The sequence below is a fragment of the Triticum aestivum genome, chromosome 7D (assembly GCF_018294505.1).
Source record: "Triticum aestivum cultivar Chinese Spring chromosome 7D, IWGSC CS RefSeq v2.1, whole genome shotgun sequence".
Taxonomy (NCBI): Eukaryota; Viridiplantae; Streptophyta; class Magnoliopsida; order Poales; family Poaceae; genus Triticum; species Triticum aestivum.
In genome coordinates this window covers 596825668-596897756 of record NC_057814.1, presented here as the reverse complement: position 1 = coordinate 596897756, position 72089 = coordinate 596825668, and the positions used below count along the sequence as shown (strand labels likewise).

Sequence of the window (72089 nt, the reverse complement as noted above, 5' to 3'; positions counted from 1 at the left end):
CGCCCTGCCCTCTCCCTCTCTGCTCCTTCCTCCTTGCCCTCTCCCTCTCTACTCGATCCCCTCTCTTCTCTGTCTCCACCTTCTGTTCTTGCCTGTGAGGTGTTTGATTAAATGTCAATTCAAACAATTGATGCAGCCGCGTCCACCAGAGCACCACGACTGCGTCTGCGACCACCACCACCATGGCAACGACAGGGGCCACCACCACCACCACGGCAACGGCAGGGGCAAGGGGAAGGCCACGACGTGCTGGACGACGAAGTCACCTTGACGCTGCCGCACAACCAAGGTCTGCTCTGCTCTGCTCTAGCTTCCTTCGTTGCTGCACAAGGAAAACAGAGACATACTTGTAGTATTTGCTCCTGTTATTATTACCTATAAGTAACATGGCTACTGGTGGATACACATTGCTGCTTGCCTAGTGATGCCCCTGTTCAGGGTGTGGTGGACTAAACTTGTTTTTGTTCAGGAAATGTGTCTGTTGTAGGGCATCTTACTGATTATATGCTGGGGCTGCTAGTTATGGAAATGTGTCTGGTTGCAAGGCATTAGGCCATAAACTTCCATTACACCAGTGATATGCTACTTCTCTGCTCTTGCTGGTGTGCGCACATAGATTACCAAATCCCAATAGCATGATTGTTTATAGCATATAACAAAAGTGAGCTGCCATTTTTCACTAGAGCCACATCATGAAATTCTGTTTTTTCTAGTGCTCTTGTAACCATCTAGTCTCATACCAGGATTTTCTTGGCTCTCATTGCACTCACTTTGGTGTTTAACACGGATGTCTAAGTTTGTTGATTTATTTACCAGTAAACTATTAACCATAATCAAATGCTCAGCCCAAGCCCGACTGGAGTACATGATTTCTTGTAGCAAATTTTCCATATAACTTATTTCAATTGGTCAAATAATATTATTTCCAGTTTCAGAAACTAGTATTGAAAGTGGTTCCTAACTCAATTTCATTTTAATATGAGTGTCTGCTTGATTGCTAGGCATAAGTAACACTCCACTACATTTCTGAGCAATACAAATGGTTGAAGTCAAATGCTTTACACTGTTATGCCATCGTTTAGAAATTTGAATGTAAAATCTTTCTTATCCATATGGTCTTAACAGCTGGTATAATATTGCAATTCTTGATAGGAATTATTTTATACCCAACAGATTAGGAAAGTAAATTCATTCACAAAGACAGAAAAGAGTAGTCATTTTGCTGAACTATTGCAGTTCAGTTAACCACTAGTGCAGCAGGACTATTCAGTGCATACTTAGAACACTAACTTACTGTACCCACAAGCTTAGTGAGTTTTGAACCTAATTAGGTTCAAATGATAGTGCAGCAGGACTTCCCGGATTGGCGATTCAGGGCTGCTAGTGGTTTAGTGTGAATATGCACAGTAACTACCATTTTTATTCAGTTTGCTTTCTGCTATTTCCAAAGCCAGCATACTAAGTCATTTTTATCCAGTTTGCTTTCTGCTATGCCAAAGCCACCATACTAAGTCATTTTTATTCAGTTTGCTTTCTGCTATGCCAAAGTCAGCATACTAAGTCAATTTGTGGCTAGAAGATATATTGCTGGGTTTTGTCTCCGACCATCGTGTCGTGTTGTGGGGTTGCAGCGGGGAGGGGGTGGGATAATGATTTTCCAGGTACCCCGAGAGGCCCTTGAGTTTGCCGGAATGTCGATTAACTTCCGTTCCGGCAAATTCGGGTACTCCATATGTCCTATTTTCAGCAAAGGTCATGCTGAAATTTTCCGTGAATTTTAGCATGACTTTGCTAAAAATAGGACATATGGGGTACTTGCGACTAATGCATGGGCCAGGGTATCTTAGTACTTAATTAAGTAGGATCCTCTTTGTTTATTTGCCAGCGTAATCTCACGATTGGAGCTGGGGCGGCCACGTGTGCGCCATCCATGAGCCGTTGACCTCGCTCCTGTCCTGCCTGCCCACCTCCCCTACCTGGCCCTGACCGCCATTAAAGTAACCAATCAAGCTCCTCATCCACTGTGATCAGAAAGAAACTATGAAAATGACACAACAGAAGACAATACCCCCCGATGTAGTCTAAACACACTGGCTGGCTAGTAGTTAGTGTAGGTGTATATATACACATGAATCCACCTACATCCTGGAAATCCATTTAATCAGAGGAAGACGACGAACAAGAAGAGGAGGAGGAGGAGGTGACGTTGGTTAGCCAAGAGTCAAACCCTAAATGATAAAACCTTGGCTTTTAGGGTGCCTCGGTGTCGATAAAAACCTAAATGATCAATTTTCAGCCCTTGGATTAGTTTAGTATTTTTTCACACACTCAGACACCCTTGCTTGCCATGTGTGTGAGAGAGATAGTGAGAGGAGACAAGAAGAAGGGGGTTAGGAAGGGACTTGGACCTTAGCAACAACACACTAACAGCGAATTCCTCGAGAATTAGGTTATTTGGTCAACTTAGAGATCTTGTTCCTTGACAATAACCAACTTTTTGACCAAACTTTTTTCCTATTTAGAGTGAAACATGGCCCACAAAGATGAGGCCGGCGGTTCGGGCGGCAAGGCATTCTGGGAGCTGTCCCAGGAGATGGAGGAAGAAACTCACCGCTATGAGGACGCCGCGGAAGACACCGATCCTGACTACACAACCCCTAGTGGCGTCGGGGATGACACCACTGATGGTGCCGCGGAGGATGCCACCACTGATGATGGCAGCGCACGCAGAGATGGCAGCCAACCGAAGAGGCAACGGAAGGACCGGCGCCCGAACATGCTCGGCACCGTCAAGGAGGAATTTACTAAAGTGAACTGCGACAGGGATCCAACGGCGCCCAAAGAATTAGTCAAGGGGTACTCGGTTCAGCTCGGGTGCATTCTCCGGAGCACCGTCTCGATCAACACCGAGAACCTAAGGCATAAGGACTAAGGGAATTTGCGCAACCTCCTCTTCACGAAGCTGCACGAACGATACAAGTTCCCCGCTGAGTTTGCAAACACACGCCTCTCAGGGAATAAAGTGAACAGTGCCGCCCTCACGAAGATGAGCACGGCCCTGTCTACTTGGAGAAGCACGGTGAAGAGAATGATTAACAAAGGTGATAGTTATGAGAAGATCAACGCGAAAAATCCTTCGATCAGCCTACCGCCGCGCTTCGAGAAATACCGTGAGAAGCAGACCAGGAACTATGTTAGGGCCCAGTACAAGGAGGACCCGGTAACAAAGGAGCTTACCACGGATCCGAAGACCAAGGCGCTTGAGAAAGTTCTGGTAAGGAATACACCCCCGCGTAATTAGCTACATATATGGTTGCATTCTAGTTAATGAAGCCAAATTTCTAAATGGTTCACATTCCTTCCGCAGGAGACTGAAAGCAGTAGCGCGGGGTCGTCTCAGAGCTCCCCAGCTTGGGACAGCACTCTAACTAGGGCGTTGAACATGATGAAAAACAAGGATAAGCTCGGTAAGCCATCGTCAGCTGGTTGTGTGGCCGGCAAAGGCTTGTCCACAAAATGGTCGTCATACTATAACGCTGGTGGGCGAAAGGAGAAAAAGACCAGCTCGGAAAGCCAGTCACGCGAGGTTCAAGAACTCAAGGCACAAGTGGTGCGGATTCCGGAGATTGTCCAAGAGCAAGTGCAACAACAACTGGGAACGACGCTCACCGCCACTGTGCCTAGCTTGATTGAGGGGCTGCAGGCGTGGATTGCGGGCGGCCAACAGGGGCCGCCCCCGGATCCCAGCTTCACGGCCAGCAACTCACACAACACGCAGGCGGCGCCATTGGTGTCTCCGGCGGAGGCGGTATTGGTGTCTCCGGCGCCAGCACGGGCATTGGAGCTTAATGCACCCGGGTGTACGCCGGCCGGCACCTCGGCAGCAAGCGGCCCCTCCGTCAGTTGCACGCCCGCCATTGGCGTTGCCTCGACATTAGCCGAGCTCGACGCCATCACGGTAACTAAGCCTCTCGGCCGATGACTTCATCTCCTTGCCTTTGACTGGGCATCCCTGACGCCCTACATGTTTTCGTAGGGCGCCGCCGACATTCCATGCACTCTCCTGCACTTCGTGCGCGGCGAGTTGATCGATGTCGCCAAGGGCAGAATCGTTCAACTGGGCAACCCCGTGTTCCACGGTAATCCGATGCCACCCACTGTGTATAGGGTTGAACTGGTTCGGGTGCTGCCAGGCTGCGACGAGTGTTACCTCAGATTCGACCCGCTGGGGCCGACGAAGATGATGTGATGACCCTCAGCGCCTGCGTAAGCTGGCCCCTGCTTTGGCCGAAGAGCCAGATTCGTTTGGGGGCGGGGGACACCACCCCACAGACAACACCGCCAGTCGTGCCGGCGCCAAGCCATGGCAAGACCGCCGCAACGCTACCGGACATGCCGGACATCCCTATGGCACAGGATCCGGAAATGCATATGGCACAGGATCCGGACGACGACGACAACGACGACGGTACATTTACCAACGTCGATAAGTACTTTGCCGAACATGGGTACGGTGACGAATTCCTGGGGCCTCCTTCTCAAGAACCCAACCCTGAAAAAGACGACCGCGATCGAGCTAGTACCGCGGAGAAACCCAATTGCAACAGGCGTCGTCTGGCGTTTAGTTCTCAGGAGACGCCTCCAGCTGCCGCCTTCACCGAGCCTCAGATAGCCGAGGTGCGGAATATTATCAGCCCCAAAACACTCAAGAAGGCGGTCTCTGAGTAGAACTCGATCCCATTACAGGAGATGAGGAAGAAGGGACGGAAACGAAAGAATAACAAGGGCGGTGCGAGCCAGCCGGCACCGAGTATGATCCGTGCTCAGGACGGGCCACCTTCACCTAAGGATATCTCGAGGAGGGTGCATGTGGCGGGTAGGCCGATGCTACCGACTAATCTGCTCAATGCTGCAACTGGTGCTATGCGGAGTCTGCATGACAGTATTCTTTCTTTGGAGAAGCGGTGTCTCTCCGAGAATGATGTGGCATACTCGGTTTTCGTGGCCAAGGTGCCAGAGGGCAAGGGCTTTGTGGGTAGCGCCATCGGGGGTACGATCGTCTTGCGGTTTGATGACATCTTCGCTATGTTTAACCTTTGTCCGCTGCACTACACCTTCGTTCGGCTATTTTCCCTGAGTATGGAGATGCGGATCATTAGAGACAAGACCCCAGACATTGTGATAGTCGACCCCTTCTACATGCGTGCCAAGATCTTGGGCAGCGCTGGGGACCGGCAAGTCGCGAGTTCACACCTCGAAGGCGTCATTCTGGCAAACCCAGATAAGGATAACTTCCTCGTGCCTTACTTTCCCGAGTAAGTCATCCCCTCACCGCGACGTAACATATGATTTCTTAGATTTCGATCGTTCTTTTTTTTCTAACATTCCGTGTTTTGTGTAGTGACACACATTGCACACTCATCTTCTTAAGCCCAAAATATTCCATGGCCACGTATTTCGACCCGGACCGTCAGTCGAAGAAAGACTACACAAATATCAAGAAAGTTCTTGATGATGTTCTCCCTGGCTACACCAGATCTAGAGGCACCTTCAGCAGGCCAATTCGTAGGTATGGCAAGCACATCTTCAGCCACAATACAACGTTCTCCTGCGTCAAGCAGCCGCCTAGCGGTCAGAAGGATGCCTATTACGCCCTCCATCACATGCGGGCGATCGTACGGGACCATAATCACCTTCTGCTACCAAGGAATCTCAAAGATTGGGCCGCATGCTTGTCGGCAATCCAGGACGCAGACATCAGACAAGAATTCTTTCGCATCCAGTCGGAGTTTGTGGAAATCATCCATCAAGATGTCCTTCGTACCTCGGGGCAGTTCTATCTTAGACATCAACCGTCCAACAGTGAGATAGAAACAACGCTACAAATGCAGCCTGACAACGCCCGCGATTTCATGACCATCACGAAAGACGGCGGCTTCATCCACGCTCCGGTCCCTGAGTCGAGTCGAAAGTAGTGATACTATGTAGTTCTGAAATGTCGATTGGCTCATGTTGTAATATTAAACTTTAATGAACTTGTATGTCTCTTTGGTTTGGACAGTCCTTCAACTTATATGTAATCGATGCTATTTATTAGTAGGACCATGAATCATGCTATTAATGTGTTGCTTTTCTCTTCCGATCTTTTTGTTGCATACTTATATATTGCTTATGTATTGTCTGTGAACTGCTACTAACTTTTTGTTTGGCTAGTGCATAGAGATTCCATCGTATGTCGTGTACAAGGGTAAGGTTCCCAGAGTCTACGACGACTGGGAGGAGTGTCGGAGACAGGCTCACCGTTTCAGCGGTAACTGTTACAAAGGGTACACCACTAGGGCGGAGGCGGAAGCTAGATACGCGCGCTATCCAGCAGGAGAGAGGAGGGAGCGAAGGAGGAACCGGATGAATACCAGTTTCATCACGATTAAAAATGATACTAATCGTGATGACCGCAACTCTCTTCTATGTGATGGTAGTTTAGATGATCGATATCGACTTGTAATGTGAAGACAAACTCGCTACTCGCGGTTTCGAGACTTGTAATGTTCTAACTTTGTTCGGTCTTTTGAATTCGGAGACTAATATGATGAATTGTATTCGGAGACTAATCTTCTATTGTATTCGATAACTCTGCTGTTTATATGTTGTGCTGTCTATATTCTATGTAGTAATATGTTTTGTAACCTGTGCAAATATCAGAAAAGAAAAGAAAAATAATCCCTAATATTAATACTAGCGGCGCACCACCCAGAACTTTAGTGGCGCACTGCAAAATGCACACTAGTGGCGCATCAGCAACAAGTGCCCCATTAGTAAGCCACAGACATGGTTAAATATGGCCCCCTGGGAGGCATTCTAATGGCGCACCGTATGGTCTACTAATGGCGCACTACATGGTGCGCCATTAGCCATTAGTAATAAAATCTAATGGCGTGGTGCTAGTGGCGCACCCGTAGTGCGCCATTAGTAGGCAAAACAGGTGCGCCACTAGCAGGCCTTTTCCTACTAGTGAGCGACAGTCTGGGTTAGTTCCATTAAAATCATGCAAATTAGAGTCCAAAACAAGAGCAAAAGTGTTTGGAAAAATAGATACGTTTGGGGCGTATCACGCGGCAGGGACGGTGGCTCCTCCTTGACTCGTGCTGGTGGCGATGGTGGTGTCGGGCCTATCTAACGGTGCGAATGCTCCGTCATGATCTCTATTTGCTATGGCTGTTCCTACTACTGCGGCATCTGGTCCTCCTCATCGTCGGAGGAGATGATGATCTCCTCCTTGCTGGAGGATCCGGTCACCATGGATGTCAAGGGGCACAGAGAGCAAGGGCAGCGGCGCCAAGATTCCGCTGATGATGAACTACCACCGCCATCGCCCCCGCCTGCCGGCGCGGGATCCATGACTTCGGCGTCGACGCTGGAGTTGGAGGGGCTTGGAGAGGAGGAGGGTCCCGGAGAGGACGAAATGCGGCTGCGCATCACCGGCGCATAGCTGAAATTTCCGCGGCCATGCCATGCGAAGGGCCCGTTAGCCGCTTCAATGAGACGGAACGACCGTAGTTGATTTCTCAGGAAGCTGCGTCCGCATTGATGTGGTGGCTCCCAAGAGGTCGCATAGGTCAGTGCTGCCCTCCTGTCCGGTCGTGTCGCTTGGCATTAATGTCGGCTGCTTGATACGTCTCCAACGTATCTATAATTTTTGATTGTTACATGCTGTTATATTATCAATCTTGGATGTTTTATAACCATTTTATAGTCATTTTATATCATTTTTGGTACTAACCTATTGACATAGTGCCAAGTGCCAGTTGCTATTTCCTGCATGTTTTTTACATCATAGGAAATCAATATCAGACGGAGTCCAAATGCAACGAATCTTTACGAAGATTTTTTAAGGACCAGAAGACACATAATGGGCCATGGCTGCACCTGGGGGTGCTCCGAGGAGAGCACAACCCACCAGGGCGCACCAGGAGGCCCAGGCGCGCCCTGGTGGGTTGTGCCCACCTCGGGTGCCTCACGGACCACCTCTTTGCTCTATAAATACCCCAATATTCCAGAAACCCTAGGGGAATCGACGAAATATTGATCCAGCCGCCGCAGAGTCCAGAACCACCAGATCCAATCTAGACACCATCTCGGATGGGGCTCACCACCTCTATTGGTGCCTCTCCGATGATGCGCGAGTAGTTCTTTGTAGACCTTCGGGTCCGTAGTTAGTAGCTAGATGGCTTTCTCTCTCTCGCTGAATTCTCAATACAATCGTCTCTTGGAGATCCATATGACGTAACTTTTTTGTGATGTGTTTGTTGGGATCTGATGAACTTTGAGTTTATGATCAGCTATATCTTTTTATATCCATGAAAGTATTTGAGTTTCTTTGATCTCTTTTATGCATGATTGCTTATAGCCTCGTATTTCTTCTCCAATATTTGGGTTTTGTTTGGCCAACTTAATCTATTTATCTTGCAATGGGAAGAGGTGCTTTGTAGTGGGTTCGATCTTACGGTGCTTGATCCCAGTGACAGAAGGGGAACCGACACGTATGTATCATTGCTACTAAGGATAAAACGTTGGGTTCTATCTCTACATAGATAGATCTTGTCTACATCATGTCATCGTTCTTATTGCATTACTCCATTTTTCCATGAACTTAATACACTAGATGCATGCTGGATAGCGGTCGATGTGTGGAGTAATAGTAGTAGATGCAGTGTATCGCTTTATACTCATTAACGACCCATTATTCTGTTGGGCCGCTTCCAGCCCGTGTTAACTTTCGGCCTTCTAAGGGCCCATTTATTCTTGGGCTCATTTCCAGCATTCGGTTACTTACGGTCCATTACTGGCATGTTCCGCTTGTGTGCCAAATTCAGCCCTTGGTATAGTCGGCCCGTTTGTGGCCCATTAATCCATTGGGCTATTTTCATAGTGTCATCAAGCGTGTGATGCCTATCGATAGACCTACGGGTCCGTAGGCAGTAGCTAGATGGCTTCCTCTCTCTCTTTTGATTCTCAATACAATGGTCTCTTGGAGATCTATTTGATGTAACTCTTTTTTGCTGTGTGTTTGTTAGGATTCAATGAACTTTGAGTTTATGATTGGATCTATATCCATGAAAATTATTTGAGTCTTCTTTTGATCTCTTATATGCATGATTATTTATAGCCTCGTATTTCTTCTTCGAGTCTTTAGTTTAGTTAGGCCAACTAGATCGATTTTTCTTGCCTTGGGAAGAGGTGCTTTGTGATGGGTTCGATCGTGCAGTGTTCTTTCCCAGTGATAGAAGGGGCAGCAAGACACGCATGTATCATTGCTATTAAGGATAACAAGATGGGGGCTATTCCTATATGAATAGATCTCGTCTACATCATGTCATCGTTCTTATTGCATTACTCCGTTTTTCCATGAACTTAATACACTAGATGCATGCTGGATAGCGGTCGATGTGTGGAGTAATAGTAGTAGATCAGGCAGGAGTCGGTCTACTAATCTTGGACGTGATGCCTATATAATGATCATTGCCTGGATATCGTCATGATTATTTGAAGTTCTATCAATTGCCCAATAGTAATTTCTTCACCCACCGTTTGCTATTTTTCTCGAGAGAAGCCACTAGTGAAACCTACGGCCCCCGGGTCTCTTTCTCATATATTTGCCTTTACCATCTACTTTTCCTTTGCATTTATTTTCAGATCTATTAAACTAAAATACAAAAATACCTTGCTGCAATTTATTCTTATTTATTTTGTTTGGCGTTTGATCTATCAATCTACTACAATTTCCTCACGTCAGTTTGCCCATCTTGGGGCGCCGCTACCCGAAAGGGATTGACAACCCCTTTAACACGTCGGGTTGCGAGGATCTGTTATTTCTGTGCAGGGGCTGTTTACGTTGTGTTGCTTGGTTCTCCTACTGGTTCGATAACCTTGGTTTCTTCACTGGGGGAAATACCTACCGTCGTTGTGCTGCATCATCCCTTCCTCTTTGGGGAAACACCGACGTAGTCCTAGCCGACATCAAAAGGAATTTCTGGCGCCGTTGTCGGGGAGGATCTTCAACATCTTCCATGTTCCTAATCACAAATATCATCTCCTTGCAATTTATATTATTTGCCATTTGCCTCTCGTTTTCGTCTCCCCCACTTCACAAAAAATTGCCGTTTTATTCGCCCTCTTTTTCGTTCTCTTTTTCTCGTCAGATCTGTTTTTGTTTGCAATCTTGTTTGTATCTCTGCTTGTGTTCCCATGTGTCTTCTATTTGCTTGCATCTTCGCTTGCTAAAAATCTATTGATATGGATCCTCATCCACTTGCTAATCTTTTCAAAAGATCCAATTATGTTGAACCAATTGCTAGTGAGTTGTGTGCACTTGATTATCTCTATGAAGTTTTGCTTGAAATTCATGAATCTGAAAATTTTGATGAAGTGTCGAAAGAAGAAATTGATGAAGTGACTCATGATAGCTCCTTGAATGAAAAGCATGATTGCAATGATGTTATTATAAATTCTATTCATGTCAATTGTGCTAATAATATGCAAAACCCCAAGCTTGGGGATGCTAATTTTGATATGACCACTACTTATTGCAATGATCATGATTGGGGTGATTCTTATGATCTTGAAAATTTATTTAAGCCTCATGATGAATATGTTTGCAATAATATTGAAAGTGGGTTTGGAAGAGTGTCAACTTTGCATGCATGTAGATCATGAAAAGAATATTTTATGTGAAAGTTATATTGTTGAATTTGATTATGATCCTACATGTAATTATAATAAGAGAGGAAAATATGGTTGTAGACATTTTCATGTTACTAAATTTCTCTCGTTATGTTGAGATTGCTATAGTTTATTTGTTCTTCTTTACATGTGCTAGAAATTGCTTGTCTTGACAATTTGTTTTCCTATAAGATTCCTATGCATAGGAAGTATGTTAGACTTAAATGTGTTTGTCACATGTTTCATGATGCTCTCTTTGTGTTTCAATTATTATCTTTCGTGTGAGCATCGTTGAAATCTTATGCATAGCTAGGGTGTAAAACGATAGCGCTTGTTGGGAGGCAACCCAATGAATAAAATTTATTTTTGTCTTTTTCTTTCTGTTCTTGAGTGTTTGCACAATTATGCTACTGTTATGATTGTGTTTTAATTAGTCTTTGTGCCAAATAAAGCCTTTAGGACCTTCTTGGGTTATAGTTGTTTGATCTTGCTGAAAAACATAAACTTATGCACTCACGAAAGTAATTTTCATAAATCACAGAAAAGTGCTTTTTCCCTGATTCTTTTTGTAGAAGATTAATATACAAATTACCCTGATCGTCCTAATTTTTCAGAATTTTTGGAGTTACAGAAGTATTCGAAATAGTCAGATTGCTACATACTGTTCTGTTTTGACAGATTCTGTTTTCTTTGCGTTGTGTGCTTGTTTTGATGGCTCTATGGTTTTCTTTGATGAGTTTTTGCCATAGAAAAGTTGGAATACAGTAGATATAATGAAAAAAAATGAATTTGTTTGATACATTACTTATTGTAGTGGTTTGCTTTCTTATACTAATGGATCTCATGAAGGTTTTGTTGAGTTTTGTGTGATTGAAGTTTTCATGTTTTGGGTTATCTTATGATGTATGAAGGAAGGATAGAAGAGCCTAAGCTTGGGGATGCCCCGGCATCACAAGCTATTATCCAAAAATGAGCAACCAACTAAGCTTGGGGATGCCCCCCAGTGGCATCGCCTCTTTCTTCTAACGACCATCGGTATTTTAATCGAAGCTATATTTTTATGCGTCACATACTATGTGTTTTGCTTGGAGCGTCTTGTATGATATGAGTCTTTGCTTGTTTTATTTTGTGTTAGAGGTCTTAATCCCTTGCTGGACACATCTATTTGAGAGAGCCAAAATTATGTCATGACTTGTTAGAATTGCTCTCTATGCTTCACTTCAATTTTTATGAGCTATGGACTTGCTCTAGTGCTTCACTTATATGTTTTTGAGCACGGTGTGCTTTAGTATTTTTGAAGAAATGCTCTCTTGGTTCACTTAGATTTATTTGAGAGTTAGTAAAATTTTCAAGAAGTTCTCTCTTGCTTCACTTAAATTATTTTGAGAGAAAGAAAAATTATGCTCATGATCTTCACTTATATTTGTTTGAGCTTATGAAAAGCAACACATGAAAATTAGTCCCAAAGTGATAGATATCCAAGAAGGATATAATAAAAACTTTCATGAAGATCATTGGACAAAATAAACTTGATTCTTAGTAATAGTTTTGAGATATGATGATGTGATATGTGAGTTATGTTGATAAGTAATTATGCTTTAGTAAGAATATTGGTGTTAAGGTTTGTGATTCCCTATGCAAGCACGAAAGTCAATAGTCATGCAATGAAATTATATCCTACTGATGGTGCATTATTCGGTGTTAAGTATGCTTAATGCTTGCTTATGAGATTATTCATTTCTTGGTTGGTCGCTTCTCAACCTTTTGCTAGCCTTCATTTTGCACTAAGTATGATCTCTACTTGTGCATCCAAAATCCTTTAAACAAGTTTTGCCACATGAGTCAACTATATCTACCTATATGCAGTATTCTTTTGCCGTTCTAAGCAAATTTGCATGTGCCATCTCTAATTTTCAAAATAAACTTCTCTTTTGTGTGTTCGTTTCGCTCGCTGAGCGGTGAGGGGTGGCTAATATTTTCCATGCTGGATGTCTTATTCTCACGATGAGTGTTTATTCACTTGTCATTGCACGAGTGTAAGCAAAGATTTTAGAGATGCCCAGTCCCGAAATAAAAAAATGAATTTACTTTATGTTGTCAAATAATAAATTTCTTGGAAAGTGTTGGTATGGAGGGCAACCGTGGATACGGCTAGTCATGGAAAGTGAAAGTATGGTGGAAAAGGAATAAAATTTATTTTTTGTTTGGGAACCGCCTATGATATATCTAGTATGGAAAGTGTTGGGAACTCTAAGTCGTTTTCGTTGGTGGGATGCATACACCTCCCAAAATGTTTTTATCTCTAAGTTTTTCGCTTTGAGCTTTGGCACCTCTAAAAATCCCTACTTCCCTCTGCGAAGGGCCTTTCTTTTACTTTATGCGATTTTTATTTTGAATTTGAGTCTCCATGTAACATCCCAATTTTCAATTTGGATGTTGATAAATAGATCATTCATATGCATCCATGATTTATGCATTTTTTTCCTCCATTCGTTTTATTTGAATTTTGATCCAAGGAACTTTGAGCAACTCAAGGACCAAAAGAGAGAGTTGGAAGTTTCCCTAAGACCATTAAAAAAAATTCAAAGTTGAGAATTTGGATCAATTTTGGTTTCATCAAAATTCATTTCCATTATATCAAAAATAAAATAAAGAGAGAAGATAAAATGACTTCTTCAAAATCTCAAGGAAAATATTGGAAATTGAATTTGAAATCAAAATATATTTATTTGGATTTATTTGCAAATTTATTTTTATGCACATTTTAAATGTTCATTTTTATAAATTTTTACTTGGGCCAGGAAAAATGTTCACATAAGTCCATTTATTAGGTGGGATTTACGAGAATGTTTCCAGGATTTTTAGAATGATTTATATATGTATTATCGGTGTTTTAGTGCTGCTGTAAAAAAAACGTGGGCAGCCAAGGCCGAAGGAAGGCCCAGCCTTCGTCACGACAGGGTCGTCTACAACCTCCAGTATGTACGCACGCAAGCAGGGCAGCATCCCACCCTAGCGCCCCACCCCTCCCCTTCCTCTCCCTCGCTCCAAAACGCCTCTGAACGGAATCCCTTGCCTTCCCCAACCTTTTTCCCTTCGCTAGTGCGCCATCAATCGAGGCGTAGTGGCCATTACAGAGAAACTGAACAGCCACCATTATACTCCATTGTCTGCTCGAATTCGGACCTCCCGAAGCCTATAAGAAGCACCCCGCAAGCCTCTCTCACCCCTCGTCCGAATACCTCTCCTTCTGGAGCTTTTCCCCCTCCCTATCCACGTCAATTGCTCGCCGGAGTTCGTGGATTCCGGCGGCTTCTCCACCACGCCAGGAGACGATACCGACCCCACGACACCGCTCCTCGGATCAGCCTCACGTTGCTCTTCACCGTCCCGCACACATCCTTTGCCGAAGCACACCGGAGCCGCTTTCTTCCTCGTCGCCGGTGACAAGTCCGGTGAGCACCCAGCAATAGGTCTGATTTTTTTCTCCTTTTCCAGTATTTTTTTCAATCTCAGATTCTATATCAAATCTTCTTTCTAATATATCTTTTAATATATAGATCTGATTTAGGTGATTCTTTTTCCTACTAGTTCATAAAAAATATCCTCTATCCAGAGAACCAAATGAAAAATATTTTTGAAAATTTTAAATTTTTAATTCAAACTATTCTGAATTCAAACTCCGTTAGGCCGTAACTCGAGTTCTGTAACTCCGTTTTGGGTGTTCTTTTTGCAAATCAAAGCTGATGACGTGTAATTTCTATTAAAACCAAAACCATTTATTTTTGCTTCTGTAAAAAATACGTTCTGTACAGAAACTTTATTTGGTTGTTTTTGAAGTTTTTCGAAGTCTTTTATTTCTTTTTCTTTTTGGATCTTTGCTTGTATGCTTATGTATGTTATTGCTTACTTACGCTAGATCATCCGGAGTATGAAGCTTGCTACCACGAATCTTTACAGTTCAACGAACGTCAGCAAGGCAAGTTCACACTTTGATCATACTTTTCAATACCCAGTTTTTACCATGTATTAGTTTCATCCTCAAAGATTGCATGAGTAGGATTGGGAACATGTGGTTATTGTATGTAGTTCATGTGATAGGAACCTATGACCTTTGATCACCCCGGGAATATTCGTTATGTCATATATTGCTTAGCCATGCTCGTAGACGGGGATTGGTATGAGTGATCCATGCAAGTTGTGAGAGATAATAATTTTGGGACAACATAAGGTGGCAACTTTAATACACATCTGGGTGGATTGTTTGGGGCATATGGAGTAACCAGTGCTTGCCCAAGGGGAATCCCGGAGTACCCGTGTGATTACCCTAGGTCCGCCACCCAGGCTCAAAGGGATCAAAAGATATTTCATGCCTAGAAACTTCCATGTGCAGCCACAAGCCATTATGAGCTCTGACATAGTTGAGTAAGTTGTGTGACCTCTTTCCGTGGTAGACTAGCTGATGTAGGGGAAAGTAGGTGTACCGGTCTACCCAGGGTTTGGAGGAAATATTTCAGAAAGGCTATGTCTCGATCTTCCGATCATGGAGGTGGTCGAGTCTTGTGGGGAAAAGTGCGCAAACCTCTGCAAGGTGTACAAACTAATCATGATTAGCCGTGTCCCCGGTTATAGACAACTTGAGTATGTAGAAGTGAATTATTGGTTGATCTCATCACTCTTTTTAATGAAATTATTGGGTTACTAATAACTTGGGAATTCTGGGATTGAGTTGGAGGAACTTTCTCAATAATGGCATTTTAATTTAGTAGTAAATAATAATTTATTCCTTGGTTGTAGGGAAAAATTAGCTTTATGCAAAAATTAGCTTTATGCAAAAATTTAAACTTAGAGCCTCCACCAGCTAAATTTGCATATAGAGATAGCCTTTTCATTTATTATTATTCTATGGTGTGAAATTGCCAGCATATTCCATGTGTTGACCTACGCGGCTGCAACGTCTCATGTTGCAAACTTTTCCGATGAGGATTAAATGTGCGATAGGTCGTTGTTCTGCATTAAGTTTGCCGTGGAGTTGGATGGACTCATTTACCTTCGATGCTTCCGTACTTATTTTTTATTTAGATGGCCTTTGGCCACATTATTGTAATAGATACTCGTTTGAGGACCTCAATGTAATAAAGTGTGTGATTTAATTTTGTTATAATTACTCGAGTACTGTGTGTGTCAGCATAACGATCCAGAGATGACACTTAAGCACAGAGACTTGGATCCATTTGGGTCGGGTCGCTACTCCACCTTCTCTTATAAAAGCACCAACTAGGAGGCAATATGGTCGTACTTAAGTATTGGGGGTAGCTAATATGCGAGTGTGTTTCATGAATGGATCAATAGTTGAGCATGACGTGCTAGAGATAACTTATTTTAGCGTTGATATTTTGAAAGACATGGTTGCTTGTTGATCTGCTTGAGTATTTAAATTATCATGTCAAAACTAGACTATTGCTTTGAATCACATAAAAGTCGAAATGTCCATGCTATAAAGAAAAGAATATGATATGACATGTTAGGCAGCATTCCACATCAAAAATTCTGTTTTTATCACTTACCTACTCGAGGACGAGTAGGAGTTAAGCTTGGGGATGCTGATACGTCTCCAACTATCTATAATTTTTGATTGTTCCATGCTGTTATATTATCAATCTTGGATGTTTTATAATCATTTTATATCATTTTTTGGTACTAACATATCTTATATTTACTAATTGAAAGCACCAACGGAGACTCCACGTTAATTCTTGAGAATTAGATTATTGACCATTAGATCTATCTAATAGTTATTGACAGCCGTTAGATGTATACAGAGTCCATGCATGATGTTCCACGCCTACCTCCCATAGTGTTTTTTGAGGGAGACTCATGACTAGATGGGCCGTACAGTCTAATTAGACTTTTCTTTAGAAAAACGTCCTAACTAGATGGACGTGATATCTGATCTGATTCTAATTCCTCAAAAAAAAATCTGATCTGATTCTAAAAAAAGATAGATGTGATATTATTTACCCTACCCTTCCTCACCTTCGTTTGTTCCTTGCAGAATTGGCCGCCGCCTATCCTGTTCGCTAGACATCCTCTTGGGGAGGTCTCCAGCGCCTCCTCCGCGGGTGTTCTGACCTTTCTTGCTGCTGCCAACAGAAGAGAACGATGGATCATCAGATCAGCGTGATGGATACAGACGACCTCACCCATCCACCCCTTTCTCAAGGCTGCAGCGACCACATCCCAGGTCCCATCGCCTCCGCTTCTGAAGTTTCTAGGAGGATTCGTCACGATCTCCTCTCCCGAAGGCCCCACACCAGTACATACGTCGCCTCTGCTTCGGAAGTTTCTATGAGGATCCGACGCGATCTCCTCCCTCGAGCACGTCACATGAGTAAGTACGTCCCCAGTTGTCTCTCCCTTTCTCCAAAATTGTTTGTTAGATTATTATTTATTCATCATATCGATATTGTTGTCTGCACGAACTATGTCATCGGTTTCTTTGAGGTGCTTTTGATGGTTTTTTTTCATCGAATTTTCTCACCAATGACGTCAGCGCCAACCTCGGAGTTGAAACAAAGAGCTGCAGATTTCAACGAATCAAACTGGAATCACTACCACAATACTAGCCTAGCTTCCATACTAATATGCCTAAAATAATGATGAATAAATAATCATAATAGAAAGGTATTCTTTTTTGTGCGTGTATAAAGAAACATGATCTAATCTTCTATAATATATATATATATATATATATATATATATATATATATATATATGGAGACTATAGTAAGCTTTATGGTTTTGTTGGTGCTAAATATACAACTAAATATCCAATCTGTATGTGAAGTAGGTGACATATGCTCATACTGTCATGGTAGTCATGCGCATATCAGATACTGTCGCCTTTTGCAACTGAATAAACATACGGGTTCATGATTGACCCGTGTTTTTGCTTCTGCCGACGACTCTAGGTAATCAATGTCTACAGATTATGTTGCCGTTGGCATGTCTCCTACTTTGTGTCTCCCAAGTGATTAAGTACTTCCCTTTGGATTTTATGGATGGCATCAAATCGGTTATTATTTTTCTATGGGCTGTGATTTCTAATCCAAACTGAAACTTAGTTGACATTGCAAAATACATACCAGGTATTTCCCAACATCAAATTGCTTAGGTTATTTTTTGTACAAATACCATCCATATTGAAGCTACTACAGAAGTCAATACTTATGTACACATATATATTATTATCTTACACATGTACAATATAAAATGGTAAATATTTTCCTAACAAAAGAAGGGTTGAACCATGCCGACAAGTCAGCCACGTGGCACATGCTTAATGTCCATCATACAACTTTTTGGGCGTAATTTATGGTTTGTATATAGTAATTAAATAGTAAGGGTTACAATGGGCTTAGATTGTTAACTAAAATTGTTTTTGCAGGTATATACCACATAAAACTAATCTACTTTAATTTGAATATGCACTAAACTTCTCGCTTGCTCGAATTTAGAAATGAAACTTGCTTTGTGCAGAAGTTAAAGCCCGCGTCAATGGAAAGTTATCACTTTCTTACAAGTTGTCATGGTCATTGTGAAGTTTTCAAATGCCACCGAAATATCTTCTATAGATTATCGTGAAGTGTAATCCATTAATTATTTATCCCCTAACCTGTGGTCAATAGTGACCGGTATAATGTTTCCCACTTATGATTGTGACTTGGGCTCTTGGCACAAACAATGACTACTCTAAGTTTATCCCTTTCTCATGTTTTGTGACAAGTTGCTTTTCAAAATGTTATTATTCTGTGAATTTGTTCTTATTTAAGGAATCTGTATACTGTTCCCATGATGTTTGCTTACCTATTTTTTGACCTGTTTGTTCCTCAGAGTGTACAAATTATGGCTGACCTTTTCTTGCTCGATGCGACATCCCTTTCGAAAATTGCCAAGGATAGACAAACAGTCACATTGACCGGGAACTAAGAAAAGAATTATTATGTATATTTTCCTCATTTTTATCTCGTGACAATGTTTTATATAAATCATATACAAGAAACTAGCCCGTGCAGCCTGCACGGGGTGATGACTAGTTGACATAGTGCCAAGTGCCAGTTGCTGTTTTCTGCATGTTTTTTACATCGCAGGAAATCAATATCAGACGGAGTCCAAATGCAACGAAACTTTACGGAGATTTTTTATGGACTAGAAGACATGTAATGGGCCCTGGCTGCGCCGGGGGGGGGGGGTGCTCCGAGGAGGGCACAACCCACCAAGGCGCTCCAGGAGGCCCAGGCGGGCCCTAGTTGGTTGTGCCCACCTCGGGTGCCCACCGGACGTACGCCTCTTTACTCTATAAATACCCCAATATTCCATAAACCCTAGGGGAGTCGACGAAATATTGATCCAGCCACCGCAGAGTCCAGAACCACCAGATCCAATCTAGACACCATCTCGGATGGGGTTCACCACCTCCATTGTTGCCTCTCCGATGATGCGTCAGTAGTTCTTTGTAGACCTTCGGGTCCGTAGTTAGTAGCTAGATGGCTTCTTCTCTCTCGCTGAATTCTCAATACAATGGTCTCTTGGAGATCCATATGATGTAACTCTTTTGCGGTGTGTTTGTTGGGATCTGATGAACTTTGAGTTTATGATCAATTATATCTTTTTATATCCATGAAAGTATTTGAGTTTATTTGATCTCTTTTATGCATGATTGCTTATAGCCTCGCATTTCTTCTCCGATATTTGGGTTTTGTTTGGCCAACTTGATCTATTTATCTTGCAATGGGAAGAGATGCTTTGTAGTGGGTTTGATCTTACGGTGCTTGATCCAAGTGACAGAAGGGGAACCGACACGTATGTATCATTGCTACTAAGGATAAAATGATGGGGTCTATCTCTACATAGATAGATCTTCCACACCATGTCATCATTCTTATTGCATTACTTCGTTTTTCCATGAACTTAATACACTAGATGCATGCTGGATAGCGGTCGATGTGTGGAGTAATAGTAGTAGATGCAGGCAGGAGTCGGTCTACTAATCTTGGACGTGATGCCTATATAATGATCATTGCCTGGGTATCGTCATGATTATTTGAAGTACTATCAATTGCCCAGCAGTAATTTGTTCACCCACCGTTTGCTATTTTTCTCGAGAGAAGCCCCTAGTGAAACCTACGGCCCCCGGGTCTCTTTCTCATATATTGGCCTTTACGATCTACTTTTCCTTTACATTTATTTTCAGATCTATTAAACTGAAAATATAAAAATACCTTACTGCAATTTATTCTTATTTATTTTTTGACCTGTTTGGTGTTCGATCTATCAATTTACTACAATTTCCACACGTCTGTTCGCCCATCTTGGGGCGCCGCTACCCAAAAGGGATTGACAACCCCTTTAACACGCCGGTTGCGAGGATTTGTTATCTGTGTGCAGGGGCTGTTTACATTGTGTTGCTTGGTTCTCCTACTGGTTGGATAACCTTGGCTTCTTCATTGAGGGAAATTTCTACCGTCGCTATGCTGCATCATCCCTTACTCTTTGGGGAAATACCAACATAGTCCTAGCTGACATCACTGCTGCATGCTTTGGGCCGGCATGAATGCGGCGGGTGCATCAGACGAAAATTGCGGGAGGGTGTTTTGGTGTGCCAGGTTAGTTAGATTCTTGATTACGGGGATGGGGTGCTTCACATCAAGGATCTCAAAGGGCCGAAAAAGGAGGGAGACAAGAAGTCCACACTCGAAGACGTGGAGCAAGAACTCTTCAAGTGCCAGAGGATGGTGGAGCATGGAGTTGATTCTAACCACTCCATGATCAGGGATTTTGTCCATGAGTGGAAGTGGGACAGCGACAAGATCTCGGAGGCCATTGATCGTCTCCACGTCAGGATGGAGGATCTACAAGCACAAGTCTATGACCTATAGAACCAAAACTGTGAGTATGAAACTGGGTTTAAAAAGATGAGTTTAACTGCGGATTTCAGGATGTGGGAGACCATATCTACTCTTCTTAATGGAGAACCTATGCCTTGGAACAAAGATGACAAGTGTGCTGTTTCATCTCCGAAGAAGGAGACTTGAGTACTCGGGTATGGGCAGAATGATGATAGGACTTTGCATGCTTTGAACCTACTGTAGACACACCTAAGAATCCAAATGATATTTCTATTTCTGATGCTGATGAACATGAACCTAGTAATAAGGATAATGATGATGTTCATGTAGATGCTCAACCTAGTAATGATAATGATGTGGAGATAGAACCTGCTGTTGATCTTGATAACCCACAACCTAAGAATAAAAGATATGATAAAAGAGACTTCATTGCTAGGAAACATGGTAAAGAAAGGGAACAATGGGTTCAGAAACCTATGACTTTATCCCCTAAAGCTTCAAAGAATAAAAACGATGAAGAATTTGAATGGTTTGTTGAAATGCTTAGACCTGTCTTTTTTTGTTTGCGTTCGACTGATATTTTGAAAACTCCTTATGCTAAGTATATGAAAGATATTCATACAAATAAAATAAAGATATCAGAAGCTGAAATTTCCACCATGCTTGCTAATTATACATTTAAAGGTGGAATACCAAAGAAACTAGGAGACCCAGGAATACCAACTATACCTTGCTCAACTAAAAGAAACTATGTTAAAACTGCGTTGTGTGATCTAGGAGCCAGTGTTAGTGTTATGCCTTTCTCTTTATACAAAAGACTTGATTTGAATAAGTTGACACCAACTGAAATTTCTTTGCAAATGGCTGATAAATCAACTGCTATACCCATCGGTATTTGTGAGGATGTGCCCGTCGTTGTTGGAAATGTTACTATCTTAACAGACTTTGTTATTCTTGATATACCTGAAGACGACAGTATCTCGATCATCCTTGGTAGAACATTTTTGAACACTACAGGGGCTGTTATTGATTGCAACAAGGGCAAGGTCACTTTCACTACCAGAAACCGTAATATTTCTGTGGGTCGACTAATTTTACTATCGGGCTCGCAACTAGTCCACAGGAAAACGAATTGGGCTGTCGGTCGCCTCCTGCACGCCAGGGATATGTCCAATATTCGTGTGGGCTGAGTAAGGACCGACAGGAATACAAGTTTCGGCCCACTCGCGAAACACTAGGGTGCAAAAAAAATTCAGGCCCGCGCATCTGGAAACTATGCCCCGCCATGGCCCTCTTTTCTCGTCCGTCATCGACGCCCAAATCCACCCCCAAATCTTATCCCTTCCTTCTGCGCCACCCAATCCCTCCCTTCCTTCGAGGCCTCCGACCACCATCCATGCCTTCCAAGGTCACCCGAGCGCCTCAACCTGCTCTATGTTATGGATCTGTACCCGCTGAACACCATCATCCATGGTTCCTCTGCTATTGGGACACGACGTCGTCCCATCTCCGTTCTGGACATTACCCTACGACACCAACGCTTGGCCTGCTCCTCCACCACGGCCCTGCTCGGACCACACCACCACCGACGCCACCATTGAGAATCCACCCCAACTTGAGCAGTTCACCGGCGTCATTGAGGTACGTGACCTAAATCTCAAATCTCGGTTGTTTCCTGTTTACTGCATCTCCGGATCCCCAAATCTGGTGCAGCTCTAGGAATCCCCAAATCCGACCTCAGATCTGATCTACAGAATTGTGGTTTGGATGCATAATAATCCCCAAAACTGGTGCAGCTCCTTGGATCTCAAATCTCGTTCTGGATTTCTGCAATGTCTTTGAGGAAATTGCAACCATTTATTGCTGCCTTATTATTACTTAAATAAGTATGGATACAACAGTACGTATCCGCAGGATCTGAAATTTTACTAAGAATGGGTGGGATACTTGGGGAGTTTCAATTAGTTCTCAAACTTGTAGTACAAATGGGTTGGATACCCATAATTTTGCATGTAATGTTATTTCAGCCTAAATGATAATTTTCTTTCTATTTCAGTGGTTTTTTTCATTGACTTACTGTACAACACCATAATTATTCAATCTCTATTTTTTTCTGTCCATACATTTTGATTTTACCTACTTTAAATATGTTGACATTCAGGAAGCACTGAGCTGCTGCATTGGAAATACGAGGAACTGTGCAAGAAGCTGATATTCACTAGACGGCAAGAAATAGTCTCATATTTTTCTTCCAAGTAGTATGAACCATTCCCCACTTTGATACTTATGAACACCCATTTGGTATATCCTTTTCCTAGTTACAGTTCATCCAGATCAGGAGTAGGATTTATGGTTCATGATCCAACTAAAAGAGAGGTGTAATATCCTCTGCCCTTGACATGGTACGGTACATACTGTTATTTCACTACATGTCTCCAAATTCATGTATTGATTAATTTCGATTCAAGTTTTCTATCTCGCAAGATCATGCTATCTTCAGTATGCTCGAGAACATCTGAAATGCACCTAGACGTTATATTTCAGATTATTGACAATGAAACTGTACCAGGAAACGCCTATTACCAACAACTATGCTCAAGATATGAATGCTCTGTTATAACAATTAACAAGACAAAGATATGCTCAGGGGCTCCTATTGTAGGCCATACTATATGTCATCTTAATTTAGTTAGTCCTTTTACTACTTGCTTCTTAGAATTTCTTACTGTCTTATTATCTAGTACTTAACAATTCTTGTGTATTCCTCATATTTAAGCTCACAGTGTTCTTCCTTCTCCCTTAAGTTGTATTTTGCTTTCGTTCTTATATTAAAGATTGAACAATTGCAGTGCAAGCACACAATTGGTTGTTCCTGCTGGAGAAGGTGCACAATCTTGCCGAGTTGCACACAATCAATTAAAATAGTATATTTGTACATTTTTGGAACTAGTTGATTGTAGCTCTTAGTTGTACAAGGTGGATGCAAGTGTCTGGGTGCGATGACCTGTAGATATTGCATTGCTCTGAAAATTATCAATACATTGCATAGATGAATGGATGTCACTCCTTACATTGTTGTTCTGAACTTCTGTACTAATTTACTGAAGCATCAAGTAACAACTGTCCTCTGTTTGGGGTCACCCCTTTCCCTAGTAGTATTGCATTCTATTTCCTTATGATTTTTTGATTGTCTTACTATCCATTAGAGTAAGAGTCTGCTCTCTAACTTGTTTGTCCATACCTTCTTATTTTAGTCTCTTTCATTATGTTTTTTTGGGAAGAATTAAATAAAATTATCAGTGCAACATAGAGGTTAAAGCAGGTGGTTGAGCTATCACTCAATTTCAAGAAATTGAATAAGATTCTTCCAAATTAAGTGGAAATATTCCCTTTCATATTTTGTTGTTCTATGCACGTGAACCTAGAAATTAAATATTGATCAACACCTGATCGATGTCTTATTTTGCTAGTTTGCAGTTCATTCTTATTAGGAGCAGAATTTAAGATTGGGGATCTATGAGAGATGCAAGAGCCTCTAATCAAGGTATTTTACTTTTGCTTTCACCATCATCTGCAAGTTTTATCAAGAATAATTGCCAGTAAAGTTTTCTCGCGTATATTAAAAACATATCATGCTATGTCCAGTGTGCCCAAGATCATGAGACCAACATCATTGAGCCAGTTGTTGCTATGTTGGTTTAGTGTGAACACAACCTCTTTGTATTTCTTTGGGGTCTTTTATTGTCTCACCATGATGTACAATTCCCATGCTGTTACATTATCGAATAAATGCATAATGTTTTTGCTTTTTTATTCTTATGGAGATATGGAGATGATGATGACTCTTCCCATCTTTCTTGAACATTTGAAATGGATAGACTTAAGAGTATTGACATTGGTAGTGTGGTTTCTTGCAAGAAGTCTCTAATGACTTATCTGCTCAGGAAGTTAGGTGATAATTCTGTCAAACTAATCCAGTTGTCATTTAAGTGGATTTTGCCAGTTGCATGGTTACTATCAAATCTGAGATATGATGCTAGAAAAAACCACCCCATTATTAGTCTATAAGCTGTAGAAGTTGGTAACTTTGCTGAGACAAAAACAAGTTGGGTATATATGCCAATGTTATTGGGAGAATCTGAGATACCAAATAGATTATGCTTATTATATCTTATAGATATCGTTCCTGTTTCTCGTACCTTTTTGTAGCAAACAGTTGGCACTTGCACATTTTTACAAGTTCAATAATATATCCACTGCAGGGTAACCTTGAAGAAAAGCTTGCAACTTAAGCTGCAACAAAAAGATTTTAGAAAATGAGATCTCTTGTGCATATTTAGTTGATGCACTTGTGTGTGTTTAGATGTTGCAGCTCTGTTTTCATTGACCTTCGATTCATGTACGTAAATTCTATGGAACTGTATCCGAAGACATGTGAATTTGTATCTCTGGTTGATGGAAACAATTGATAGTGATGTTTCTATGTTCTAAATATCATGGGTTATGGAATAACTATGTATAAAACCATCAATATTATTTTTCTTCATTGGTTTCTTTTTTTCCTGACGGTTATGTATGACAGGGATATACTATTTCCCTGGTTTGCCAATCCTGATGCCCATATAACCCTGTAGGGCCAAACCCGTCAGGGAAATATGGAAACCCGACAGGAATATAGTTCCTGTTGGCCAACCGACAGGCATAGTTTATTTTCCCTGTCAAGCTATCCCTGACGGCTAACCCTGACGGGTGGCCGACAGGAAATACTTTTCCTGTGGTACATCATATTTTCCTGTCGGTTTTGGACTCACAGGAAAATTCGAGTTTCTGGTAGTGTTTTCATGTTAATGGTAATGAACATACTATTGGAATAATTTCAACGATTACTATTGGAGGTTTTGAATTACCTATTCCTCCCGTCAAAAAGAAATATGAAATTCTTATTGTTGGGGACATGCATATCCCCGTTGAGGAAACGTAGTGCTATACGAAGATTCTCTGATTTCATGTCATTCGGAAGAAGTTTGTTAATAAGACTTAACCTTATTAATGGATTCCTTTTGACGGGCATGTTGTCGATGAATTTAGTAAACAAAATTTTCTGTACCCACTTTTTACTTTCTGTTATTTAGAGATAATAAAGTAGAAATACCCTGATTATGTTGTTTTCTGAATTATCCGTGCAATAAAAATGACCAGAAAATAAAAGTTCTCCAAATGCCCTGAAAATTTAATATGATTTTTTGAAATATTTGAAATTTTTTGGCACTGAACACACCCCAGGGGGGTGCACCTGTGAGCCACAAGCTCACAGGGTGTGCCACCCCCTGAGCGCGCGTAGCAAGATTGTGGGGCCCATGTAGCCCCCCTCACTTATTCCAGCCACCCATGCACTTCTTCCTCCAGAAAAAATCACACCATTGCTCAAACCCGTGTTCTTGCTCATCTTGCTGCTATTTTCGATCTCTTTGCTCGGAACTTTGTTTCTGAAACTGTTTTGGGGGATTGTTCATCAGTATGTGAGTCCTCCGTTGGTCCAATTAGTTTTTGCTCTAGTGGTTTATTATTTGCACATTTAGCAACTGTTGGTGATCATGTTCTTGAGCTTTCATGTCAAATCTATATGGTTGAAACTAGTTTTGATGCTTGATATAGCCTCTAGACACTTGTAGGAGTAGTTTCTATCAATTTTGTTGAGTTTTGTTCACTTTTATTTTGAGTCACTAAAAATTCAGAAATTTTCAGAGGAAGAAAATGTTTAGGAAGATGTTCCAAGGTGGTTCCTCCAAGAAGAAATCCCCAAGGCTCGCGATACGTGAGGCAAACCTTGAACCAGCGCGGGAAGCTCTAGTTAAACCTTGTGAATAGGCATTGATGTCGCTTGAAGCTATGTCGGTATTTCCCCAAAGAGGAAGGGATGATGCAGCACAGCTACAGAAGGTATTTCCCTCAGTTATGACACCAAGGTATCAATCTGGTAGGAGAACCAAGCAACACTATGTAAACGGTACCTGCAGACAAAGAACAAATACTTGCAACCCGACGCGTATAAGGTTGTCAATCCCTTTTCGGGTAACGGCGCCAGAAATTGTCAAGTTGACGGGATAAAAATTGTGGTAGATTGGATAAATAGATCTCGATAAAACGCGAAATAAAATAAGTAATAAAAAAGTGCAGCAAGGTATTTTTGGTTTTGTGGAATAATAGATCTGGAAATAAAAGCAAATAAAAATAGATCTCAAAGGAAATATGATAAAGAATAGATCCGGGGGCCGTAGATTTCACTAGTGGCTTCTCTCAAGAAATAGCACACGGTGGGTAAACAAAATACTGTTGGGCAATTGATAGAAGATTGAATAATTATGACGATATCCATGGCAATGATCAATATATAGGCATCACGTCCAAGATTAGTAGACTGACTCCTGCCTGCATCTACTACTATTACTCCACACATCGACCGCTATCCAGCATGCATCTAGTGTATTAAGTTCATGGAAAAATGTAGTATTGCAATAAGAACGATGACATGATGTAGACGAGATCTATTCATGTAGGAATAGCCCCGATCTTGTTATCCTTAATAGCAATGATACATGCGTGTCTTGCTGCCCCTTCTATCACTAGGAAAGAACACTGCACGATCGAACCCATCACAAAGCACCTCTTCCCATGGCAAGAAAAATCGATCTAGTTGGCCTAACTAAACCAAAGAGTCGAAGAAGAAATACGTGGCTATAAATAATCATGCATATAAGAGATCAAAAGAAGACTCAAATAATATTCATGGATATAGATCCAATCATAAACTCAAAGTTCATTGAATCTTAACAAACACACCGCAAAAAAGAGTTACATCAAATAGATGTCCAAGAGACCATTGTATTGAGTATCAAAAGAGAGAGAGGAAGCCATCTAGCTACTGCCTACGAACCGGTAGGTCTATCGATAGGCATCACGGGTCGTTAATGGGCCGTATTTGATGACACTATGAAAATAGCCCAACGGATTAATGGGCCACAAACGGGCCGACTGTAACCAAGGGCTGAATTTTGCCCACAAGCGGAACAGGCCAGTAATGGACCGTAAGTACGTAACCGAATGCTGGAAATGAGCCCAAGAATAAATGGGCCCTTAGAAGGCCGAAAGTTAACACGGGCTGGAAGCGGCCCAACAGAATAATGGGTCGTTAATGGGTATAAAGCGATACACTGTTCATTATGGCCCGGTTTCACCTCGGGCCTTTAATAGGCCCAGAGTTACAAAGGGCCTCATATGGACCGAAAGACGTCATGGGCCATACATGGGCCGGAAGTTACAATGGGTTGGAATCATATTGGATGGCCCAGATGACGCTACTGGGCCTAATTCGGATAGGCCATAACCTGGCTCGGATGGGCTATAACAGGCCATGAGTTGGCAGGCTGTAAATGGGCTATATGCGAACGGGCCGTTAACAGCCTTTCCGTGGGCTGGCCCGGTACCTTTTGACCAAGTAAAACGGGCCGTGCCACGTGTCGACGTACCTTAGGCGCCTCCTATCCAATGAGTGGATGACATCTGTCCAAACGCTGAGCCGACACGTAGTTCCTCTGGCCATTGAGAATTTTACACGTGGAAAATCCCCATTGGTCCGGGCTGTTAACGAGTTATCGAATCCAAACTGGAATCCGATAGCTTAACGGCGACCCATTATGTTGGATGCCACGTGTCAGTTACCCTTGACGAAAGAACTTCCATGACGTGTCATTTATCATCATGGAAGTGGACACTTCCGTGATGATAATTTTGGTATTGTCATGGAACACTTCTACGACAACACAGGTATGACTATCTTGATTCTGTCATAAAATCTTCATGGATGTACATGCATGAAAGAAAACGTGACCTACTGTGACAAACACGTATCATCACGGAAGTGGTATTTTTTATAGTGTAGGCAAATTAATAGGCTATGGAGATGCCCATCAATTGACATCGATGCAAGTGAGTAGGGATTGCCATGCAACGGATGGACTAGAGCTATTAGTGTATGGAAGCTAAATAAGAAACTAGGGTGTGCACCAACTTTCTTGCTCAGGAAGACCTAGGGCAATTTGAGGAATCCCATCGTTGAAATATACAATCCAAGTTCTATAATGAAAAATTCCCACTAGTATATGAAAGTGATAAAATAGGAGACTCTCTATCATGAAGAACATGGTGCTATTTCAAAGCACAAGTTTGGAAAAGGATAGTAACATTGTCCCTTCTCTCTTTTTCTCTCATTTTTTCGTTTGGGCTTCTTTGGCCTCTTTTTTTATTTGGGCTTCTTTGGCCTCTTTTATTTTCTTAAAGTCCGGAGACTCATCCCAACTTTTGGGCTTCTTTGGCCTCTTTTTTTATTTGGGCTTCTTTGGCCTCTTTTATTTTCTTAAAGTCCGGAGACTCATCCCAACTTGTGAGGGATCATAGCTTCCATCATCCTTTCCTCACATGGGATAATGCTCTAATGATGATGATCATCACACTTTTATTTACTTACAACTTCAAGAATTAGAACTCGATACTAGAACAAAAAATGACTCTATATAAATGACTCATGCATATGAGAACAATATGACAATGATGGTATGTGTCATAAAAAAATGAAACGGTGGAAGTTGCATGGCAATATATCTCAGAGTCGCCATGGAAGTGCCATAATAGGTAGGTATGGTGGCTGTTTTGAGGAATTATATATCGTGGGTTTAATGCATGGGCGAAAGTTGCGCGGTACTAGAGATGCCAGCAATGGTGGAAGGGTGAGAGTGCGTATAATCCATGGACTCAACATTCATCATAAAGAACTCACATACTTATTGCAAAAGTTTATTAGCCATCGAAACAAAGTACTAATAGGCATTCTCATAGGGGGTAGATTGGTAGGAAAAGACAATCGCTCGTCCCCAACCGCCACTCATAAGGAAGACAATCAAAGAATAAATCATGCTCCGACTTCATGACATAACGGTTCACCATACATGCATGCTATGGGAATCACAAACATTAACACAAGTATTTCTACCAATCCACAATTACTCACTAGCATGACTCTAATATTACCATCTTTGTATCTAAAAAAAATGCAAGGAATCAAACTTCTCATATATTCAATGCTCCTTGTATGAAAGTTTTTATTATATCCCTCTTGGATGCCCATCATATTAGGACTAAATTCATAACCTAAGCAAATTACCATGCTGTTTAAGACTCTAAAAATCATATACGTGAAGCATGAGAGTTCAAAATTTTCTATAAAATAAAACCACCGCCGTGCTCTAAAAAGATATAAGTGAAGCACTAGAGCAAACTTCCTAGCTCAAAAGATACTAGTGAAGCACATAGAGTATTCTAAAAAATTTACGATTAAAGTTTTCCCTCTCAAAAGGTGTGTACAGCAAGGATGATTGTTGCAAACAAAAAAGCAAAGACTCATATCATACAAGACGCTCCAAGAAAAACACATATCAAGTGGTAAATAAAAATATAGCCTCAAGTAAATTTACCAATGGATTGAAGACAAAAGAGGGGCACTACTAGGAAAAGGCCTACTAATGGCGCACCTAATTTGGCCATTAATGGCGCATTAGTGGTGCGCCATTAGTGCCACGCCATTAGTATATTTTACTAATGGCGCATCACTGGTGCGCCATTAGTATCTGGTATACTAATGGCGCACCCCAGATGCGCCATTAGTATATACAATAGTGCGCCATTAGTATGCCTTCCAGGGGGCCATCTATACCCAGGTGCTTTGGCATACTAATGGCGCACAACTACAGGATGCGCCATTAGTAACTTCGGCATACTAATGGCGCACTGTTTAGTGATGCGCCATTAGTATCCTTTGGCATACTAATGGCGCACTATGATGTGATGCGCCATTAGTATGAATATTAGGTTTTTTTTATTTTTTTTCTTCTGTTTTTTGCACATGTTACAAAATGTATAATTGGACAAAATATAGACAGCACACATCAACAACAGATTCATCGAATACAATAGAAGATTAGTCTCTGAATACAATTCATCATTTTAGTCTCCGAATACAATTCATCATATTAGTCTCCGAATTGAAAAGACCGAACAAAGATAGAACATTATATTACAAGTCTCGAGACCGCGAGTTTGTCTTCACATTACAAGTCGATATCGATCATCTTAACTACCATCACATAGAAGAGAGCTGCGGTCATCACGATGAGCATCATCACGATGAAACTCGTCTTCATCCGGTTCCTCCAACGCTCCCTCCCCTCTCCCGCTAGATAGCGGGCGTATCTAGATTCGGCCTCGGCCCTAGTGGCGTACCCTTTGTAACTGTTACCGCTGAATCGGTGAACCTGTCTCCGACACTCCTCCCAGTCGTCGTAGACTCCGGGAACCTTACCCTTGTACACGACATACCACGGCATCGCTATGCAGTAGCCAAACGAAACGTTAGTACCAATTCACAGACAATACATAAGCAATATATAAGTATGCAACAGAACGATCGGAAGAGAAAAGCAAGACATTAATAGCATCGATTACATCTAAGTTGAACGACTCTCGAAACCAAAGAGACATACTACAAGTTCATTAAAGTTTAATTACAACATGAGCCAATCGATGTTTCAGAACTAGACACAGCATCACTGCTTTCGACTCGACTCAAGGGACCGGAGCGTGGATGAAGCCGCCGTCTATCGTGGGAGTCATGAAACAACGGGCGTTGTCAGCCTGCATTTGTAGGATTGTGTCGATGTCACTGTTGGACGGTTGATTTCTGAGGTAGAACTGCCCCGAGGTACGAAGGACATCTTGATGGATGATTTCCGCAAACTCCGACTGGATGCGAAAGAATTCTTGTCTGATGTCCGCGTCCTGGATTGCCGACACGCTCGCGGCCCAATCTTTGAGTCTACTCGGTAGCAGAAGTTGATGATGGTCCCGTACGATCGCCCGCATGTGATGGATGGCGTAGTAGGCACCCTTCTGACCGCCAGGCGGCTGCTTGACGCAGCAGAACGTCGTATTGTGGGAGAACACGTGCTTGCCGTACTTACGAATAGGCCTGGTGAAGGTGCCTCCAGATTTGACGTAGCCGGGGAGAACATCATCAAGAACCTTCTTGACATTTGTGTAGTCTACGTTCGACTGACGGTCCGGGTCGAAATACGTGGCCATGGAATATTTGGGGCTTAGGAGGATGAGCGTGCAATGTGTGTCACTGCAGAAAACACGGAATGTTAAAAGAAAAACGATCGAAATCTAAGAATTCATATGTTACGGGGCGGTTGAGGGGAGGACTTACTCGGGAAAGTAAGGCACGAGGAAGTTATCCTTATCTTGGTTTGCCAGAATGACGCCTTCGAGGTAAGAACTCGCGACTTGCCGGTCCCCAGCGCTGCCCAAGATCTTGGCACGCATGTAGAAGGGGTCGACTATCACGATGTCCGGGGTCTTGTCGCGAATGATCCGCATCTCCATACTCAGCGAAAATAGCCGAACGAAGGTGTAGTGCAGCGGATGAAGGTTCAACATAGCGTGGATGTCATCAAACCGCAGGACGATCGTACCCCCGATGGAGTTATCCACAAAGCCCTTGCCCTCTGGCACCTTGGCCGCGAAAACCGGGTATGCCACATCCTTCTCTCCGAGACGCCGCTTCTCCAAAGAAAGAACACTGTCATGCAGACTCCGCATAGCACCGGTTGCAGCATCGAGCATATTTCTCGGTAGCATCGGCCTACCCGCCACATGCACCCTCCTCGAGATATCCTCAGTTGAAGGTGGCCCGTCCTGAGCACGGATCGTACTCGGTGCCGGCTGGCCCGCACCCTTGTTAGTCTTTCTTTTGCGTGCCTTCTTCTTCTCCTGTAATGGGACCGAGTTCTGCTCACAGACCGCCTTCTTGAGTGTGTTGGGGCTGATCATATTTCGCACCTCGCCTATCTGAGGCTCGGTGAAGTCGGCAGCTGGAGGCGTCTCCTGAGAGCTGAACTGCAGACGACGCCTGTTGCAACTTGGCTTCTCCGCGGTACCAGCTAGATCGCGCACGTCTTTTGTTGGGTTGGGTTCTTGAGAAGGAGGCCCCATGAAGTCGCCACCGTACCCATGATCGGCAAAGTACTGATCGACGTTGGCTAATGTATCGTCGTCGTCGTCGTTCTGATCCTGTGCCATATGCATGTTTGGATCCAGTGGCATAGGGATGTCCGGCACCGTTGCGGCGGTCTTGCCATGGGGCCGACTTGGCGCCGGCACGACTGGCGGTGTTGTCTTTGGGGTGGTGTCCCCCGCCCCCAAACGAATCTGGCTCTTCGGCCAAAGCAGGGGCCAGCTCAGGCACGCGCTGAGGGTCATCACGTCATCATCGTCGGCCCCGATGGGTCGAATCGGAGGTAACAACTCGTCGCAGCCTGGCAGCACCCGAACCAGTTGAACCCTAAACAAGTTGGGTGGCATCTGGGTACCGTGGAACAAGGGGTTGCCCGGTTGAACGATTTTGCCCTTGGCGACATCGACCAACTCGTTGTTCACGAAGTGCAGGAGAGTGCACGGAACGTCGGCGGCGCCCTGCGAAAACATGTAGGGCGTTAGGGATGCCCAGTCAAAGGCAAGGAGATGAAGTCCTCGGCCGAGAGAGGCTTAATTAGTTACCGTGATGATGGCGTCGAGCTCGGCTAATGTCGAGGCACCGCCAACGGCGGGCGTGCAGTTGACGGAGGGGCCGCTTGCTGCAGAGGTGCCGGCCGGCGTACACCCGGGTGCATTAAGCTCCCGTGCCGGCGTCGGAGACACCAATGCCGCCTCCGCCGGAGACACCAATGGCCCCGCCATCGCGTTCTGCGAGTTGCTGGCCGTGAAGCTAGGAATCGGGGGCGGCCCCTGTTGGCCGCCCGCAATCCACGCACTAATCCCCTGGATCAAGGTAGGCACAATGGCGGTGATCGTCACTCCGAGTTGTTGTTGCACTTGCTCTTGGACAATCTCCGGAATCCGCGCCACCTGTGCCCTGAGTTCTTGAACCTCGCGCGCCTGGCTTTCCGAGCTGGTCTTTTTCTCCTTTCGCCCACCAGTGTTATAGTATGACGACCATTTTGTCGACAAGCCTTTGCCGGCCACACGACCAGCTGACGTCGGCTTACTGAGCTTATCCTTGTTCTTCATTACATTCAACGCCCTATTTAGAGTGGTGTCCCAAGGGTTGCTCTTAGTCGACCCCGCGCTACTGCTTTCAGTCGCCTGCGGAAGGAATGTGAACCATTTAGAAATTTGGCTTCATTAATTAGAATGCAACCATATGGAGCTAATTACGCGGGGGTGTATTCCTTACCAGAACAAGCTCAAGCGCCCTGGTCTTCGGATCCGTGGTAAGCTCCTTTGTTTTCGGGTCCTTCTTGTACCGGGCCCTGACAAAGTTCCTGGTCTGCTTGTCACCGTATTTATCGAAGAGGGGCGGTAGGCCTTGCTCGGCACGGTCCGCCTCCTCCTTGTCCCATATAGGCTCCGCCACTCTGTAACCGCCGGGACCGAGTGTGTGTTCCCCTAAGTTCAGCTCCCGCATTTCTTTCCCCCACTTACTTGATTCGGAGTTTGCGGTGCTCGAGCAATTGATCTTGAAGTCGTTGTAGTCATCTTCGGTGATCGAAGGATTTTTCTCCTTGATCTTCTCATAACTCTCACCTTTCTCGATCATTCTCTTCACATTGCTTTTCCAAGTAGACAGGGCCTTGCTCATCTTCGTGAGGGCAGCATTGTTCACTTTATTCCCTTTGAGGCTTGTGTTTTCAAATTCAGCGGGGAACTTGTATCGTTCGTGCAGCTTCGTGAAGAGGAGGTTGCGCAAATTCCCTCGGTCAGGATGCCTCAGGTTCTCGGTGTTGATCGAGACGGTGCTCCGGAGAATGCACCCGAGCTGAAGCGAGTACCCCTTGACTATTCGTTCGGGCGCCGTTGGATTCCCGTCGGAGTCCACTTCAGTAACTTCCTCCTTGAGGGTGCGGAGCACGGTCGGGCGCCGGTCCTTCCGTTGCCTCTTCGGTTGGCTGCCATCTGTGCGTGCGCCGCCATCATCAGTGGTGGCATCCTCGGCGGCACCATCAGTGGTGGCATCAGTGGGGTCATCCTCGGCGGTACCATCAGTGGTCTCAGGATCGGTGGGGAAGGCGGCGTCCTCATACAAGTGAGGTTGTTCCTCCATCTCCTGGGACAGCTTCCAGAATGCCTTGACGCCCGAACCCCCGGCCTCATCGTTGTTGGCCATGTTTCTCTCTAAATAGGAACAAAGTTTGGTCAAAAAGTTGGTTATTGTCAAGGAACAAGATCATGGTCTCATCATTTAGGGTTTGTCGACACCGAGGCATCCTAAAAGCTAAGCTTTTATCATTGAGGGTTTTTCGACGCCGAGGCACCCTAAAAGCCTAAGCTTTCATCATTTCGGTTTTTATCGACACCGAGGCACCCTAAAAGCCATGCATTAGTCACAAGTACGCCGGGGCACTTGATCCTACTTAATTAACTACTAAGATACCCCGGCCCATGCATTAGTCACAAGTACCCCATATGTCCTATTTTTAGCAAAGTCATGCTAAAATTCACGGAAAATTTCAGCATGACCTTTGCTGAAAATAGGACATATGGAGTACCCGAATTTGCCGGAACGGAAGTTAATCGACATTCCGGCAAACTCAAGGGCCTCTCGGGTGGACAAGGCAAAAAAGGCCTCCATCACAACATGGAAAATACATTGGCATGTGAAGAGGTGAAACAATATATGCATCTCCAAGCAGTATCATTCAACATTTTGGACAAAACACTACAAGCAACATGAGACACTGAAAACAATTGCTACCAATGAATCTACACTTCTATAACAAAATAAATCAGAAACTTAGTCTATCATCATTAGGCAGCCACCATTAGTTATTCCGTTATGTTAAAGCAGAAATAGAAAAATAGACTGAAAACACTAAAATCAGAAACAAATCCAACTGTACAGGCCAATGCATATAGGAAAAGTTAGGGGTTGAACTTCATTTTTTTTCAGGTTTTCTTGGGTGTATGAGGTCTGCTCTAATTTGTTTTGAAAAGTGAACCTGCTGTACTGGCCAATGCATATAGGAAAAGTGAAGCTGCTGTACAGGCCAATGCATATAGGAAAATTAAGTCATGGAGAGTTGTTCATGATGTTCCTTGCCTTTTTTTGTGATACATAAGGTAAGGTTCAACAACTTCAGAACTTTTTCTGTGATACAAATACTGCTTCAGTTTAAGAACATGTCTTAGTTTTGAATTCTCTTAGTGAAAACCTACTTCAGAGCATCAACACAAGTTGGGATACACAGCCAGACATACGCACATAAACATAAATGAATTCAGATCTAAAAAACTCATACAAAATTCGTTTTGCAGGAATTCGTTTACTCCCTATGCACACTCTATCAGTATAACAAACTTCCAACTAAACAAAGAAAGAAACTACGGGTGTTGGTAGCAAGAAACAATGCAACCACCTGAAAACTTCTTATGTTTCAGTCAATCATCACAACCAATATGATTTGCTTGGAGATTCAGAGCACAACCATGATACTGAGGATATCAGAGTGGTGGAGACATTGACTGCAATAAAGATGACTAAAAGAGAACTTTTCTGCCTCCTTAGATCTATCAAACGAAAAAGTGTACAAAATGGGCTGTCTTTGAGTGGAATGCATTTTCTCAAGGTAAAACAATCCAAGGTAAACCAGATATAAAGTTGTATTCCTTTATGCTGATCTTGACCATCAAAACTACTCCTCGAAAACAATTATAATGACCTGGTGTTTATAGTGATTCCATCAGGACTCATGCATAAGCTACTCATAGTGTACAAGCTGATTTCTCTTGCTAACCCCATTCTCTTTAAAAGGCAACCGAAACAAACAAGACAAGAAACACAATTATGTTCCTGAGCTTTCTTAGTTTTCCCATGAGCACAAGAAATGAGACGCTACTAAATCAAACAAGAATTAGCAATTGTCATAATGAACATGAAGCAATAGACAAGTCCGGGTGGTGGTGGAGCTCACGGGGGCGGTGGTGTGGACGGGGCGACAAGGTGGGGCGACGAGGTCCGGGTGGTGGTGGTGCGACGAGGTCCGGGAGGCGACGAGGTCCGGGTGGTGGTGGTGCTCCGAGGAGACGAGGAGAGCGGCGCCGAGGAGACGAGGACGACGGGGCGGCGGGGCGGCGGCGTCGGGAGAGGATAGGGCGGTCGCGGCGTCGGGGCATCGGGGCGGAGACGAGGACGACGGGGCGGCGTCGAGGCGGCGGGGCAGCGGCGTCGGGAGAGGAGAGGGGAAGGGATCGAGGGCGAGGGCGAGGGAGAGAGAGGGGATAGGTTTGGGCCGGGGATAGGAGAGGGGAAGGGGATCGAGGGCGAGGGCACAATACTAATGGCGCACCACCCCTCGGTGCGCCATAAGTACATCCATACTAATGGCGCACCTCACCCTGGTGCGCCATTAGTATTTTTTTTTGATTTCTGCTCGAGCCAACAGGTTATCTTCCACCTGACCTGATCCACACCAAGTTTCCTCTACTAGCTTGACTGGTCAGCAGCCAGTTCTCACACCAGGAGGTCCTGGGTTCGATTCCCAGGCTCCACAATTTTTTTATGCATTTAAAATGCTGTTTGATATTTATTTGTGTTTAAATATGTTCAAACTTGTTTAAATCATAACAGTAATATATTTTTATAAGACAGTAATAATTTTTTAAAAAATATCATCAAACAGTAATGCCGGTGGAGCGGGGGAGGGTGCGCGGGGTGCGGGGGGCCGGTGGACCGGGGGGTGCTCGGCGGCGAGGGGGACCGGATCTGGCGAGGTGGGATAGCGATCGAGATGGAGGGGGATCGAGATCGAGTGTCCATGAAATTTAAAAATATTCATGATAGTTCAAAAAGTGCCCATGAAATACAATCGAGAAATGAAGGCTACGATTTAAATACAATCGATCTTAGCTAGCTATCTGTTCACAATCTTCTTGCCCTTCTTTTTCGCAAATGGAGTTCTTCTGTGGAACGGACGTCCTTTAGGTAGGGTGGTCCTGCTTCTTCTTGTGGTGTATGCTGCTACTTCATCATCGTCGTCATGTTCGATTCTCGGGTCGCCGTACTTGTCGAAGTCTTGCTCATTGGCTACTCCATCCATTCCGATGATCTTCCTTTTGCCTCTCCTCACGACAACACGACTGGGCTTTGACGGGTCGGTAATGAAGAAGCATTGGTCCACTTGGGAAGCCAGTACCCATGGCTCATTTTTCGCGGTGACGTTTGCGCCTGCGGTCTTGGATTTGGCTTCGGGTATAACCATGGTGGTGAAATACCGGTCTTCTTTTAGGACGCTCTTGGCCCATCTGACACGGAACATCGGGACCTTCTCTCCAGCGTAGCTCAGCTCCCAGATCTCCTCGATCCTTCCGTAGTATCTGTCCTTGTCGTTACCGGTGTAGGATTCCATCGTTACCCCGGAGTTCTGATAACCATCGCTCTTCATGTCCTTGGCCTCGGTGTAGAATGTGTAGCCGTTGATATCGTACGCCTCATAGGTCATCAGGTTGTGCTCGGCGCCCTGTGACAAGGCGAATATGAGTTGTTCTTCCGCGGAAGAATCCTCATGTAAAGGGTACGACAGAAGCTTCTGCTTGAACCAAAGCGTGAAACATGAGTTGTGCTCTTTGAGTATATCTCCGTCCGTCCTCTGTTGGCCTCGGTCATTGTACGTCTTCTTAATAAAGGTTTTGTGCTCTACCACCCAAGGATCGACCACGTCTATGTGTTGTAGCGCGACTAGGTTTGCTCTTTCAAAGTCGGCGAGTCGACCCTCGAAGTCGACATGCATTTCGCGGCGACCCTCACGGTGACCCCATCCAGCGAGCCTGCCGAGTGCCTGTTGACGGGCAGACCAACGGGGTTCTCGATGCCTAGATAATTCGTGCAGTAGGAGATGCACTCTTCGGTCAGAAAGCCCCTGGCTATGCTTCCCTCTAGACGTGACATGTTGCGAACGTATCCTTTGATGACACCATTCATCCTTTCGAATGGCATCATGCTGTGCAGGAACGTCGGCCCGAGTTGGATGATATCCTCCACGATATGGACCAGCAGATGCACCATAATGTCGAAGAATGCGGGTGGGAAGTACATCTCAAGCTCGCATAGTATCACCACGATCTCTTCCTGTAGCCTTCTGAGTTGCCTCACGCCAACCGACTTCCGAGAGATGACGTCGAAAAAGTTGCATAGGCCAAATAGCGTTTCACGGACGTGCGCGTCCATGATCCCACGGATTGCAACTGGAAGTATCTGCGTCATCAGCACGTGACAGTCGTGAGAGTTCATTCCGCTGAACTTCTGCTTCGCTGAGTCTAGGTATCTGCCTATCTTCCCCGCGTAACCGTAACGAAGTTTTACTCCTACGAGGCAGGTGAAAAACTGATCGATCTCCTCCTGACTTAGAGTGAAGCACGCGGGAGGGAAGTCATTTCTGGTCTTCTTGGCCTTTTTGCCTTTGCGACGACTTTCCGTGTCCTGCTTCGCCTCATCATCATCATCATTAGCGTGAAGCTCCTCCCTGATGCCCATTGATTTCAAGTCTGCCCTTGCTTTCGGCCCATCATTGGTCCTCTCTGGCATGTTGAGCAGGGTACCAAGCAGACTCTCGCACACATTCTTCGTGATATGCATGACATCAAGGCTGTGAGGCACACGGTGGATCTTCCAGTACGGCAAGTCCCAGAAAACAGACCTCGTTTTCCGTACCTTAAGCAGCGGCTCTTGCGCCTTTCGCTTCTTTCCCGGCTCTGGCGCCTTTTGCTTCTTTCCCAGCAGTGGGCGATCTTTCCAATTTTTCAACAGCTCGTCTATTTCCTCGCCGCTCCTCGTACGTGGGCGTCTTCGGGTTTCGGTTTCACCATCGAACAGATCCTTGCGTTTCCTCCATGAGTCATCGTCGCGAAGCCACCTTTGATGTCCCATGAACACGGTTTTCGAAGACCCGGGATCTCTATCTAGCTGGCGATACGTTGTGTCATCCATGCACCTGACGCATCCAGAAAATCCGTGGACCACCTGCCCCGCGACATATCCGTAATCGAGATAGTCGTGCACCGTCGTGAGCAGTGCCACTCTCATAGGGAAATATTCTTTCTCTGCGGCGTCCCACATATTGGCTGGCGTTTTCCACAGCGTGTCTAGCTCCTCTTTCAGCAGCCCCAGATACAGATTGATGTCGTTCCCTAGTTGTTTCGGCCCTTCAATTAGCATACTCATGAGAATGTACTTCCTCTTCATGCACAACCAGGGGGGGAGGTTGTACATCCACACAAACACAGGCCAGGTGCTATGTGTGCTTCTCTAGCTGCGAAACGGCTTGACTCCATCGGTGCTCGCGCCCAGCACGATGTTCCTTGGATCGTTCCCAAATTCTGGGTGTTCGAAGTTCAACGCTTGCCACTGGCTCCCATCCTTAGGGTGACTCAGCATCTTTTTTTTTATCTCCGGATCATTTGCGTCATCTTCTCGCTTCTTCTCCTCCCTATCCGCGTGCCAACGCAAGAGCTTTGCTACCTTAGGGTCCGCGAAATACCGCTGCAGACGGGGAGTGATCGGAAAGTACCACACCACTTTTCGAGGAGCTTTCTTCCTCTTGTTGTATCGAGTGACGCCGCACACCGGACATATGGTAGACTCCGCGTGCTCGTCCCGATAAATGATGCAATTGTTCATGCACACATGGTATTTCACGTGCGGTAAATCATGAGGACACACGATTTTCTTCGCCTCCTCGAAACTGGTCAGGCACTTGTTCCCCTTGGGAAGACGTTCGTGCCAGAATGACATGTTCTCGTCGAAGCATGCGTCGGTCATCTTGTGTTTTACCTTCATCTCCAGAGCCATGAGCGTTACTTTCAGGCAGGTATCCTCGGGCCTGCATCCTTCATACAATGGAGTAACCGCGTCTATCTCCAGTTGATCCAGCTTGGCTTTCTCTCGGGCGGCAGCTCTTGCGTTATCCGTCTGCTTGAGAAGCAGCTCTTGAATATGAGGGTCCTGCACCCAGCCCATCGATGGTCCATCGTCGTCTGCTCCGGCATCTTCATCTTCATGATCATGCCATTCGTCTGCTCCGGCATCTTCCTCATCATCATGTCCGGCATCTTCTACATGATGACTGTGTACTGCATCTACTTCGTGATCATGTCTGGAGATTCTTCGTCTTCTCGCCCGCCCTCGCCGCGGTTGTCTTGCTGCCCTTCCTCATGATATCTAAGGCAATGATCATGAATATAGGCATCACGTCTGTGACAAGTAGACCGACTCCTGCCTGCATCTTCTACTATTACTCCACACATCGACCGACTCCTGCTTGCATCTAGAGTATTAAGTTCATAAGAACAGAGCAACGCTTTAAGTAAGATGACATGATGTAGAGGGATAAACTCAAGCAATAGGATATATATAAACCCCATCTTTTTATCCTTGATGGCAACAATACAATACGTGCCTCGCTACCTCTTCTGTCACTAGGTGAGGACACCGCAAGATTCAACCCAAAACTAAGCACGTCTCCCATTAAAAGAAAAACCAATCTAGTTGGCCAATCCAAACCGATAGTTCAAAGATAAATACAAATATATTTTAATCATGCATAAAAGAGTTCAGAGAAGACTCAAATAATATTCATAGATAATCTGATCATAAATCCACAATTCATCGGATCTCAATAGACGCAACGCAAAAGATGATTACAACGGATAGAACTCTGAGCACATCGAGGAGAACGTTGTATTGAAGATCAACGAGAGAGAAGAAGAAGCCATCTAGCATGGAACAATCAAAAATTATAGATACGTTGGAGACGTATCACATATCAATACACCCGATGGCCCGACCCCGATGCATGTGCTAAGGTGCTATCGCAATGAACGTTCGACCTGAAAAGTCCGCCTCTAGTCCCCCACCCATCAGGAGGTCTAGTAGTGTCTCATGAAAAAAATTGTTTTCGCCAATGTCCACTAATTCATTTTTAGAAATAAAACATGTAAGCTACTTCTTCACTTGGAATTTGTAGAGACAAATAGAGTATGCCACTTTATCGTTCAGATCATCTTCCTTTTTTGATTGATTAGAATAGTTCTCTAAGATAGCTTTGGATGCGCTCTTACTTTTTAGACCCAAATATCTCAAAAAGAAACTTTTGATTGAACTCACACCAAGCTTCTAAATTGCATGGGCCAGCCCTGACCCAGTCCACTAACATGATATCTCTCCACTCTAGGAAATGTTGGGAAACCAACGTATAAAGTAAAAAACCAGCAAATGGAACGTGGTTTTCTCCTACTCATGGAGGAAACCATGGGCCAGTACACAAATAGACGTGTTGATATTTCCACGGGAAAAATATTATAGGTGCAACAATTATGGAGTGGAAAGTATGACACATGCAGGGGATGGGGGTCACCTTCCATCTATTGACCAAAAGATTTCCTCTCCTTCCTGGCTACTACCCCTATAAATAGCCCCCTACATCCTTAGCTCTTCCCATCAATTCAACCCTGCTCTTCGACCTCTGCATTGTTCTGCTTGTGGCGAGGAAGCCAATGTAGCCCTGTAGGAGGTAAGGAAGGAGGGACGTTTTAGTGTTTTGTGTTCTGTTTGTTTCTTGGTGTTTGTATTAATGATGTTGACTTTGCTAGGGTGGTAAGTCCGGAAGACAAAGTCAAGGTTGGTGAGGAAAAATGCAAGGGATAGAGGCGGTGGTTGAGGGCAACTTCACAAAGGGGTTGCGTATACTCATCGTTGAGGACGACCCCGTCTCCCTGAAGATCCTAGAGTCCCTCATGTGCAACTGCAAATACCATCGTGCGCCTACCGATCTTCATGCTTTCTCTAATCCATTAGAATCGAGGTTATATGAGTTATTCTCTATGAATAATGTTTTTTCTTAGTTTGATTTTGTGCACACAAAACGATGTAGCAACGATGGTGATGGATGCATAGATGGAACTAAAGATGCCCAGGAAGGGGAAGGATGAGTTGGACCGGGTGATTAGCAACATGCACATACCAGACATGGACGGTTTCATGCTCCTTCAGCTCATTAGAGTTGAGATGGATCTCCCTTCCATAAGTAGACTCTCTGCTTAATCCAATATCCTACTTTTTACACGAACTAGTGGTGGTGATTTGGACATTTATTACTATTAATCATTGAATATACAATGAGTGAATGTTCCTTGATAGAATTTAAGAATGGTCATCAATTGGTTCGGGATCCCATTCTTATGATTTTCACCAAGAAAAAATAGGGTGAGTGGAGGTGTATGTGATTTCATAACAAAATCTTGATATTGGTATTAAATGTTATCAAGGAACATTCACTCAATGTATATTGAACGCTTAATAGTAATAAATGTTCTTAATGACCACTGCTAGCTCATGTGAAGAAATAGGACTTTGGATTTTGCAGGGATATCCATCTCAAGTCTGATGAGCTGAAGGAACATGAAAGCATGGCATCCACATGTTATATATTGATCACCAGGTCAAACTCCTCCTTCCCCTTCCCGAGCATCTTTAGTGTTGTCTTCACATCCATCACCATCGTCGCTACATCATTTTGTTTCCATAAAATGAAACTAAGCAAGAAGCATTATTAATAGAGAACAACTCATACAACCTCAATTCTAATGGATTAGAGCAAGCATGAAGATTGAGAGGCTCTCGATGGTATTTGCAGTGGCGCAAGAGGGCCTCTAGGATCTTTAGGAAGACAGGGTGGTCGTCAACGGCAAGTACATGCAGCCCCTTTGGGATGTTGTAGTCACCCACCGCCTCTATCCCTTTCCTTTTGTCTTCACCAACCATCACCGTGTCTTCCGAATTTCGCACCCTAGTAAAGTCAACATTGTTATAATACATACCAAGAAGCAAATAGAAACCCCACAGATCCAGTAACTGAATACACAACCCTAAAAGATCCCTCCTTCCTCACCACTTACAAGGCTACAATGGCTTCCTCGCCACGGTCAGAAGCCAGGAAGGAGTGTAAATCTTTTTGTCCAAAGACAGAAGGTGTCCCCCAACCACGCATGTGTGATACTTTCCACTCCATAATGGTTACAGTTGTAATATTTTTCTGTCGGAAATTTCAACATGTCTATTTATGCATGGACATGTGGTTTCTTCAATGAGTAGGAGTAAACCACGTTCAATTTACTGGTTTTGCACTTTGTATTTTGGTTTACCACCAATTTCTAGAGTGGAGAGATATCATGTTATTAGGGCGTGTTAGGGATGGCCCATGCATTTAGTATTAGCTGAAGAGAAGTTACTTTTTGGGAGAATTTGGTCTAAAGAGTAAGAGAGCATCCAAAGCTATCTTATAGAACTGTTCTAATAAATCTGAAAACAAAGATGATCATAACTATAAAGTGTCCTAACGGCTCGAGAATTTGTGATATTTTATTTCATTTAATCGGAACTTTGTTACTTCTCGACTATTTCAAACGCTTACCCTTCAAAAGAGAAGAAAATTAATTTTTCCATTTTTGGTTGGAAATATCATATATGGAAGGAAACCAAGGAGAATTAGCCAAATGGAGCAACTTCCTTGTGGAAAGCCAAGCCACCACACAAAACAAAGAAAAAGACGGTCTTCCATACAACCACAAACGGTCATATGAGCGATCGCATGAATTGCCAAGAGCTCCGCCACGTCTATACAAGACAATTTTGCGAAGGAGACCATGGGAGAAGAGAACCCTAGCCGCTACCACCATGTCGAGAACAGAAGAAGAAGGGATCCGAAGAACCTTCAGAATTTTTCTTAGTTTTGGTACTTTTATCATATCCATCATCCTCTAATCCTTCACTATTGTAAGAGGAATTCAAACTTGTGGGAACAAGTTGTAAACTCTATTCACTCTCATCTGGAGATCAATTCTAGTTGAATTATCCTTTTCATCTTATTGTGGATCTTCACGGTATTATCGATATGGCTTTCCTGGGTTTAATACCATGTGTGAATTGTTTCTCACTTACGATGTGTGATTAATTCCCCATAGGCGTGGAAGTTGTAGGTGAGTGGCAAGATTCGTCTATGTCTAATCTAGATGTCATCATTCGTATTTGTAGTAGGATGATCTGTGTAGTATGTTGTTATGATGTGGTGAACTCTATGCGTGTTGTCCAATTTAAGGGCCCACGCAACATGATCTCAAGACCTACATAGGTAACACATATTGTTTAGGAAATCTGTGACCTCCGACGTGACCGGTGGAGATATCTATGAGGATCAAAGGCAATATGAGATAACGGTGATCCACAAAACCTAATGCTTGTTTCCGTTCAAAGGACCTTAATTGTGGAAACGACCACTCTATGGCAACGGTGAAGCAGGACCATAGAATGAAATACAATCCCGAGAGGAGGAGGTTCATAACTTTAGTGTGATCCGCCTATAGAACACACATATCAAATACTTGATATATTATTACCATTAACTGAATTCTCTCCGCGCGTGATCTCTTCATTGCAGGAAACACAATTCTCATTTTCATTTATGTTATTTGCTTAATTGGTTTTTACCTTCATTACTACAAACCTTTTATCTGCTTTATTTGTCCACCAGGATAGTAGCAACATTTGCGAAAGTTCAAGCAGTTACTTCACACAAGAACTGTGATACCTTGTGTGCAACAGAAGCGCGACTATAAATACTCTCCGCTGCTCCTCGTTGGGATGATAACTAATTGGGATACTTCCACGAAAGTGCTACACAACCCTGTTTGGTTTGCATGCATCAAAACATTTTCTGGTGCCATTGCTGGGGTAAAGCTCAGCGTAGAGTATTTATTTTGTAGCTATTTCTGCAGGTATTGTTATTGTAGATTCTTCATGTAAGTCACAGGGGATCTACTCGTTCTGGAAGAATGTATTTACCAGATTATATTACTCATTTTCCTGAGGAGCAACAAGCTTCATTAATATATAAATACAAAAATAATCAAACAATTGAGCTTAACACTTTGTTTGCAGAGATGTCGATTACTCTGAAGCCAAAGAAGATTGTAAGAGATTATTGTGCTCCAGTTATTTCAAGATCTCCTATAGTATATACTACAAATTATTCGAAACAATAGTCGATTGACTATATGATCTCATTATGGAAGTTAAAAAGCATGCCTTTGTGGGAACCGAGGAGGAGGAGGACCCTTAAGCACATCTCCTGTTCTTTGATACATTATGTGGAACTATTAAATTGAAGAACATGTCACGGGAATTCATACTGTTAAGATGTTGGGGTATTCTCGCGACAGATGCGAGGGGGTGGCTTATCATGGATGGGGCCAAGAGGATGTTGTCGGGCCCTGGAGGCGGGAGTGAGCACGAGCTCGATCGCACACAAGACGTATCCAGGTTCAGGGCTCTCATAGGAGACAACACCCCTAGTCCTACTCTGCGGGGTCTCCGCATGATGACTATGATCAAATGCTGGCTAAAAGGTTGCTCCTTGAGCTGAGTTGCTAGACGAGGAAGAAGGGCATAACTGCTACCTTGCTTCCCCTAGCTATGGTGTGTGTGTGAGTGAAGTAAGTGCTGAACCCTTTGCATGGGTGATCCTGGGGGCTTATATAGGCCTGCCTCCCAGGGGTACAATGGTAATATGGCCGGGTGTAGGACCCGGACTGCAGTGTATTGGGTCTCCGGGTTCTCTGCCGGGTACTGGGGCCAACCGCTTGGTGGGCCCTACCGGCTGCCGAGAATCTGTCCGATAGGTATGGCCCGCCGCCTGCGGGCCACGCTGATTGCCTTTTCCTGTAGCGTTGTACTTGATGACGGAGGCCTCGTGAGGAGTCGTATGGCTACAGTCCCGCCGCTTGGCCAGCGCACACTGTGGCCATACTCCGTCTCATTGGAGTAATTCTGCGTGGACTCTGAGCGAAGGGAAAAGAGGCCGCTCCGCCCCCGTAGCCGCCTTCTGGGAGCTCACGTATAGGTAGGGCCCGCCGCCTGCGGGCCGTACTGACCGCCCGTCGTGGGAGCATGGCCCTTGCTGACAAGGGCCATGTCATGAGCCGCATGGCTACAGTACCGCGCCTAGCAAGGAGGTGACCGCTTGGTCAGCTCGCACTCCAGCCACGCTCCTCCGGGATCTGAAGGAATGGGAGGCCTTGTAGCCATGCTCCATCTTGTCGTAGTGGTTGGGTGCAGATTTCAAGGGGAGGAAGGGCCACCTGCTAGGAGCCTGCCTCCCAAAAGCTGCCTTCTAAGTGGGCGTCGCCTTCTGGAAGCTGGCTGCTTGGACCCAGCCGGCGCAAGGAGCCGGCCGCGTGTCCGGAAGGTGCGAGGGGCTTTGCTAGCCCAGATGTCTTGAAACGCTAAGGGGTGTGGATGAGACTACCCATGGTTAATCCCTCCGACAGTAGTCCCCGATGCTGGTGAGGCACCGCGGCTCAAATCCGGAGTGACTCAGTAGTTTCCTCCTTCGAGAGATCCTGTGCCTTTGCTTTGTCCGGCTGGGAGAAGCCGTCTGACAGGAGCCGGCCGAGGCAGGGCCGGCTGCTTGGTGAACTTGAATCTTCATGGCGGGCGCCGGGCTGACGCCACCGGGTGGCGTGCCTGCCACCCGTTGCTCGCTTGCCATGCGTCGCCAGTAGGCCAGGGTGGCTTGCCAGCCCACACGCGCGATGGGACGTCGCCGCAGGCCCGGGCCCACCACTACAGGACCTCGGCGTGCGCGCGGATCCGCTGCGGCCGAGGAGGGCGGTTGCCCTTCCGAGGTGGAGTAAACACGCGCCATTACGATGCGGAATTCGCGGGATCGTGTGGGGCGTGGGCGCAGTTAATCCCCACGCCCCGACTTGGCGTCTGAGGGATCCTGGATTTAGGGGTCACCGGGCGTCCGGGCTATGTGATATGGGCCGGATTGATGGGCCGTGAAGATGCAAGATCGAAGACCTTCCCTCTTGTCCGGTTGGGACACTCCTTTGCGTGGATGGCAAGCTTGGCGTTCGGATGTGAAGATTCCTTTCTCTCTAAACCGACTCTGTACAACCCTAGGCCCCTCCGGTGTGTATATAAACCAGAGGGTTTAGTCCGTAGAGGCTATCACAAATCATAGAGGCTAGAACGTCATAGTTTTTCATTTGCGACCTTTTTGTGACAAAAAACAGAAGGTCAAAAGCTGGCAGTCGTAAACTGAAATTAGCGACCTTCTCTGTGAGAAGGTCGTAGATGTTTATGACCAAAATAGAAGGTCGTTGAACACATGACCTTTTGTTTTGGTCACTGGCTGTCTGCCTAGGCCATGTCGGATCCGACGTGGCAATCTGACGTGGCAAAATTGCGACCAATTGAAAATGTCAAAAATTAGAATCGGCCCGGTCCAATTGGTTGTTTATATGGGCCAAGCCCATTAATTCAACCCATTTATATAAAAAAATCTGCCAATTTTTGTTAGCTACCTGGGCCTGGACCAACAATTCGGCCTTTTATTTATTTCTGGGCCGTGGCCTTTTAACATTGTTTGGGCCATTATATTTTGAAGCTGGTCCCACCAATCAGATGGGTCCCACTTGTCATCATCTCACACATTGGGCCCACTTGACAGAAATTTCAAAACTGCTCAGATTATTTTCATAAAGTTGGTCCCACGAGTCAGGTTTCCATTCCACACGTTTTCAAATCACATACATAATCAATATTTCAGACCGAAGAGTACAAATGTAGTTCATCAAATAACACTAAGTCTACTACAATCTGTACATAGTCTATTACAACCCCAATATGCCTAATGTTACAATATTACAATATTTACAGTCTATTACAGTCAAACATAAGAGACAACTCTTTGCTGAGTAGGGCTATACTATATGGCTTCAAACTTCAAATTTCATAGAACTGGAGCTCCTGTAAAAGAGTGAACACATAGACTACCAGCATTAGAGTCGCTATTATTCCTGGACAATCGAAAAATTATATATTGAAAGAGATCTCATAGAAATGTAGATTTATGGACCAAATATATGATAAAGCAACAAGTTCAGCCAACTTCAAAGACCTAGATGTTTGTGATGCATCTTCACAGAACCACAAGAACACTATATATAGTATAATATGATTCCAGGAGACCAAAAGAGCATCAATCCGGAGACCAAAAGAGCATCAATCAGTAGCAGGTATATAGCTAGCAAACTACTACTAGACATCATTGACACTTGAACCATAGCATGTCCAGCAAGGAAACAAAAAATGGGACATCCAATGGATAACATGTCCAGCAAGTACTAATTATGGATAACATGTCCAGCAAGTACTAATTCTGGATAACATGTCCAGGAAGGCCATCCAATGGTTTCAGCCACATCCTAATAAACTAGCGGCACTCCAATACTACTAATTACCAGCAGCTAATCAAATGGCCAAATGAAGCACCAGCACTTGATCATCAACGCAACAGTCGGCAAGGACTCAACCACGGCGCAAAAAGCATCGAAATCCTAACTAACCCATGAAACAGAGCATGGTTGTAGCATAGCAAAGGGAGGAGCTCACAGTGGTGGTTTCTGCAACCGATGTCGAACAGCCTCCGTTCGTCGCTTGCGAGCACCATACACCTTGGTTGGCCATGAAGCCCTTGTCCTCTGATGCACGGATAATATCTAAAGCATCGCTGTTGCACATGGATAGGAGGAGTCAGAAATTTTGAGGTCAAATCGAAAAGGGAATAGCATATAGTTTGCAAGTGCATGAGGAAGGAAAGCAATGCAAAAGTATCACTTCGAGGTGTAGAATCCTAACCACAAGAGCATCAATTAGCAGCAGGCATATATATATATATATATATATATATATAGCTAGCAATAATACCATGCACTCTCTTGTAAAGAAATATAAGAGAATTTAGATCACTCAAGTAGTGATCTAAATGGTCTTATATTTCTTTATGACGGGAGTAGTCAACAGCAGCATCAACACTTGTACCATGACATGTCCAGCAAGGAAACAAAAAATGGGAAAAATAATTTATTCTAGACTAGATACCAACTGAACTAGGCCATCCAATGGATTAAGGAACGTTCATACTAAACCTACAAATTCTAATTACGTGCAACAAATCAGTAGCATAGGCTAAACCTACAAATTCTAATTACGTGCAACAAATCAGTAGCATAGGCAGACTATACCGACTGAAGATCAAACTCCAGCCACATTGCTCTGTGTTCCTACACTAAACTGGAAACCACAGAAATCAAATGGGCTAAACAGCGAGTCAGAGCCCTCTTTCTAGAGTAGAGACTCCACTCTTACCTCCACATCACACTCCTAATGCTACTGATGCAAAACTACTCTTAATGGACTGCTAAGCTATACTGCAAGAAGTTACAGCTATACTCCATGTACTGCTCTCCAGGAGTACTCCAGTTCATCTTTTAAAAAATGTTCAAGGACTGACTAAAAAAGGAATGCAAAAAGAGATCCAGTACCCAGCTGTACTCCAGTGGAGAGCATCAGCCCAAAAGAAAACAAAGATAATGGCTGAAAAAATTACTCCAGTTTATACTCCTCTTTTAGCAGTATAGATTATAGCTAATGCAACATCATGGGAGCTGATGTATAGATCCAGCGAAGGGTTTCTTCCACTCATTGCCCAAGTCGCTCTTCTTGTATGCCTGGTTAGCCCACCTCTGGTTCCAGCGGTGGGTCTTGAGCTTGCGCCCAGCTCCCATACCACGTGTCTTACTGTAATAAGAATCCATCCACAATTACATTAATTAAAAAGATCTCAAAAGTTGTGTAGATGTGTATAAGAGCATGTCACTGAGCTGAGCTGATGAATACTGCATGTATACACAGATGTTCCAAGCATTTCACCTCGAATACTAAACTAGAAACTAGTTAACATATTATAATCATGTTATTGCAATCACAACAAGGAGGTGGATATATTCTAAACATGGCAACCATACAGAGCATCATGAAAACCAAGGTAGATATTATCTAGCTACCTACTCTAATAACAGGCAACATGCGCCAGCCTAGAGGCTAAAAAGGAAGACGTCCTGTATGCTACCATGCATAACTTCCATGGCCCAATCATCTGGATAATGGAATACAGATACCACGGCAGCAATGAATTCATGTCGCTCCACACATCCTAGTACTGAATTTCCTCACACTTGATAGTGCTACAAGCAAGCAAGCATGCAAACATGCAAATACAAGCAGTAGTATTGGTTGTCTAGTGAATGGGATACAGGATTCTCCTCAAATAAAATAGACAAAGTTTTCTTCTTCTTTTTTCTAGTTAATGACAAGCAGTCATCAATCAAGCAAGCAACATCACGTTGGTACAACAGCTAGCATCGTTCAGCATATAACACCTACTAATTTTATTTTATTTGTTTGCATCGAGTCAGCACCTACTAGATGGGATGGAAATGCATCTTCTGTATTAGTTGTGGAGCATGCGTGTATTATTAGCAACGAAAGCACTTGTATTTTTCATCAGCGCAAGGCGAGGCGAAGAGCAACTCCTCGCTACGTGCACAAGAGCTTGATGATCCTCCTGCCCCACATCCACTTCAGCAGGATCTTCATGTGGGTCTTGCTGTTCAGGCCGTCGATCGCAGCATCCTGTCGCCATGGTCAGATATTTTTCATCAGCGCAAAGCATATAAGCACTAGTATTACATGATCCCCAAATCATAAGGTCTTGATTAGATATAAACAGTAGTACTGAATGTTAGATATAAAAAGTAGTATTGCCTGAGCTCAATTTTTTTTGCAAAGACAAGCATGTCCTAAACCGCCACGGCGCCACTGTGAGATCGTTCAAGTACTAGATGCCAGAATGTAAGAATGGATAAAACAGAACATGAATGTTCTCAAGTGCCATGAATTGAGCAAGCAGGTAGTCAGAATAACTGCATGTTTAGAACAGATTCAGACTCACTGCATGTCCTGAAGGACGGGCCATTCCCAAGCATTTCAAGACACCGACAGAAACTTGGATGCTATCTATCCATACTAGTATATAATGATACGAGGCCAGTAGAAACTGTTTGCTACCGACAAGCTCACCAAGGTGCACAGTTGTTCAGAAAGGAAGCACATTTGACTAAAGTACCATATTTCAGAGTTTGTAATAGCATCATGAACAACAGTTGTAAATTACTAAATGTTACCATACTGAATGCTATCTAGAAAGATAGATATGATGCAGGTGGTGTCCATTACCGACGATCTTACCGAGGTGCATGGAGATGGAGTTGAGCTGGGCATTGTTCTCGTAGAGGTGGTTGACCGCCTTCCTGGACTGCACCAGCTCCTTGGCCAGCGCCTTCAGGAACAAGCATCACCTGCAGAGGAAACCAAATCAGTAAATTAGCCCAAATCGATCCATGGCGCAGAGTATACATGTAGGTAGGTACCTTGGCGGCGTCCCGGATGGCCTTCTCCACCTTCTTCTCCTCCTTCTGCACGTCTGCGCACCGGCCCCAAAACCAAAAATCAGCAACCAATTGAAGGCCTAGAGCCCTAAATTGGATCGAATCGGGGAGGGAGGGGAGGGGAACCTTGGATCTGGCGCTCGATGTTGCGGCCCTGCGGAGGCGGCGCTGCCACTCGCGCAGCTGCTGCTGCGGTGTCGACTTCGGCTTCAGGAGGCTCTTCACCACCTCCATCGGCGCTCCGCTCCGATCCGCGCGGTGGAGGCGGCGGGTGGTGGTGCTCCGGTGGGATCGATCGGAGGCGGAAGCAGTGGGGAAGGAGGAGAAGGAGTTGCTGCTGTGTGCGGAAGTGGAAGCCCCAGACCTGGTCGAGGAGGCTGTGTGCGGAGGCGTGGTGGACGCCGACGCGGAGGAAGTTGGAGAGGAGTGCGGGCGGGAGCAACAGGTCGAGGAGGACGATGAGGAGCCCGATGAGGAGCAGGTCGGGGCGGCGGCGCGTCGAGCTCCAGAGGGAGGGAGTGGGGGCGGCGGCGCGTCGAGATCCAGAGGGAGGGAGTGGGGTTGGGGGCGGCGGCGGTGGATCCAGAAGGAGGAGTGGTGTGCGGCGGCGGTGGATCCAGAGGGAGGGAGAGGGTGAGAGCGCTAGGGTTCGCTACGCGTGGAGAGAGAGGAGTGGTGTGCGGTGGTTTTTTTTTGAGGGGTAGCTCGCGGTGGGTGGGTGAGAGGGTGAGCTGCGGGCCGTTGGATCCCGGAGCATCCGACGGTGATTTATCCGCGATCCGCGTGAGAGACCCCTGGACCAATCAGAACGCAGTATACAGATATGATATTTTGACCATTTAAATTGGTCGCAATCGACTAAAATAAGGTGCTAAATCATGTTAGCTATTTTATTATGACCTGAAAAATTGAAAAAAAAACTTCTCATTGTGTCAGCAAATTTGACTATAGTTTTAAGGAATAATCACAAATTGAAATAAGACAAATATTTTTTTAAAAAGTTATGAGAAATGAGTTCTTTTAAATCATTTTTTTATTTTTCGACAGTCCAAATTGAGTTCTTTTGTGAAGGACCTATAATATATTTGTTGCAAAATTGGACCAAATCAATTTTCTAAAATACTAGGACATATTTAATGCACAATTGACCAAATGGTTGGGTGTCAAAAGATTGGATCCACCTCTGGTGAAAAAGACAAATTTCCGCCCATTCAGCAAGAAGCAGGTCAAATTTGAACTGCAGCTGCCTCATAGTTTGCTCTTTATTTTTTCCAAAAATCATTTCTAGGTACATAAGTATCTACTTAATCATAGAAACACCAAAAAAACCAAGATTCAACCACTAGCTAGGAACGGTCAAGCCCGCCGTTTTGACCGCATTTTGAAACGGGCATAAAAAATTAAAAAAAATAAAAAATTTGGAAAACCTTCGCATTGTGTCATTATATGTGACCAAGTTCCCAGGAAAAATAATAAACTTGTAATACGGCAGTTATTTTAAAAAAGTGTTCTCAGAAACGAGCTATCACGTGTGGAGATCAATGGCTTTCAAGCGAAATGATCAATCTTATGGCCACATTCATGGCATAGTTTGTTTAAATGATCTCATATTGTGCACAAGGGTGCATATTGGAATGGCAAACAATGTTGCCTAAGTAATTTTTCATTTTCTTTGGACGAAAAAATCATTTTCCATTTTTCGAGTGCCCAAAAGGAGGTTTTTTTTTATGAAGGACCTCCCAAATAATTTTTGCAAAATTGGACCAAATCATTTTTCTAAAATACTAGGCCATATTTAATGCACAATTGACCAAATGGCTGGGCGTAAAAAGTTTTGATCCACCTCTCGTGAAAAAGACAAATTTCCGCCGTTCAGTTGGAAGCGGGTCAAATTTGAACTGTAGCTTCCTTGTAGTTTGCTCTTTATTTTTTCCAAAAATCATTTCTAGGTACATAAGTATCTATTTTATCAGAGAAACACCAAAAAAAATTCCAAGATTCAACCACTAGCTTGGAACGATCATTCCCGCCGTTTTGACCGCATTTTGAAACGGGCATAACAAATTAAAAAAAAATTGGGAAACCTTCGCATTGTGTCATTATATGTGGCCAAGTTCCCAGGAAGAATAACAAACTTGTAATACGGCAATTATTTTAAAAAAGTGTTCTCAAAAACGAGCTATCACGTGTGGAGATCAATGGCTTTCAAGCCAAATGATCAATCTTATGGCCACATTCATGGCATAGTTTGTTTAAATGATATCACATTGTGCACACGGGTGCATATTGGAATGGCAAACAATGTTGCCTAAGGAAGTTTTCATTTTCTTTGGACGAAGAAACCATTTTCCATTTTTTGAGTGCCCAAAAGGAGGTTTTTTTGTGAAGGATCTCCCAAATAATTGTTGCAAAATTGGACCAAATCATTTTTCTAAAATACTAGGCCATATTTAATGCACAATTGACCAAATGGTTGGGTGTAAAAAGTTTTGATCCACCTCTCGTGAAAAAGACAAATTTTCGCTGATTCAGTTGGAAGCGTGTCAAATTTGAACTGTAGCTGCCTTGTAGTTTGCTCTTTATTTTTTCCAAAAATCATTTCTAGGTACATAAGTATCTATTTTATCAGAGAAACACGAAAAAAATTCCAAGATTCAACCACTAGCTAGGAACGGTCATTCCCGCCGTTTTGATCGCATTTTGAAACGGGCATAAAAAATTCAAAAAAAATAAAAATTTGGGAAACCTTCGCATTGTGTCAGTATATGTGGCCAAGTTCCCAAAAAATAACAAACTTGTAATACAGCAATTATTTTGAAAAAGTGTTCCCAGAAACGAGCTATCACGTGTGGAGATCAATGGCTTTCAAGCCAAATGATCAATCTTATGGCCACATTCATGGCATAGTTTGTTTAAATGATCTCATATTGTGCACAAGGGTGCATATTGGAATGGCAAATAATGTTGCCAAAGGAAGTTTTCATTTAGTTTGGACGAAAAAACCATTTTCCATTTTTCGAGTGCCCAAAAGGAGGTTTTTTTGTGAAGGACCTCCCAAATAATTGTTGCAAAATTGGACCAAATCATTTTTCTAAAATACTAGGCCATATTTAATGCACAATTCACCAAATTGTTGGGTGTAAAAAGTTTTGATCCACCTCTCGTGAAAAAGACAAATTTCCGCCGATTGAGTTGGAAGCGGGTCAAATTTGAACTGTAGCTGCCTTGTAGTTTGCTCTTTATTTTTTCCAAAAATCATTTCTAGGTACATAAGTATCTATTTGATCAGAGAAACACCAAAAAAATTCCAAGATTCAACCACTAGCTAGGAACGGTCATTCCCGCCGTTTTGACCGCATTTTGAAACGGGCATAAAAAATTCAAAAAAAATCAAAAATTTGGAAAACCTACGCATTGTGTCATTATATGTGGCCAAGTTACAGGGAAATATAATAAACTTGTAATACGGAAATTATTTTAAAAAAGTGTTCTCAGAAACGAGCTATCACGTGTGGAGATCGATCAATGGCTTTCAAGCCAAATGATCAATCTTATGGCCACATTCATGGCATAGTTTGTTTAAATGATCTCATATTGTGCACAAGGGTGCATATTGGAATGGCAAACAATGTTTCCTAACTAATTTTTCATTTTCTTTGGACGAAAAAATCATTTTCCATTTTTCGAGTGCCCAAAAGGAGGTTTTTTATGAAGGACCTCCCAAATAATTTTTGCAAAATTGGACCAAATCATTTTTCTAAAATACTAGGCCATATTTAATGCACAATTGACCAAATGTCTGGGCGTAAAAAGTTTTGATCCACCTCTCGTGAAAAAGACAAATTTCCGCCGTTCAGTTGGAAGCGGGTCAAATTTGAACTGTAGCTTCCTTGTAGTTTGCTCTTTATTTTTTCCAAAAATCATTTCTAGGTACATAAGTATCTATTTTATCAGAGAAACACCAAAAAAAATTCCAAGATTCAACCACTAGCTTGGAACGGTCATTCCCGCCGTTTTGACCGCATTTTGAAACGGGCATAACAAATTAAAAAAAAATTGGGAAACCTTCGCATTGTGTCATTATATGTGGCCAAGTTCCCAGGAAGAATAACAAACTTGTAATACGGCAATTATTTTAAATAAGTGTTCTCAGAAACGAGCTATCACGTGTGGAGATCAATGGCTTTCAAGCCAAATGATCAATCTTATGGCCACATTCATGGCATAGTTTGTTTAAATGATATCACATTGTGCACAAGGGTGCATATTGGAATGGCAAACAATGTTGCCTAAGGAAGTTTTCATTTTCTTTGGACGAAGAAACCATTTTCCATTTTTTGAGTGCCCAAAAGGAGGTTTTTTGTGAAGGATCTCCCAAATAATTGTTGCAAAATTGGACCAAATCATTTTTCTAAAATACTAGGCCATATTTAATGCACAATTGACCAAATGGTTGGGTGTAAAAAGTTTTGATCCACCTCTCGTGAAAAAGACAAATTTTCGCTGATTCAGTTGGAAGCGTGTCAAATTTGAACTGTAGCTGCCTTGTAGTTTGCTCTTTATTTTTTTCCGAAAATCATTTCTAGGTACATAAGTATCTATTTTATCAGAGAAACACGAAAAAAATTCCAAGATTCAACCACTAGCTAGGAACGGTCATTCCCGCCGTTTTGATCGCATTTTGAAACGGGCATAAAAAATTCAAAAATAACAAAAATTTGGGAAACCTTCGCATTGTGTCAGTATATGTGGCCAAGTTCCCAAAAAATAACAAACTTGTAATACAGCAATTATTTTAAAAAAGTATTCCCAGAAACGAGCTATCACGTGTGGAGATCAATGGCTTTCAAGCCAAATGATCAATCTTATGGCCGCATTCATGGCATAGTTTGTTTAAATGATCTCATATTGTGCACAAGGGTGCATATTGGAATGGCAAACAATGTTGCCTAAGGAAGTTTTCATTTAGTTTGGACGAAAAAACCATTTTCCATTTTTCGAGTGCCCAAAAGGAGGTTTTTTGTGAAGGACCTCCCAAATAATTGTTGCAAAATTGGACCAAATCCATTTTCTAAAATACTAGGACATATTTAATGCACAATTGACAAAATGGTTGGGTGTAAAGTTTTGATCCACCTCTCGTGAAAAAGACAAATTTCCGCCGATTCAGCTGGAAGCGGGTCAGATTTGAACTGCAGCTGCCTCATAGTTTGCTATTTATTTTTTCTAAAAATCATTTCTAGTTACATAAGTACCTATTTAATCATAAATGCATGGTTTGGTGGCGATACGTCGAGGTTTGGGCGGTGGCCGAGGGCCCCAACTCTAGAGCACGTAAACTCGCATGCCCGCCGCGTGGTCACTGCGTGACCGTGGTGTTGCCATGTGTTCTGGGCGGCCTAGGCATGTCTAGTGGGTTGGGCACTCCCCAGGTAGGTGCTAGGAAGAAAATTACAACATAAGATTCTCACGAGGAGACTAATCGATGCTCAAACATGAATGAGCAGCCAATTGTTTGATTAGCGGTACGGGAAATGTACATGGCTAATGGGCGTGAGTTTTGGCTGAGGATGATCAGTTACTAAGAAGACCGTCTTCACAAATTTTCAGCTCAAAAGGAGGAGCCTAGGTGGTACTTGCTTTGCAAAGTACCACACTGGACATAAATACGAATGTTGAAGCTGGGCTCAAAATAATGAATGGATTGAGCTGGCATTTGGTGGAGGATGGTTATTTGGGCATAGGAAAGCACTGTAGAAAATGGATACTATTTGGACATGCCAAAGTGGTACTTCCTTCACAGTGTTGTTCTGAACAGAATAAGAAAATGAATATTGTTGAATTATTTTTGAACTAGGCAAGGAAGGTTTTTTTTACATATTTGACGAAGATATAACCCAAAGAATTTATGAGATTTTTTTGGGAATTTTGGGAATGACAAAAATATAGGTTGCTTCACAACCAGGGGCAAAAAATGCCACATGGACATGACACATAGGCAAAACTGATAAGGTGGCGCCTAGTCATAGAAACCCACCACAATTTACGAGGTTATGACCATCTATATTGGTCGTGATCAACTAGAAATAAGGCAGCGCACTAGTGCTATCTGCTTTATGACCATTTCGTGTATGGAAATTGCGACCTTTCTGACCAAAATGGTTGTTATAGTTTAGGGTTTGGAGCCCTCCGAACAGCTTTTGACCAATTGGTCTGAAATGGTCATAGATCTATGACCAATTCTTCCAGGGTCACTGACGAAAGGTCACTAGTTGACATATTTCTTGTAGTGTAGACAACTAGGGTTTAGCTATTACGATCTCGAGGTACATCAACTCTTGTAACCCTTATACTCATCAAAGTCAATCAAGCAGGAAGTAGGGTATTACCTCCATTAAGAGGGACCGAACCTGGGTAAACATCGTGTTCCCCGCCTGCTGTTACCTTTGATCCTTAGACGCACAGTTCGGGACCCCCTATCTGAGATCTGCCGGTTTTGACACCGACATTGGTGCTTTCATTGAGAGTTCCTCTATGTCGTCGATAGAAGGGTTGATGGCTCGCCTTGTCATCAAGGACAGTATCACTTCCGGAGGAGCCCTAGTTTCAGGGCAAACCCTCCGGCTTGGCTGCTTCACTATGGGCGCCCGTTCGGCCGTTAAGCCAAAGGCAGCCCAGCTTGTCACCGAATACTCTGACAAGATGGATCCGGCCGATGTATCGTCCTTGAACGAACTGCTAGATCGCACCGCCGCCCTGGGGGTCGCAACTGACTATGATCTAATTGGGCTTAAACCCGATCATTGAGAAATCAAATCTCCACCGATCACCCATCAGGTAGCGGTTGTGGAGGAACTAGCTGACAATAACTCTTCTCCTACGTTGAGAACAGTCTATGTTCGGATTTCCGAGCCCGGAGAGCCAGATACCCATCTTTGGGAGGACACTTCCTGTCCTCCGAACAAAGAATCGGGCGTTGGGCCTGAGAACTCACCGGACACTCCGGAGCCCAGGCTGGTAACCTCGAAAATTCTTCAAACTCTGGACTTCACAATGGGTCAGGATTTGGATTTAACCCCAACCACCCACCACAAGCAATATTCCCCAAGAAATTCCGGTCCTCCGGATATATGCGACCTAATGTACGTGTGGCAGCAGCATCAGGAAACAGTCCATAACTTGTGGGCCAGATTCCTCCTTGTTAAAAACAATATCAGATATTGCTGCGACGACGACACGATCTCAGTATTTTGTAACAACTATACGGATGTGGGAATCCTTAATGCCCTCAACCGCCGCCGCGTACTGGACTTTGCAGATTTGGCACACATAGTACAGAAGTATTGCCTAGCGGTGTTCCAGACTTCAACTCCAAGTTTTCTGGATTGCGTTTGTTCCAAGAAACATCATCGCGAAGGTTTCATTCCGTTACGATTCCGTTTGGTATTCCTTTTCTGTAAAACACTGAAATAGGCAAAAAAACAGAAACTGGTACTGGTCCTTCGGTTAATAGGTTAGTGCCAAAAATAATATAAAAGAGCATATTAAAGCCCATTAAACATCCGAAACAGATAATATAATAACATGGAACAATCAAAATTGTAGATACGTTGGAGACGTATCAACGTGCTAGGGATAACTTATTTTAGCGTTGATATTTTGAAAGACATGGTTGCTTGTTGATATGCTTGAGTATTTAAATTATCATGTCAAAACTAGACTATTGCTTTGAATCACATAAAAGTCCAAATGTCCATGCTATAAAGAAAAGAATATGATATGACATGTTAGGCAGCATTCCACATCAAAAATTCTGTTTTTATCACTTACCTACTCGAGGACGAGTAGGAGTTAAGCTTGGGGATGCTGATACGTCTCCAATGTACTATAATTTTTGATTGTTCCATGCTATTATATTATCAATCTTGGATGTTTTCTAATCATTTTATAGTCATTTTATATCATTTTTTGGTACTAACCTATTTACATAGTGCCAAGTGCCAGTTGCTATTTTCTGCATGTTTTTTACATCGCAGGAAATCAATATTAGACGGAGTCCAAATGCAATGAAACTTTATAGAGATTTTTTATGGACCAGAAGACACGTAATGTGCCCTGGCTGCGCCTGGGGGGGGGGGGTGCTCTGGGGAGAGCACAACCCACCAGGGCGCTCCAGGAGGCCCAGGCGCGCCCTGCTGGGTTGTGCCCACCTCGGGTGCCCCCCGTACGTACGCCTCTTTGCTGTATAAATACCCCAATATTCCATAAACCCTAGGGGAGTCGACGAAATATTGATCCAGCCGCCGCAGAGTCCAGAACCACCAGATCCAATCTAGACGCCTTCTCGGATGGGGTTCACCACCTCTATTGGTGCCTCTCCGATGATGCGTGAGTAGTTCTTTGTAGACCTTCGGGTCCATAGTTAGTAGCTAGATGGCTTCCTCTCTCTCGCTGAATTCTCAATACAATGGTCTCTTGGAGATCCATATGATGTAACACTTTTGCGGTGTGTTTGTTGGGATCTGATGAACTTCGAGTTTATGATCAATTATATCTTTTTATATCCATGAAAGTACTAGAGTTTCTTTGATCTCTTTTATGCATGATTGCTTATATCCTCGTATTTGTTCTCCGATATTTGGGTTTTTTTTGGCCAACTTGATCTATTTATCTTGCAATGGGAGGAGGTGCTTTATAGTGGGTTCGATCTTACGGTGCTTGATCCCAGTGACAGAGGGGGAACCGACACGTATGTATCGTTGCTACTAAGGATAAAATGACGGGGTCAATCTGTACATAGATAGATCTTGTCTACATTATGTCATCGTTTTTATTGCATTACTCTGTTTTCCATGAACTTAATACACTAGATGCATGCAGGATAGCGGTCGATGTGTGGAGTAATAGTAGTAGATGCAGGCAGGAGTCAGTCTACTAATCTTGGACGTGATGCCTATATAATGATCATTGCCTGGATATCGTCATGATTATTTGAAGTTCTATCAATTGCCCAGCAGTAATTTGTTCACCCACCGTTTGCTATTTTTCTCGAGAGAAGCCACTAGTGAAACCTACGGCCCCCGGGTCTCTTTCTCATATATTTGCCTTTACGATCTACTTTTCCTTTGCATTGATATCGACAGGAGCCCCCGGGCCTGGGTCACACATAAGCGCGACACGTTGTTGGGCCAGGCCCAAAATGGTGCGCGGGCAGGCGGGGTGGTTTTTACCGTGGTAAGACTTTTCGCGCGCTGCGCTTCCCACGACCCACGCGCGCGGCGGGGCGTGGAAGGGTGTGCGTGACGTGGGCGGCATGCGTGGGGCGGTTTCCACACCCTTGCATCACATCGCAGTAAATGGGCAGCGCGACTCGCGGCTTCCCCATAAAAAGGGATAAACGCGGGCGCACTGTTCCTTTTACCCTTCGCGCAACCCCAATCTCGGAAACCTCTGCTTGCCTTCCTCTTCTTCTCCAAGCTTCGTTCCTGCTCGCCGCCATTGCGCTTCTGCCGCCCTCTGTCCTGCCCTCCTACCCCAGCCGCCATGGCGCCAAAATCCACCAAGGGCAAGGGAGTGGCCAAGGACGCCGGAACCGTGGAGCCGCCGGAGAGTGCGCTTGCAGTGCAGCGGGCGCAGTCTGCCTTCTTCCCCTCGACAGTTGATGTGTTCGAGGTTTGGGACTCCTTCAGGCCCCTGTGGGGAGTGAAGATGGGGGGGGGGGGAATTCGGCGCATCCAGCCACGCGCGTCATCCCTGCCGACTGCGCCGAGGCTGCCCCCAATCGGTACCCCTTCTTTGTCGATTATTTTTCCTGTGGGCTCTGTCCTCCCTTCTCTGATTTCTTCAGCGACGTCATGCATACCTTTGGCTTCCGCCTCCTGGATTTTACTCTGAATGCGGTGGCGTGCATGGCCCTTTTCGCGCATCTCTGCGAGGGCTTCGCCGGGGTGCACCCCAACGCAACGCTCTTTCGCCATTACTTCTCCCCTCGGATCCAACCAGGGGGCGCCATCTCAGGTTGCATTGCCTGGGTCTCAAGATCCAAGGGAGCGTATCCGGAGGGCGCCATGAAGGAGAGGTGGGAAGAATGGCGGGGCCGGTGGTGCTGGATCGAGGAGAAGGACCCGCCGGCGTTCTGCGAAGTTCGCCGGGCGCCGCCGGTCCGCAAAAGCGATTGGAGCGACGTCGATGCTGACGATGAGAAGCTCAATGTCGCCACCACCAGGATCCTCCGGCTCACCGAGGCCGGCTTCACCCTTGAGATGATCGGGGCGGACTTCATCCGCCGCCGGATCGCTCCACTGCATAACAAGGGGAGGCCAGCCTGGCTCTTCACGAACCCCGCCGACATCATGCGGCTTCGTCCCGGCCTCGACCACAATTTAACGGTGATGGGGCATGCCCATCTTTGCCAGCGGCTCTTCCAGCTTGACGTGGGCCGCGACGGCGAGGTCGAGCGGACCGGCAAGGTCGCGAGGGCGGCCGCGAAGGCCGGCAAGGTCCTCAAGGGGCCTCTGTTCAAGGTACCGACGGGGGTGGTCCCGTTGTGCAATAACTCGCGCCGGTCCGATATCATTGCCATGATGCCGGACTGCAATGCGCATGGCCTTGACCCGAGCTGGAAGGAGCCGGAGGACACCGAGATGCAGCAGTTCTTTGATATTCTGCACGAGGGGTACGTCAATGCCGACGCTGAGCGGCTGCTTGTCCAGGACACCACCCAGGCGGAACTGGACTACATTGCCACCAGGGCGAGGGAGGCACAACTTGCCGAGGAGGCCGGCAGTGCTGGCGTTGTGGAGGACAAAACCGCGACGGCCGCAGAGGAGGAGCTCGCCCGGTGGGCGGCGGCCGCCGGGGAAGCCAGCAGCGCCGGCACCGAGGCTCCTCTGGTTGAAGATGTGGTCCGCGAGTTGTCGTCGGAGGAGGCCGGGACCGCCGGCCCGACGCCGGCTATGGGAAGAGGGCGAGTCCTGCGGCGGGCCAGTTCCGGCGAGCCGGTCCGGCCCGGCAGGGCTGCGTGGCCGCAGCTGACCTTGGAGGGGTCTGGGCGCCATATGAGGGCCGCGGCGGCAAAGAAGCCGGCGAAGGCCGCGGTGAAGAAGAAGACAGCCGCCCCTTCTTCGTCCACGCGTGTCCAGACACCACCTCCTTCCCCCCCTCCGGCGGATGCTGACACGGAGGTTACTTTCGATTATGGATCCTTCAGCCCGAGGAGGAAGAGGAAAACAGCAGAGGAGGAGGCGGACGATGAGTAAGTATCTGGTTTCTTTTTGTTATCTCTGCCTCCTCAATCTGTGTTGCTCGTCTTGACTTGTCTTCGCCTTTGCAGGGACGTGGAGATGCTGGCCCAGAGAGTGAAGAGGGCCAAGGTCTCGGCGGGTGGCCAGCCCCCGGTTGGTACTTTGAGGGCGCCACTTGTGGTGTTGAGGAGCCCGGACAGCAGCCCCCGGCATAGCCCCCATGCGTAAGTTCATCATTCTTCCCCCATCGACATGTGTCAGGGGCACGACACTTTGGTGCTGACCTTGCCAGGTATGCAGGAGGAGAGCAGCAACAGGAGGAGCCGCAGAGGGCTACGCCTAACACGCCGCCCCCATCGACCACGCCGCCCCGAGGGACGTCCCCGGCAAGGGCGCCAAGCACCGAGCCCACACACATGGAGGAGGAGGAGGAGAACTTGGGCGCCGGCGGCTTTGCCTCGACGCCAAATGTTGGCGGGGAGGGGACTTCCGTTTCCCAGCCTGGTACCGGCATAGGTAAGTCGTTCGCCGTTCGTCCCTGTTTCTTTTTCTTTCTGGCTCTTGGTCCTGGCCTTGCCTCACCCCCTTCTTCGGCGTCTAGATTCCTCCTCGGTGAACCCAGAGGACGTGGACACCGTCATCGAGGACGTCGCCAAGGCTGCCGAGGCGGACGCCGAGAAGATCGCCGCCGAAGAGGCCGCCAAGGGCGCTGCCAAGGACGTCGCCAAGGGGCCTACCGGGGAGGCCGGCAAGGCTTCCGCTGAGGAGACCGTCAAGGGGCCTGCCGGAGAGGCCGGCGGGGCCGCTGCCGAGGAGGAGGAGGAGGTGGCTGATGACCAGCCTTCCTCTTCTGCTGCTTCCGGCTCCGGCAAGTACCTGCGGGTGAGCGACGACTTGTTCGTCCACCTTCCAGGCACGTCGATCACCAGGACACCCGTTGAGGGAGAGGTGTTCGACGACGAAGTGCTTGCCGCTGCCGGGCATGAAGTTGTTGACGAGCCGATCGTTGGTGGCGACGGTTCGCAGGAAGAGCGGCTCCTCCACGCCCTGGGCGCCAGCTTCCGGAAGCTCCAGGCGCTCCACCACGCCCGCCTGGACAAGGCTAACTCCAGGAAGGCGGTGGTGGAGATGGCGGAGGCGGACCTCCAGAAGGCGGAGGTGGAGAGCTTGCCAGAGGGTACTGACCTCGCGCCGCTCAGGGAGCGCATCAAGCCCATCATCAGCCGAGTCGGCGAAATTCAGAGGGTGGAGGGCCAGCGCCGGGATTAGGCACCCCGTTCTTTATCGCCGCTGCAGGTTCACAACCAAGACAATTGCTATCTCTAGTTAGAACCGCAGCAACAATTCGATGTAATATAACTCTGCAGCACTTTCAGTATCATGCATGTTATTTTCCTGTTCGATTTTCCTTTGTATGTCCACCCTACGCTACCTGGGTAGGTTTGCCGGCGCGTAAACCCAGGGCGGCGTCTTGGGGACGGATCCCCATTGGCCTGCCGGGTGTGCTTGCTGCCGGGCAAACCACCTTCCCGCCCTTAGCGCGGCCGCCCGAACTGTCGAGCTTGACTCGAGTCAGAATCGAGAGCGTTGCCAGGTGCGGAAGGCTACCCCGCCATTCTCGACGCGGCTTCTTGAGCTGTTGAGCAGACTCGAAACAGAACAAGGGCGTTGCCAATTCTGGGAGGGCCCCTTTGCGTGCAGGTCTCTCATACATAGGCGAAATCTCCGAGGACGATAACCTTATATATAGGAGGAAATAACTCAAAGCTCTGAATGACTTAGCTTTTCTGTTGCCGCGCTGGCATCGTTCCTCCGGCCGCCTTCTTCTCAGGAGCCATGGCGACGAGGAACTGCTAGGCTAACTACTAGACCACATTCTCACAATTGCGCCCTCTACCTGGCACGCCAAAGATGTCGGGGGAAACGACACCTATGGGATCACAAGAATCCCTACTATGTTGCGGGGGCGCAGGGTTGGAAGAAGAGCAGGATCAGTAGCCAGCACAAGGAGCATTTACCCAGGTTCGGGCCGCGAGGATGCGTAAAACCCTAGTCCTGCTTTGGTGGGTGTATTTCAGAGGGTTCTTGAACTCTCGAACTAGCTGTGGTGAGTGCGTGGTTCGAAAGAGCCGAATCCTTCTCCAGTATGCCATGGGCCTCCTTTTATAGTTGAAAGGGGCTGCCAAAGTGGCACACAGGAGGTGGAAAGGCGCACAGTGCCCTGAGCTTATCGCTCGTATTACAGGACAAGACGCATTTAATGCGTAGCTTAGGTGTCCCCCTACTTTAGCGGGGACGGGGGCGAGGCCCGTCCCGTCTGTCGCCGCTCCTCCTTGCTTCGACATGCACTTTGGCCAGCGATGCATGCGGCGCCATGTAGGCAGGCAGGCAGCTGAGGTGGCGCGGTGGTGGAGCCTTCACGAAGATCTGCATGCCGCCACGCAGGCGCTCGATGAGTTGGCCTGGGGGCTGCAGGTTGCCACGCAGGTGCCCGCCCAGCTGGTTGGGCTGGCAGCTGCATGTGAACGGCGGTGGAAGCTTGGTTGGCGTGGGCCTGGTGGTGGCCCTGCTGGCGTCCTTGGTGAGGGCCTTGCCGGGTGGCCCGGCAAGGGTCTTGCCGTGTGGCCCGGCAAAGGTCTTGCCGTGGCGCGCTGTCGTCCCCGGCAAGTGCCTTACCGGGGGTCTAGTGGCCTTCCTCGGCAAGGATCTTGCCAAGGATCGTCGTCTTCTAATCCACATCTGATCTTGAATATGTCTTCACAAAGATCTGCATGCCACCATAGAGGTGCCTTCTCCAGCCCTGGCCCCACATGGATGATGGCGTTGGGGACCGTGGGCTCAAGGGTGGCTCGCTCTGTTGGTGTGGGGCGAGCTGCCCCGGGAAGGGTCTTGCCGGGGCTGCAGAGGCTGCCCCGGCAAGGGTCTTGCCGGGGGAGCCTGCTTCGTCCCTCTGCTCCTTGTGGTCTCGGCCTTGGCGTTGCTCTGATTATCTTGGGCTTCGGTCTTACCTTCACTCACATCCCCTGTTCTGCTTGGTGTGACCGTGGGCGCGGCTCCGGCTGCCCGTGCATAGGTAAAGGGGTACAAAAGCGTGCCCCTCTTTTTGTACACCGACAACGTTGGAGACGTATCACGTATCAATACACCCGATGGCCCGACCCCGATGCATGTGCTAAGGTGCTATCAGAATGAACCTTCGACCTAAAAAGTCCGCCTCTAGTCCCCCACCCATCAGGAGGTCTAGTAGTGTCTCATGAAAAAAATTGTTTTCTCCAATGTCCACTTATTCATTTTGAGAAATAAAACATGTAAGCTACTTCTTCACTTGGAATTTGTAGAGACAAATATAGTATGCCACTTCATCGTTAAGATCATCTTCCTTTTTTGATTGATTAGAATAGTTCTCTAACATAGCTTTGGATGCGCTCTTACTTTTCAGACCCAAATATCCCAAAAGGAAACTTTTGATTGAACTCACACCAAGCTTCTAAAATGCATGGGCCAGCCCAGACCCAGTCCACTAACATGATATCTCTCCACTCTAGGAAATGTTCGGAAACCAACGTATAAAGTAAAAAACCAGCAAATGGAACGTGGTTTTCTCCTACTCATGGAGGAAACCATGGGCCAGTACACAAATAGACGTGTTGATATTTCCATGGGAAAAATATTATAGGTGCAACAATTATGGAGTGGAAAGTATGACACATGCAGGGGATGGGGGTCACCTTCCATCTATTGACCAAAAGATTTCCTCTCCTTCCTGGCTACTACCCCTATAAATAGCCCCCTACATCCTTAGCTCTTCCCATCAATTCAACCCTACTCTTCGACCTCTGCATTGTTCTACTTGTGGCGAGGAAGCCAATGTAGCCCTGTAGGAGGTGAGGAAGGAGGGATGTTTTAGTGTTTTGTGTTCTGTTTGTTTCTTGGTGTTTGTATTAATGATGTTGACTTTGCTAGGGTGGTAAGTACAGAAGACATAGTCAAGGTTGGTGAGAAAAAATGCAAGGGATAGAGGCGGTGGTTGAGGGCAACTTCACAAAGGGGTTGCATGTACTCATCGTTGAGGACGACCTCGTCTCCCTGAAGATCCTAGAGTCCCTCATGTGCAACTGCAATACCATCGTGCGCCTCTTGATCCTCAGGATTTCTCTAATCCATTAGAATCGAGGTTATATGAGTTATTCTCTATGAATAATGTTTTTTCTTAGTTTGATTTTGTGCACACAAAACGATGTAGCAACGATGGTGATGGATGCATAGATGGAACTAAAGATGCCCAGGAAGGGGAAGGATGAGTTGGACCGGGTGATTAGCAACATGCACATGCCATACATGGACGGTTTCATGCTCCTTCAGCTCATTAGAGTTGAGATGGATCTCCCTTCCATAAGTAGACTCTCTGCTTAATCCAATATCCTACTTTTTTACACGAATTAGTGGTGGTGATTAGGACATTTATTACCATTAATCATTGAATATACAATGAGTGAATGTTCCTTGATAGAATTTAAGATCGATATCTAGAATATTCTTAACATACACATCCACTCACCCTATTTTTTCTTTGTAAAAATCGAAAGAATGGTCATCAATTGGTTCGGGATCCCATTCTTATGATTTTCACCAAGAAAAAATAGGTGAGTGGAGGTGCATGTGGTTTCATAACAAAATCTTGATATTGGTATTAAATGTTATCAAGGAACATTCACTCAGTGTATATTGAATGCTTAATAGTACTAAATGTTCTTAATGACCACTGATAGCTCATGTGAAGAAATAGGACTTTGGATTTTGCAGGGAGATCCATCTCAAGTCTGATGAGCTGAAGGTACATGAAAGCATGGCATCCACATGTTATTGATCACCAGGTCAAACTCCTCCTTCCCCTTCCCGAGCATCTTTAGTGTTGTCTTCACATCCATCACCATCGTCGCTACATCATTTTGTTTCCATAAAATGAAACTAAGCAAGAAGCATTATTAATAGAGAACAACTCATACAACCTCAATTCTAATGGATTAGAGCAAGCATGAAGATTGAGAGGCTCACGATGGTATTTGCAGTGGCGCAAGAGGGCCTCTTGGATCTATAGGAAGACAGGGTGGTCGTCAACGGCAAGTACATGCAGCCCCTTTGGGAAGTTGTACTCACCCACCGCCTCTATCCCTTTCCTTTTGTCCTCACCAACCATCACCGTGTCATCCGAATTTCCCACCCTAGTAAATTCAACATTGTTATAATACATACCAAGAAGCAAATAGAAACCCCGCAGATCCAGTAACTGAATACACAACCCTAAAAGGTCCCTCCTTCCTCACCACTTACAAGGCTACAATGGCTTCCTCGCCATGGGCAGAAGCTAGGAAGGAGTGTAAATCTTTTTATACAAAGACAAAAGGTGTCCCTCACTCACGCATGTGTGATACTTTCCACTCCATAATGGTTACAGTTGTAATATTTTTCAGTCAGAAATGTCAACATGTCTATTTATGCATGGACATATGGTTTCTTCAATGAGTAGGAGTAAACCACGTTCAATTTACTGGTTTTGCACTTTGTGTTTTGGTTTACCACCAATTTCTAGAGTGAAGAGATATCATGTTATTAGGGCCTGTTAGGGATGGCCCATTCATTTAGGATTAGCTGAAGAGAAGTTGCTTTTTGGCAGAATTTGCTGTAAAAAGTAAGAGTGCATCCAATGCTATCTTATAGAACTGTTCTAATCAATCTAAAAACAAAGATGATCATAAATATAAAGTGTCCTGACGGCTCGAGAATTTGTAATATTTTATTTCATTTAATCAGAACTTTGTTACTTCTCGACTATTTCAAACGCTTACCCTTCAAAAGGGAAGAAAATTCATTTTTCCATTTTTGGTTGGAAATATCATATACGGAAGGAAACCAACGAGAATTACTTCAAATCAAGCTAAATGGAGCAACTTCCTTGTGGAAAGCCAAGCCACCACACACAACAGACAAAAAGACGGTCTTCCATACAACCACAAGCGCTCATATGAGTGATCGCATGAATTGCCAAGAGCTCCGCCACGTCTATACAAGACAATTTTGCGAAGGAGACCATGGGAGAAGAGAACCCTAGACGCTACCACCATGTCGAGAATAGAAGAAGAAGGGATCCGAAGAACCTTCAGAATTTTTCTTAGTTTTGGTACTTTCATCATCTCCATCATCCTCTCATCCTTCACAATTGTAAGAGGAATTCAAACTTGTGGGAACACATTGTAAACTCTATTCACTCTCATCTCGAGATCAATAATAGTTGAATTATCCATTTCATCTTATTGTGGATCTTCACGGTATTATCGATATGGCTTTCCTGGGTTTAATACCATGTGTGAATGGTTTCTCACTTATGATGTGTGATCAATTCCCCATAGGCGTGGAAGTTGTAGGTGAGTGGCAAGATTCGTCTATGTCAAATCTAGATGTCATCATTCGTATTTGTAGTAGTATGATCTGTGTAGTATGTTATTATGATGTGGTGAACTCTATGCCTGTTGTCCAATTTAAGGGCCAACGCAACATGATCTCAAGACCTACATAGGTAACACATATTGTTTAGGAAATCTGTGACCTCCGACGTGACCGGTGGAGATATCTATGAGGATCAAAGGCAATATGAGATAACGGTGATCCAGAAAACCTAATGCTTGTTTCCGTTCAAAGGACCTTAATTGTGGAAACGACCACTCTATGGCAACGGTGAAGCAGGACCATAGAATGAAATACAATCCCGAGAGGAGGAGGTTCATAACTTTAGTGTGATCCGCCTATAGAACACACATATCAAATACTTGATATATTCTTACCATTAACTGAATTCTCTCCGCGCGTGATCTCTTCATTGCAGGAAACACAATTCTCATTTTCATTTATGTTATTTGCTTAATTGGTTTTTACCTTCATTACTACAAACCTTTTATCTGCTTTATTTGTCCACCAGGATAGTAGCAACATTTGCGAAAGTTCAAGCAGTTACTTCACACAAGAACTGTGATACCTTGTGTGCAACAGAAGCGCGACTATAAATACTCTCCGCTGCTCCTCGTTGGGATGATAACTAATTGGGATACTTCCACGAAAGTGCTACACAACCCTGTTTGGTTTGCATGCATCAAAACATTTTCTGGTGCCATTGCTGGGGAGCTCAGCGTAGAGTATTTGTTTTGTAGCTATTTCTGCAGGTATTGTTATTGTAGATTCTTCATGTAAGTCACAGGGGATCTACTCGTTCCGGAAGAATGTATTTACCAGATTATATTACTCGTTTTCCACAGGAGCAACAAGCTTCATTAATATAAAAATACAAAAATAATCAAACAATTGAGCTTAACACTTTGTTTGCAGAGATGTCGATTACTATGAAGCCAAAGAAGATTGTAAGAGATTAGCGTGCTCCAGTTATTTCAAGATCTCCTATAGTATATCCTATGAATTATTCGAAACAATAGTCTATTGACTATATGATCTCATTATGGAAGTTAAAAAGCATGCCTTTGTGGGAACCGAGGAGGAGGACCCTCAAGCACATCTCCTGTTCTTTGATACTCAATGTGGAACTTTTAAATTGAAGGACATGTCACGGGAATTCATACGGAGAAGATGTCGGGGTATTCTCGCGACAGATGCGAGGGGGTGGCTTATCATGGATGCGGCTAAGAGGACGTCGTCGGGCCCTGGAAGCGGGAGTGAGCACGAGCTCGATCGCACACGAGACGTATCCAGGTTCGGGGCTCTCCGAGGAGATAACACCCCTAGTCCTGCTCTGCGGGGTCTCCGCATGATGACTATGATCAAATGGTGGCTACAAGGTTGCTCCTTGAGCTGAGTTGCTAGAGGAGGAAGAAGGGCATAACTGCTACCTTGCTTCCCCTAGCTATGGTGTGTGTGAGTGGAGTAAGTGCTGAACCCTTTGCATGGGTGATCCTGGGGGGCTTATATAGGCCTGCCCCCCAGGGGTACAATGGTAATACGGCCGGGTGTTGGACCCGGACTTCAGTGTCTAGGGTTGCCGGGTTCTCTGCCGGCTGCTGGGCCCAACCGCTTGGTGGGCCCTGCTGGCTGCCGAGAATCCGGCCGATAGGTAGGGCCCGCCGCCTGCGGGCCACGCTGATCGCCTTTTGCTGTAGCGTTGTACTTGATGACGGAGGCCTCGTCAGGAGTCGTATGGCTACAGTCCCGCCGCTTGGTCAGCGCACACTGTAGCCATACTCCGTCTCGTCGGAGTAATTCTGCACGGAGTCTGAGGGGAGGGAAGGGCGGGCTACTGGACGGCGCTCCGCCCCCAGAGCCGCCTTCTGGGAGCTCACGGATAGGTAGGGCCCGCCGCCTGAGGGCCGACCTGACCGCCCGTCGTGGGAGCATGGCCCTTGCTGACAAGGGCCATGTCATGAGCCGCATGGCTATAGTACTGCGCCTGGCAAGGAGGTGACCGCTTGGTCAGCTCGCACTGCAGCCACGCTCCTCCGGGATCCGAGGGATTGGGAGGCCCGGTAGCCACGCTCCATCTTGTCGTAGTGGTTGGGTGCAGATTTCAACGGGAGGAAGGGTCACCTGCTAGGAGCCTCCCTCCCCAAAAGCTGCCTTCTAAGTGGGCGTCGTCTTCTGGAAGCCGGCCGCTTGGGCCCAGCCGGCGCAAGGAGCCGGCCGCGTGTCCGGAAGGTGCGAGGAGCTTTGCTAGCCC

General features: G+C 45.0%; 1 protein-coding gene and 1 long non-coding RNA gene across 2 annotated transcripts; one reads left to right on the top strand and one right to left on the bottom strand.

Moving 5' to 3' along the window:
* Window positions 1–21948: 21948 nt before the first annotated feature.
* Window positions 21949–25374, top strand: LOC123167198 (uncharacterized). The gene is made up of 3 exons (XR_006483841.1): window positions 21949–22268; window positions 22789–24171; window positions 24890–25374. It is a non-coding gene; the product is annotated as an uncharacterized lncRNA (long non-coding RNA).
* Window positions 25375–49741: 24367 nt separating this feature from the next.
* On the bottom strand, window positions 49742–52367 carry LOC123171372 (uncharacterized). Its single transcript, XM_044588901.1, has 3 exons — window positions 52116–52367; window positions 51934–52024; window positions 49742–51318 (listed from the first exon to the last, which is right to left on the bottom strand). The coding sequence occupies exons 1-3, from the start codon at window positions 52365–52367 to the stop codon at window positions 51137–51139; spliced, it is 525 nt and encodes a 174-aa protein (XP_044444836.1). The 3' UTR covers window positions 49742–51136.
* Between the last annotated feature and the right edge of the window lie 19722 nt (window positions 52368–72089).

Excerpts from the sequence above, each read along its gene's own strand:
- LOC123171372 (XM_044588901.1), bottom strand. The coding sequence starts at position 52,367 with ATGGAGGTGGTGAAGAGCCTCCTGAAGCCGAAGTCGACACCGCAGCAG. Across the intron at positions 52,025-52,115 it reads CCATCCGGGACGCCGCCAAG|GCGCTGGCCAAGGAGCTGGT; the intron begins GTACCTACCTAC and ends TTGTTCCTGAAG. Across the intron at positions 51,319-51,933 it reads CTCCATCTCCATGCACCTCG|GATGCTGCGATCGACGGCCT; the intron begins GTAAGATCGTCG and ends CCATGGCGACAG.